We start from the raw sequence: 71,907 nt of genomic DNA, 5'->3' as shown, positions 1-71,907 counted from the left end.
ATAGTTGCACATGGACCCAAAGATATTTGTATAAGAATATTCATCATATCACTGTTTATATCTGCAAAAAATTGGAAGCCACCAAAATGTCCATCAACAGGGGACTGATTAATACGGGATGGTACATCCCTATGCAATGAAGTATCTGCAGCCTTAAAAAGAATGAGGTTGATCAGTCTGTTTGTATGAGGAAGGATGACAATGATAGTTGAGAGGAAAGACCACGAGCTGAACAACGTGATGGCATTATCCCATATTTGTTAAAAAATAAAAGATATTTATATATGTGTATGTTTAACAACAAATGTTACTGTGGTTATCCCTGGGAGTGGCAATGGTGAGAGGGGTCTTTCACTTATGACTTTTTATACTTTTTGTATTGTTTGAAATTTTCAGTGAACATATACTGGTTTTGTATTTTTAAAATACAGAATTAAAAATAAATAAGAGTGTATGCTTTAAAAACTTATGTAGAATCTCCAGAGCTGTGAAGAATACTTAAAACTTGTATATTTGAACATTTCCTCCCACAAATTCCATTTTAAGACAATGTGGGGATTATAGAAAATACTTTTTCTTCCTTCATGTCTTCCCAATTTCCAGAAGTGTTATGTCTTAAAGGGAAGGGCAACATGAAGATGTAAAGAAGCTAAGGCAGTATATATTTTATATATATATGTGTTATAAGGCAGTATATACATTAAATTTGAAACACTAATTTATTCAGGTAATAATTACAATGACTCTCTTTAAGAAATGCAACCTTTCTAAGTTTCTGCCAGTTTATGAGAAGCAGGCAGGAATTCCTGAAGAAACCATCAACAATGTCATATATCAAAAAAAAAATCATGTTTTCCAGATTTCTGCTGCAGTGTCTGGCAGATAGAGATAATAGTCATTTTATGAAGAAACTGAGAACAAACCATCTCCCCCATCTCTGCATCAGTTAGATTCTCTGGCCACCAGCCTGGAGAATCAAGTCCAGGACAGAAGCCAGGGCAGCCCAGGGGTCTCCAAGCCTCAGGACTGACCCAACAGTCTCCACAGATCCCCACACCAGGACGAAGATCCTCCCACCATGCTGTCTACCTGTGTCCCTGCAGGGAGAGAATGTGATTGGCTGGCTTGGGTCATGTGCCTATCTCTCACTCTGGTGGAGGGGAGTGTATCCTGGAGACAGTGCTTCTGTTATCAGATGATGTAGGGAGGAAAATCAGGGTGCTGCTACTAAAGGAAAGGGGAATGGGTGCTGGAAGCCAAAACCAGCCAATGGGTCACCATAGCATCTTTGCTACTTTTTCTAATCACTTTCAATTCCTGAGTGTGAAAACCAGTAATGGTTGATTCTTGGATTCTTCTTATCTTCATGGACTTCGAAACTGATGGTCTGTGAAAACTGAGACCAGTTCCTCTACTCTATCATGTTGCATGACTTCTTGGTTTGGTGAGAGTATCTGCAAACTTAGATCCATTTTTATTTTTACAGGTTTAGAATGCGGGGATCTGCTGACCACAGGAAGAAGCTCTGCAAAGGCTTGGCTGCCTGCTGCAGGGGGCAGGCCGGCAGATGCCTGTACTGTGTGCCACACACCCTCCTTTATACCGGTGGAGTCACCTCTCTGCTAACCCCAGTAGGCTGTGAGCTCTCCAGGGCAGGAAGCCCAGCACGGTGGTTGGCACAGAGCATATGCTCACGTAAACTTCTTGAATGGATGAATGAACATCTGAAGAGGTTCTGTGCTGTAGCCACCCTTCCTTAGAAAACATGAATCACAGTGTTGAGAGGAACTCTAGGATCATCAGCCCCACCCTCCTTCTACAGGTGAGAAAACTGCAGTCCCCAGAGATTAAATGACTCAGCAAAACCGCAGAGGAAATTCAAGGCAGTCAGGACTGGAACTCAGCTTTCCCTCCTCACAGGCCTTTGTTTTCCTTTTGCTGCCTGTGGCAGGCGCATTCTAGCAGCCAGCCCTGAGTGTGATGCATCTGTAATTCGGTCAGTGTCGGGGCCGTCACCACAGACATTTCTGCCTTTGAATCTTGACTCCCAGGGATTTGCGGCAGTGTGAATCAGTCGAGCCAGTGTCTTTACAATTTCTTAATAAAGGCTTTTACTTTCCTGTTTTTGTTAATGGACTACATAGTACTTGTAGCCTCAAAGGTAATTTGTGGAACCTGCATCATTTTGGTGAGTTGGGCTCAGCTGATATCAACATTATCCCACTGCATGTTTTTTAAGAAATCATTTGGGGATGTGTTCCAGAAAGGCCATGTAACAATGAGGTCCTAAAATTTTCATCAAACAATGTTTCCCAAGCCCAAAGAATAAAAACTTTTAAAAACTAGGGCTAGGGCTCCAGTGTGTGGGAAAAATTCCCTTTTACTGCCAAATTTTTCTAGATCTTTAGATTCTTCCTCACACTCCCCACCCTGCTTGTGCTGCATGTACAAAGGTGCTTACGCAGGCCTGCCCGGTGGCTGTGCCGGGCCTGTCTCCACCTGCCTACACTAATCAACGCCTCTCACCGCGGGGCCAGGAAGGGAGGAACAGGTTCTGCCCACCTCGCCTCTCACCATCCCAAACCAGGGCAGGCTCTGGAAAGGAAGGACTTGGATTAATGAGCAGGTGTTGCCACTGGAGGCCTGTGTGCCCCGCACTCCAGAGCCGGCCTTATGTTGGAGATGCCTTCAGCCCTGGGCCTCCAGGAAGTCTAGGCCAGAAGCAGGGGCCCCACCTTCAGGAGATTTTCCCAAGCCTCCTGCTTGGCAAATGGAGTGCTGGGGGCACAGAGACACCTCCAGGGCACCTGCCCCTCTCCACGGTGCTGGCAGCAAAGGGGAGATGACCAATTCAAGTCCTGGGGTCCTCAGTGGCAAGAAAGCTTAGGGTCTTGTCAGATGGGGATGCTGCTCTGCTCCCCCTTCCCTCCAGTGGGCAAGGTGTGTGACTGGTGGGATTCTCTCCACATGCTCCGTGGTACGTAGGAGTGCCTGCGGGGCTGCAGATTAGAGAATTTCTGCAAGAACTCTTTTTCCAGCCACATTGTGGAGGAGGAGTACAAGGAGTTACTATTGCTGCTGACCAACAGAACTTGCTGCCAGGCCACTGCCCTCTGTCTGCAAGCAAAGAGGGAAGGATGAGCCCTCTGATGCCCAGTCTGGGCTGCAGACCCTGCCTGGGCACCAGTGGCAGGGGAAGGGATCCTAGCACCGTCTGAGGGAACACGGACGATTCCCTGAGACGCCGGTTAACGTGCCCCTGCCCCTGGGGCGACGGGGAAGCAAGAAGAGAGGGTGCCGGGGCATGGGCAGTGAGGAGACAGAGAAGAGGGCAGCAGGGGGCACCATTTTGCCGAATTTGTGGTCACAATGCTAGAGGAAACATGAGGGAGGGGAGCACGGGCCAGAATCTCATCAGGATTAGGAGTGACCCTGACAAGGACTCTGCTGCCGACCTCCAGAAGAGTTTTCCCTCAGGAAAACGGATTTTGCAAGTAACTAAATAGGGAATGGCATCCTTTTTTCCAGGACCAGGTGTGTGTAATTGTGAAAATACTTGGTTTCACGAGATGGAGGTAGCAGCAGAAAACCCCTTTTTGGTAAAGTAGCTCACACGTCAGACATGGTGTGGCGAGGCTCTTTCCATCTTGCAGAGTTATTTCACTGAATCCTCAAAACACCACGAGGTAGGTATTATTATCCCAAGTTGTACAGAGAAGTCTGAGGCTCAACGTGTTTAAAATAACTTGTCCCAAATCAGCTAAGAAGTGGCAAAGCCAGGATTTGGTTGCAAAGCCAGGATTTGGTTGCAAAGCCCTGGCTTTCACTGTGACACCTTGTGGCTGAGGCAGGAACTTCCTGAAAGGGAGCCGCCCAGTCAGGGTCTGGCCAGAGCCTGCTGTGACAGGGGCTGTGAGTGCTGCTGGAAGGGACGTGCCTGGCTCTGTGGCTGGCGGACCGAAGCCTCAGGAGGGAGTCGGCTCTCCATGCTCAGAGGCTAGGTGGCCGGCAGCGTCCCGGCAGAGGCCAGTCCCTCGGATGAGCCTTTCCTGGGGGCAGCCCCTATGGGAGCAGCTGGCCCATCTGTCACAGCAGGAAAAAGCAGGGGAGGGGGGCACTACCAAAAACTGGCTGGGACTTCAGCAGGGACGAGATGAAAAAGGAAAGCCTTTTGTCAGTGAAAGGGGCACTGCTCCAGGGAGACAACCTTGGGAATGAGGCTGGCCCAAGGGGGGCTGCCCGGCTGGACTCTGAGGAGTCAGTGGCAATGTGAGGAGCTGCTCAGAGGCCAGTCAGGGCAGAGCTGCAAACTGGAGTCCCAAGTACTGACTCACAGTGCGTCCCTTTCCAGCAGAGGACGTGATGGGCCTTTGCTGCCCCAGTGCCAGTCCGCCAGGAGCAGAGTCTTCCTGCCACACCTCACCTTCTGTGATGAGTGAGGGCTATTGGTAAACCCGGCGGCATGGGCAATGCAAAGCCACAAAAGGACACCTGTAGAGTGTTCCCGACGTCTACAATGGCTGCAGCTAAAAGCGATTTTTGAGCACATACTGTAGGTTATGCACTGTGCTAGACACTTGCCATACATTAACTCATTTAATCTTCACAACAAGACTGTTGTTAACTAATCCATCCCACAAATACCTATTGGGGGTACCTGCTGGGTACCATGAGCTACGCTAGGTGCTGGGGATAACTCTGAACAAGACCAGCACCTGTCCTCATGAAACTTACATCCGGGTAGGAGCTGCTATTATCCTTCCTTTTTCCCTCCCAACACTACCTATGCAGCAGACTCTGGTGGCTGCCTTTCTAAATCCATCTCACCTCCCTTCTCATTTGCTGGAAGAAACTTGACTTATTGGAATGTACATTCCTTTCCACCCCTAGCCAGCCCTAGGGGTGACTCTTAATTATTTTAAACCAATTGTGGTAAGTCCCTTCCCTTTGCCAGGGTTTGGCTTAGTCCCCAGATATGTGAAAATCTGGTCAAGAGCCATGAGAGGAAGTCGGCTGGGAGGGTTTTTGGGAAAAGTTTCCTTATGCTGCTCCAAGATGCTGAGCCTGGAACTGTGGTAGCCAACTGGGACCCACAAGGGGACCGCCTGGGGATGGAAGCCCACATGCTGAGGGTGGGAGAACAGACAGGTGGAAACAACTCGGGCCCTTTGTGATGCTGCAGCCTTACTGTCATGTGAGATAACAGATATTCTTACCCTTAAGATATTTTGGGTTGACTTTCCAATTTTTGCAACTGCAAACTATGTATCTAATATAAGCCAGCTCCAACCCCAAGCATGCCATGATGGCTTCTGGGACACCCCCCACCCGCACTGGCCTTACTTCCTCTGAGGGTTCCAACACATATTATCTGCTCCACTCCTTCAGCTCTTGCTCATGGCTTTCCTTGGGATGTCTGGTTTTGACTGACTTATTTTTCTCTTATGTTCTCTTGGCTTTTACGTTGTTATACCCTGTTTCTCTACATTATAAGCTCCCTGAAGGAAGTGAGCATGCCTTACATTTCTTTATATGCTTCATGGTGCCAGTCATCAATGTGGAGCCCACAGTAGAGCTTAATAAATATTTATTGGCTAATCTTTTTTGCTGCATTCCAAGATATTTGCTGCCTTGGAGGGGAAAAATGAACACGTTTCAACAAAGTAAAACAGGAGTGAACAGGTTGCAGCTGGAGGCCTGAGTGAGTAAGAATGTCAGGCATCTCACTCAATAGTGCCTTAGATTCCATAAGGGTTTACACCAGTTCCTACTGACTCCCGTGTGCCTGGCTCTGGGCAGGATGCTGGGTTGGCAGAGATGAATCTGCTGCTTGCTATAAGCCAAGGAACTTTCATGGTCATCAACCATATGGAGTTAATTCTCACAAGAACTCTTTGGGGTAGGAGCCATCCATACTAGTTTATAGATGGGAAAGCAAAGCAAACTGACCTAACCTGATCGAGCAGCTAGCCGGTAAGGAACAGGGCTGGCACTTGAGCCCAGGTTTTCCAGTTTCTGAATTGAGTTCACAAGGCTTCCTATATTTCCCTTGTCCTTTTTCCTATTAAGCAAGTGATCACCTTTTATTCATTGGCTCAGGAGAGGGATGTAGCAGGGCATAAAATAGAAATACAGTCATGCATCACTTAACGACAGGGATACATTCTGAGAAGTGCATTGTTAGGCGACTTCATCATTGTGGGAACATCACAGAGTGTACCTACACAAACTAGATGGCATATCCTACTACACACCTAGGCTACATGGTGTAGCCCATTGCTCCTGGGCTACAAACCTGTACAGCATGTTACTGTACTGAATACTGCAGGCGATTGTAACACAATGGTAAATATTTGTGTATCTAAACATAGAAGGGTACAGTAAAATATTGGTATTATAATCTTATGGGATCATCACCATATATGCAATCTGTCACTGGGGGAAACGTTGTGTGGTGCATGACTAGTTCCAAAAGCCTAAGCTCTGGCAGGAAAAGAATCTCAGGAAGAGACCAAATGTCTCGGACTTAAATGGGGTCAGTAGGCTGTGTTCCCTAAGCCAGAAAGCCATCTCCCCTGGTGGGGGAGAGGAAGAGAGAGAAGAGGAGAGGAATAAGATGCATCTGTAGGTGGCTAGTGGGCAGCAAGACCCTGCCTGGTCATGAGAGCAAACAGGACCAGAGGCAGCGTTCTAAAGATTCCTGTGCTCTGACCATGGCAGAGAAGCAGCACAGCTGCTAGCCAGAGATCCTCTGGACTGATCCAGGGGACCAGATGGACTCCTGATACCTTGCTATTTGGCTGATCTTGAGACTGTCTTCTTTTAGTACAAATATTTGGTTCCCTGAAGCTTACTCCCAATAGATACAACTAATTTCCCCATATCGTTAGATTACAGAACACCACACTTCTTTCACCTACCTTTATCATATCACAGGTTTAGCTGTGATACATGAATTAATTGTGTACGTGAATTAAGTCAATAGACAGTAAGGCTCCAGTCAACTAGCTGGGATCCCACTCTATTTAAGAGGTTTCCAGAGAACCTCAGACCATTAAACAACATTAGACCTAAATCAGTACAAGCATCTACAAAATATATGTGCTAAAAGTTTTAGTTCTCAATACTCTGTAAAGTGGGTACATGGGTTATCCTTAAAGAGGATGACACTGGCTCAGAGAGGTTAAGTAACTTGTTCAATGCTGCACAGGTAGGATTCAAATCCAAGCAATCTGGCTTTAAAGGCAGAATTTCTAACCACTCTCTTAGTGTTTGGTCTGGCACCATAGGCAGGCAGCCACCTCAATACTGAGGAAGTTCTGGGCCTGTAAAGTTGACCCCCTATAATGTGAGCAATACATGCAAGTCCTAACCAGGGTATAAAAAGACAGAGAACTTGCCCTTAAAGAGAGCTCATCTGAGTTGGAGAGGTAAGGCGCATATATACATATATGTATATATATATGTGTGTGTGTGTGTGTGTTTATAAACACACACACACACATAAGTCCAAGGCAACTAATAATATAATGCAGCAGAGCAATGTCAGGTGGGAGCTATGGGGCTGCCCCCAGTGGCCTACCCCATGGAATCCCAACCACTGGTCCATGTGCCAGGATACTGAAGATGCCAGTCTGGGTGAGTCTTGAATAAGTCTTGAGCTTTCTTATCTGTTCAGTGATGGGGTACACTTGATCTGGAAGGTCCCTCATAGCAATGCTAGTTGACTTTGGTCTACTCTGCCTAGCTCATATTTCTGACAGCCTGACTCCCTTGACTCACCAGGCCTCCTCTATCCACTGCACCACACACTCACTCACCCTTAGCTATCATTTCCTTAAATGGGCCAACATCATTGAAGCTTCATGTGTCATTGTTTTCAATTTTGTTATCACTTTATTCTAGTGATACCAGATTTTTTTCAACTTTGTTTAAAATGCAAAAGCAAACAAATGCATATCCATCTTTTTGTCCACAGATTTACTTGGTATTTGTTTTTATAAAATGCTATCCTCCCTTTGTTAATTTCAGGACTGAAACAAATAAAATGCATCATATGACCAGGCCAGTAAAATTAAACTACTTTGAAAATACAGCATGCATTGATTCATATAACTGTTTCAACTGAATGTGAGGCTGAACTAAACACACATAGGAAATAAAGAAAGTACACATTTTGGTGGAATATGCCTGTGAAAATAACATTTAATTTAAAAAGGAGTAATAGGACAATGAAGTGTATCACAATGTAAGGTCAGCAGTCAATTATAACATGTTAAACATATATAAAGTAGTACCTAAAAATGAAAGAAGTAAAAGTTTAAAGACCTTTTACTAAGAAAAAAAAGAAAAAAAATGAAAGTGAGATTACAATTCCAGCCACATCTAGAGCCTAGGATAGATCTTTTTTCCTTCACCAAGGCTCCAGTATAACTAGTTTCTGAACTTGTGGCTGCTCTTTTCCAATATTTTAATTCACTACTTCTTATTGAGAACTGTGCTAATTTCTGGGAGTATATAAAATAGTAGGCATGTAGTCCCTTGCTCGCAAGGGGTTTAAGAACTAGCAGTGTGATTGGACAGTCGCTATTTCCCATGGAGAGGCTGATGTGCTCTTAGGGGACCATGCTGCTCAGCAGCTGAAGGCTTGCCTGGAGCCTCCAAGAAGCAAGGTTAGTGGAGCAGTGTGCTTAGATGGGCAGAAAATGCACATGTTTGTAGAATTTAGCCTAAGCTCATCACTGTTTCTTCCTTAAACATACAACATCAGATTGTGGAAATTTAAGTTTTTATATGTATTTATAAAATGTATTTTGTTTAGGAAAACGTTGGATTTTATGCAATTCAATCCCTTGTTCACAGAAGTTGTAAGAGTAGAAAGATGGTAATTTTATAAAGCATCTAACAAAACATTATAAAACATTTAAACATGAATTTTCAGCATACTAAAAATAAGTTTATATATTATCTTCAATGATTTAATTATTTTTACTCATTTTAATTCCAAATCAACCTTGCTTTTATATTTGAATAAAGCTTCCTAAATTTCCCAGTTTTTTAAAAAACTAACACTTATAAGGCTTTTTATTTTTTATAACAGAGTGGAAAAAAAGACAAAAATATGGTCCATAATTTCTTAGCCTAGATTATTCCAGTCAACATTAAAAAAAAAAAGAAACAATGTGTGTACATGGTCAGAAAACTCAAAATGTTCATAAATATAGAAATTGAAAAGTAAAAGCCTCACTTTCCTCTCTCCCCTCCCATACATTCTCTCCAAGGCAGTCACTCCCCTCCCCCGACCCCAGGTTTTTTAAACACAGTCTGAAAATGTCTCTGCCTAACTCAGGTTCTGCCACCTACAAGAAGGCCCACGGCAAACAGAAAAGGCCTTCCCCACCAACGGTGAGGCACCCTGAAGCCTACAGCAATGGTCTGCTGGCACCTGGGCACTCGTTCCAGGCCTACTTTCCCAGGGCCTGTCACATGGATTATCACTCTGGGGACTAATGAGCCTTGGAAGCAGTGAGGACAAATATATCAAACAGTGCTTTCTCTTTAAGCACCTGTGTCAATGTTTTTGTGAGATAAATTTCTCAGTTACAGGGAATATTTAAATTTAATAAATATTGCTAAATTGACTTATAATATACCAATCTGCATCCCAACTTATATGAAAGCCTGTTGCCCAATGCCCCCATCCTCACAAATACAATTTTCAACAATTTGCTGTGAATGATGACAATTTCTGGTTTATTTTGCATTTTATTTAATTGGCAATGAGGTTGCATATTAGCCATTAAAATTTTTTAGTGGATTATTCATGTCTTTTGCCTATTTCTATTGGTTTTATATTATTTTTATCTTTTAACTTTTAAGAGTTCTTTGTACTTTAGGTAAAATAGTTTTATTCATTCAGGCACTGTTCGAGGCACTGGGGTTAAAACAGAAAACAAAGAAAATCCTGCCCTTAAGGAGCTTAAATTGTAGTAGTGAGATACAGGGAGAAAAGTGTATGTATACACATACACACGTGAGGGGTGACAAGTGCTATGGAGAAAAATAAAGGAGGGTAAAAAGGAGGGAAAGTAATAGCAGTGTGTGTGGGATGCCATTTTGTACAGAATGGTCAGGGGAAGGCCTCTCTCACAGAGTGGAGACTTAAAAAGACACCTACCTGAGGGGAAGTAAGGAAGTAATCCACATGCAGATCAGGAAAAGAATATTCCAGGCAGAAGAAATAGCAAACAAAAAGGCTGTGAAGAGGGAAACGAGTTGGCACCTTTGAGGAGCAGCAAGGAGGCGGACAGACTAGAGTGAGCAAGGAAAGGGGTCAGAGAAAGAGTAGGGGCAGATCGGCCAGGCTCTTGCAGGCCACGATGAAGTCTGGATTTTGGGCTGTGTGAGATGGGAAGCCATCTGAGAGTTCTGATTTGGCTGGAGGCGGTAGGAGAAGAGATCAGCCAGGAGACCTCGAGATAACACACATTAAAGATAATGCAAACATTTGTTGCAAGTAACTTTTCCTAGTTCGAGTTTATGGTGTTTGTATTTTTTTGGAGGGAGGGATAGGAAGGATATGTTTTAACTATCTACTACAATAATAGCAATCTTCTTGTTTATATCTTGGTTTTATATTACACAGACAGAAGATTACAAAATCCCCTAGTACTTTATATTTCCATTAAAATTTTTGATCTATCCAAAATCGTTTTGTGGATAAGCAGTGAAACAGGTTAAGAACACTGCCTAAGGATGCACAATTTATTTGCTGCAGAAGAACGCCAGGCTGACAGAGCAAGTAGGGACTGAGATTCAATCAAGCTGCGGTGCATGGGAGGTACTGAATCCTAGAGGAAGGAGTCTTTGTTTAGTTTGCACAAAGGTGCCATATGAACTAGTGGCGGCACTAGAGATAGAGTTTGAGCTCTAATTCATTGTTTCAACACCAGTTATTGAAGAATCTATCCTTCCCCATACTGATTTAAAATGCTACCTTTAACCTATTAAATATTCATTAGGTTCTTACGTCTTTGGCAGAACAATGGACCCCCTTAAGGTTGAAGTTTGCTATGTTAAAAAAAATTTTTTTTAGGGGGGTGGGGGGAGGGGATGGAGGTATGACTACATGGTGAGTGCCAGGCGCACTATCTGGAGAATGGACACGCTTGAGACTCTGACTCAGGGGGATGGGCAGGACATGGACAATGTATATAACCTGAGCTTTTGTACCCCCATGATAAGCTGAAATTTAAAAAAAAAAAAAAAAAAAATTTTTTAAATGCTTCCTCCTTACCAGGGAAGTCTTAATTGTAGGAGCCAGATTAAAAGCAAATTTTGGCACATTAGAGAGAACTGGTACAGCTGGAGGAAGAATTCCTTAGTTTCAGATGCAACAGAAAAGCTTTGTTGTCTTTGCTTAAAGACTTCGGCCTAAAGACATCAACAAGAGTTATTTCAAAGAATCTTGTGCTAACCCTCTGAAAGGCTTTCTTACCTACCTTGAGCTCAACGAACAATCTCATGTCCTACTGCTTTAGACTCAGGTTTGACATCAGAGCACTTTGACTTGGTGGAAGGCTTCTTATATAACTGTTGTAGGAGTATGAAGGCTCTAACAATGGTGTAAGATTGGTGGTAGATGTACAAATACTTTGTGAATGGTGAACTACTATATATTCCATGGTCTCTTCAAACAAAAGTAAAAATCATGTCTTTTCAGCTGTGTCCCCCCGACCCCTGGCCCAGGTCCATTGTTACACTATTCCTGCCTTAGTGAAACAAGAAGTAAGAACCATCTGAAGCTTCTGCTGAAAAAGAAAAGTTTCCTTCTCCCAAGACAAATAAGCAGAAAATATAAGCAAAATGGAAAAGATCCCTCTTTATGGTTTTATGCTTAGGCAAAGAGAAAACCTAAGACATCATAGGTCCTAACTGGTCGGGTACCCTTTTCTCCCTTCTAAAAAGCGCTGGGTTTGAAGGAGATGCGGAATGGAAGAAGCGGTGGCAAACAGCTTTCTTATAAAGTAGCTTTCTCAGATTCCCCTCCCCTTCCTCAGAAACAAAGCTTTATCCGTATAATACCCTGCTGTCAAGGCTGATGAAGAATTTACTAGATAGTAACTAAGCCTATATTAAGGAGGAATCTAAATTTACTGTCCAGCCTCAGACTAATGGCTTTGTGTGTCAATGCAGTGGATTGAGAAATGAGGAGAGCAGAAAAGGAGGAGATTTGATTATGTGAAAGACACAGATGTATCATTTGATACTATCAGTAGGAGAAGCAAATGTGAGAATGTTTGGAAAGCTGTATTTTGGTTAAGAGCAAATATTTCTAAGTTGATTATCTTTCAAATTAAGTCATGTTTCAGTGCTTCAACCATATCTGCTTAAATATTTTTAGTTGAGACATACTTAGGATTTTCTGCTTTCCAGCAATCTTACAGCAGTAACAGTGACAATTAGAGTGAAAAAAAAAATCAGGCACTAGTATGGAGGAACATAGATAATCTTTGATATTTACATATAAAACGTATAATTAGATACTTTTTACTGCTCTTTTCTACCAATTTCCTTTCCTATCCCCAAGGCCAGGTGTAATTCATGCTTCCCTTTGGGTGTCCAATACTTCACATCTAGGCCTATTCTCTCTCAAATTAGTTCATGCTTTAAAGTTATATTTTTATTCTGACCTCCTGCTTCCTCAAATCTTTCAAACAAAATTTCCTTTTATTTCTTCACTGACGTTTGCCCCCTCCAAGTCATTCTGCTTGTGATAGAATGATTATTCCATTTCTGAAAGATTGCTAAACCCTCTTGAAAACCTTTTCTTTTCATTTCTAACAGCCACGTTCCTAAGCAAGAGACCCAGTAGCAGCAGCACCACTAGATTATATAAATAGACCAAGGGCTTGGTGAATAAAAGTAAAATCATTAAAATATAAGCCACATATATGGTTTTACCATCTGAGATTTAAGAAAATTTCGTCTTATGTATATCATTTTACCTACTTTTCAATCTAGACCACTTACTGGAAGATTGGAAACACCTAAAGGAATGATTGGCTATTTTATCTTGTTATAATCCTATCATAATGGTTCCAAGTCCAGGATATACAAATTTCTAGGGTAAAATAACTCCTCTCTGCAAAATTGCCACTTATTATCTTAATTTGCAAAAAGTAGATAAAATGTTAGAAGCACAAATTTAGCAAATACTATTTTATTATTTACAAAATACATGGTGATCATAAGAGTACATGTTACAACTTACAAAAAGGAAAAGTACAGGGAAAAGTAGAGACAAATGGGTTAAATGACAACAAGGTACCCATTTGTATGGAGTCTGTTTAGAATAAGACAGTTATTTGTTAAAGTTAGACAAGGCCATGAATAAGTAGATTGCTGTGTAAAAAATATGAGTTACTTAGAGATAGCCTCTACCAAAAAGTAGAAAAGCATTGGTAGTGTATCTAAATGTGTCCTAAATTAAACTATAGCATATACAGTTTCAGTGTTGCACTATACAACCATTGCTTTTAGGCAGTAGTCTGTGAGCTAAGCCCCCGGACTTAGCTTCCCTACCTTCCATAAGGCTTTGTTCAGGTGACTTAGGAATGTGGTGTCAAAAACCCCATTCATTTCTGCTGCAAGTTCCCTCAGAACAGACACTGTGGACTCATCACTGGCATTCAGAATCCGCACAAAGAATTTATTCCACAATTCACCATCTTTTACCCTAAAAATATATAAAACCATTTCCATCAAGATTAGGCATATGAAAATTAGAATTCTTTTTGTATTTAACCCAGTGGTACATTTATGCACCAAGATGACTTAGAAGGTAATACCCAGAACCCTAGGGTTAGAGAGCATTCAAATAGTTCTTTGAAAGCCCAGGGAAGAACTACAAAAAAAGGCTGCCATAGTGGGAAAAGCCATAATACAATGTACATAAAGAGAAAGAAGTTCTCTCATCTCAATCTATAAATTTCCTGTGTACTAAGATGTAGCACTTTTCTAGCACTTTTCTTTTACAAATAGAAAAAAAAGGAATTTTATTTTCTTTTTCTAATTTTCGTGGAGTCTAGGACATTAAAAACTACAGCTCCCTCCCCCACCCCAATGGTTTATCATCTTCACAATTCTCTTACAATCCTAAACTTGACTGAAGCAATTGCTGCTTAAATCTATGTTTATAGCTTTGCTTATTATTATTTTCTTTTTATCAAAGAAACTTCTATTATTGTGGAAGGCAGGGCTGTTAGGAAACCACAACCGACCCCACGTGTTTCTGCTTGCATTACCCAGACCTGCCTGGACCACCACCACCTGGAGATGCCTAACTCTATCCTATATGTCGTACATTAAATCCCAAGTCTATTTTAAAAGTACATGTAAGAGACAAATAAGACTGGCCAAGTTCTGAATTAAATAAAGACAACAACACAATTCAATTGCTTAGAGGGGAAAATGGAAAAAGGGCATTAAATCTTCAACAGTGATTTTTTTTTTAACCAAAGAATGTACCAATAAGTGATAGATTGGTCAGTTTATGCTGGGAAGTTATTATCTAAGATAAGGTAAAGTAGAACACAGGTATTTAAGTAAATTTTATGAGCAGGCTTCAGAGAATACTAAGGTTCTGAGACAAAGCAGCTCTTATTCAGAGAACACTTACTTCTTCACCAGGAGATTCAATTCTCTGGTTTGGTTCTACCACTCATTAGATAAATAACAGCCTATAATTAGTATATACTTTAGAAATGTAACTCTCTTTGAGAGATGCTTAATACTTTTGATAACGATAGCTATTAAAAGGGGGTTTAAGACTAATATCAATTGGTTAGAAAATTATCCTCACAAAATGTTTCTTTTAACACTTCTAAACTGAGAAGCTTCCATACTATTACAGTCTGTATGAGACACCTAGATTCAGAATGCTGTCCTGAAGTCTGAATAGTTTGAGTCTTATCTTTAATTAGCAATTCCTTTATCCTACACTAGGTGCTCCACTGATACTCTAATGAAAACTGGCTGAAATTACTGAACTTATCACATTTGGATTAAGAAAACAAAGGCTGCCAAAGCAGAGAGAGCATCCAAGAGAAAGAAAAAATTACATGGACAAGCAAAGACCCTGAAATCACCAATACTTACTCAGAAATATTTTGGCTAAGTTTCCAGAGGGACCCATCCCAGAAGACCTGTAGGTGTTCCTTGAACAATAGTAAATGTGCTAAATCTGCTATACCAAACAGGTCTACCTGAAATCACAAAAAGTACCATCAGCTAAAATAATCCTCTGCCTCTACCATGGTAGCTTATTTATGTAGAAAGTTGAAAGGCATTAACAATGCTTAACTAAGTTTATTTTACAACATACATTTTCGTAGACTGCTCCTTACCCTTACAGTAAAGGGAAAAGCTCCCCAAAGAAGTGACCAACACAGCCAACTCTAGGAATTATCCTTAAGAACAAAAGATGACAAAATATCTGGACTATCAAATTCAAATTTGTAGACCTACTGGATTTATATGAACTCCAGCTGTGATCTAAATGTGGTCCAGATGATGAGTTCAGGTTCATGCTACACATTCAATCACCAAATGCCTTATATCTAGAGCTGAGTTAGAAGGAATTTTTGCATATAATGCCACCATATACAACACTTTACATTTGTCCTAATGTTCTTTTTGTATACATTATTTCATTTAATCCTCACAACAATTCTCAGGTATACAGAGCACAGACTGTTATCCTTATTTTACAGAGATGATCGTAGAAAATAACTTATAAAAGATCACATGGATGGTAAAGTGGTAGATATGGCCCTGGCACTTAGGTTACTGAGTTAGTGATGTTTGCACGGGTATGTGCATATTCTTCAGCGCTGTAACAGAAAATTGGTACATTTTGCTTGACTTGGTGATATCTGAAAACTAGGTCATCCATTCTGAGAGAGTCAATACCAGTAAACACTAGCTTTTATAGCTTATCTAGACAATAAAGAGACTAAGAAACCCTCTCCATATTTGCTCAGGCTGGTTTTACACTTACCTGATAGGGAGAAGAACAGTTAGCCAGGATCTTTTGTCCTTCCAGGATCTGTACAGTCCGAAAGCCGCTAAGGGTAAACACGTCTAGCTGCACCCTAAGGTCAACACTGTAGGAAAAGTCTACTATCTTCAAAGCTTGATTATAATCATAGGGATCGTCGACTCTGAGCCCAAATTTAAGAGAAAGAGATAATAAAAATAGGCCATGAAAGAAGCTGCATAGCTGGTCTTAAAAAAAAAAAAAAAAAAAAAGGTACCGCAGGTATGTTTTTTGCTGTGCCAACAGCTCCCTCCAGTGGTTAATTGTGAAAATGCACCTGAAAGAGCAGTGGCAGTGTCCACCCAGATGGGGAAGGCATGTCAAGATCAGTTTGGTGACACAAAGTATATTTAAACCACAGTGCATGGTCACCACCAAACATTTATCAAGTTTCCATGTCATATAAAGTAAGTACTGGAAGGAGAAGCTTCTGCCCATCCTGTACACAGTAACATGTACAACAGCAATGATTTATATACTGACAGGAATGTCATGTTATATATATATGACAGAAGAAATTTAGCTTTTATAGTTGCCATTGCCTTTCTTGTTTATTATTCTAGATAAGCTTGCCAAGTATCGCTCAGATTCTTCCTTCTAGAGTTTAATGGAAAATAATACAAGTCTGTTTTGTTTGTAAAGTGCTACTTACGTTGTAAAATTTCCTATTTCTATTAAACTAACACCATATTCTATCTTACTCTTTCTGTAATTCCAACTCTTCTTAAAAAATACTTTATAATACCAATTCACTATTGATTAATTATATTTTCCTTGGGTTTCTCTATTCCATGCAATAAAGCAATCCTCCAAGGAGATACAGGAACTATTTACCTGACAGAAAAGAATGGACTGTTTTCATGTATTCTTTTGTCTGTCTGTTTTTCTCAATTAGTTCCCTTAAACTCTTGACTGATATTGGTGCAGGTCCTATATTCCTAAATACGGGCTTTAACTACTCCAACCACATACCTCCACAGCACAGAATTGTTTTGTTAATTTTATCTTAAAATTAACAATTGCTCCCATTTTTCCTTGGCACAAAATCCAGTTTTTTCTTTGGGCCACCATAAGTCTATAATATATTTTTTAAATACTTTTAAAACTTGGGAGAGGTAGAAAAAAGTTTCTTAGATTAATAAAAAGAAGCATGAAGGTCTCTTAGCCCTCTAGTCAGCTACTAACTTACTGTGACCATGGGTAAGACATTCTTTTTTAGGTCTCATTTTCCTCCCAAAAAATATGTAGCAACTAAACTGAGTCATTTCAAAAGGTTCTTTCTGGCTTTTAATTCCTTGTGAATCAATATGAAATTTCCTGTCAAATTTGATACATAGTGACAAAGTAAAAGGCAATGTTCCTTTAACACTATGTACTTTCCCAGAGTCCCTGGTGGCTAAGAGAAGGGCTGTTCAAATACATAGACTATACATACCTCTGCTTGCAATTTCCATAGCCCTGAGAATTCTAACACTGTCCTCTGAACTTGTACAGTTGTGAAGTAGGGTGAAAATAAAAACTGTAACAGGGGTTCTAACATTTCAAAACATGGAAGGATTTCTGGTGGTCACAATGGCTGGGGGGAGTAACGGGGAGTGTGGATATAAAATATCCTGCAATACGTGGAACAGACCTGCACAAAGAATTGTCTCATTCAGAATACCCACGGTACCCTAGGAAAATGCTGCTACATTATGTCTAGGGAAGCCTTTAGGACTCTATCTCAGGAAAGAAGTTCTTTTGGTTATAATTGCAGAAATACATTGAGGGTTTTTTAATTTCCATGCCAACTATGATTTAGAGTCTAATTCAGTCTCTTCTTACAGATTAAGTAGTCAGAAGAAATGTGAAGAATGATTCCAGCTATTAGTACATACCAATGATCTCAGAAAGAAAGCTAACTACTTACCCAAGACAAGGGGGGTTGAGCAGACAAAGTAGTATCTTTAAACCAGGCTGCTCTGTTCAAAGACTATGAGACCAATGGTCCTTTAGTTCTTTTCACAGAACAAAAATTTTGAACTGTTTTTGCCTCCCTCATGCCTGAACATTTTCTATGTTTTCTCAGTTCTTAGTATTTGGGCTTCATTTCTTATTTCTTGCTCTGTGCCCACCCCTTGAATCTAATCGACCAACTGGGTTTAATTTGAACAATAAAGCCCTTTTCTTGGCATAGTTTGTATTTGCAGTCTGGTTTTACCTACTTTTCTTGGCTAACATTTCAGTTAGGCCTGATTTAAGCTTTGGTCTATGAAACTGAACAGTGCCTCAACTTTGCTGCCATCCCTGCTAGATCTGCCCTGGCCTCAAGCACAGAATGACTAGACAGACAATGTACTTTATATTCCTCAAAATATCCATATTTTATATCTCTTCTTGACATGAATCATTACAATACTGATGGTTAATTCTTTTATCTGAATTAACATATTTCCTCAGTGTGTTTATTTCTTTGAACTCTTTTAAACTATTCCCACTGATTACTGACTTTTAGGTAGCAGATATTCTCTTAACATAGTGTGTTCCTTAATATGGCATTTATCTAAAGGCTTTAAAAAGTTGGTAACTATCCATGTTTTAAGAACAAGCTGACAGAATCATAAGAGAATGAAAAGGACCAACCTGTTTCTGAGGATCAGACTCTGTGGACTCAAGTCACCATGAACTATTTCTGCTTTGTGTAGCTTCTCCACTATTGTCAAAAGGCTATAAATAATCAACACTGTTATTTCATGGGTAATGAATTCACCATGTTGGAGAAGATCCTGGAAACAGAAGAACAGAAAATTCACTATTTCTCAAATTGGGTGGATTGTAGTTATACTCAGTACCTTGATAACTGCTACTTTGTACTCTTCCTTATTCTCTGCTAGAATGTAGTCTGGGTCTATGTCCCAGTTTTCACAATACTGTGATCTCCCATAAGATTGTTTGTAACGATTTAATGAGATAATGGATGAAGAGCATCAAGGATGAGCTTGCCCCATAATAGGTGCTCTATAAATGTTTTAAAATACTCTCATTCTAACCATTTTAGAGAATACATATTACTATCAAAATCTGCAGCAAAACCTTCTTAAGAACGTACCAAAGAATAAAATGATATTTTGTGTCTGAGTTTTAAAAATAATCCAAGTGCAGTGGTATGTGCCTATAGTCTCAGCTACTTGGGGTGATGTGGCAGGATCGCTTGAGCCCAGGAGTTCAAGACCAGCCTGGACAACATAGCAAGACCATGTGTCAATCAATCAATAAAACAAATCCAGTGGGGGTAGTATAGATAAAACAAGAGTGGTCATGAGCTGATGATTATCATAGTTAAATGGGTGTTCATTGTACAATTCTGTCTTCTTTTGTGTTTGAAAATTGACAAAATAAAAAGTATAAAAAAATCCCAAAGAGGCTTTTGGTCAAAATAACTTGGAAAAACAAAGTGATCAATGCTTTTAACTTATAATTTAATTGGTCTATTTCTAGAAGATTGACAGAAATTTTGTACTAAATTCCTTTGCTAAATGGAGCACAAATCTCTCTACTTGAGGACATTAAATTATGTTTTTAGTATTATTTCAAACCTGAAGGGTGAAGCAGTTTCTATATTGGTGCAAAACAATACAGCCATCTTGGTATTGATAACAGCTGCATAAATGATCAAACTCCTCATCTAAACGTTCCTTTAACTTGAGATTGATATAAAAGTCCCATGGGACAGGTTGAGAAGATACCTGTAAGACAAATTTTTTAAATAAGTGCAATTAGAATCTATGGTTATGGCTGGCAGATTGAAATCACATTTCCTCCAGCCCTTCTGATTCTGAATTAATAGGAAAGGGATATTTTAAAAAGCATAAATCTACAATAAAGGATACAACAGCAACAAAATTCTAGAAGGTGGGAAGAGAGTAAGAGGTAACAACCACTTAGAAGACCCAAGGAAAACTGATTCTAGCAATGGAGAAAGCTGAAGAGCTAAAGAGCAACCAGATTTATACTACAAGACTATCTCCCTATAGTATAATGTGGTGGCACCAATTACCTATGGAAGTAAGGCTGAGGGTGGAGCTAAAACATGGGTGGCTGAACCACATTTAAGAGGAAGTTAGGGCCAGGTACAGTAGTAGCTCATGCTTGTAATCCTAGCACTCTGGGAGGCCAAGGCAGGAGGATTCCTTGAGCTCAGAAGTTTGAGACCAACCTGAGCAAGAGTGAGACCCTGTCTCTACTAAAAATAGAAAAAAATTAGCTGGGTGTGGCGGCATGCACCTATAGTCCCAGCTACTCAGGAGACTGAGGCAGGAGGATCAGTTGAGCCCAGGAGTTTGAGGTTGCTGTGAGGTAGGCTGATGCCACAGCACTCTAGCTTGGGCAACAAGAGCAAGAGTCTGTCTCAAAAAAAAAAAGAGGAAGTTAGATCCCAGATTCCCCCTCCTACTCCCACAGCCCAGCCCAGCAATTGCCTCTCCCCCATTCCAGAAGACTAGAAGTTTATTCTCTAGGGAGCATAAAATAGAAAGGCTCTGGACTAGAGGGTGCCAGGAACCACTAAGGGTGGGAATACCATATGGAAAACAGGAAAAAGTTTATATATCAGATGTTAAGATGCATCTCCCTGCCCTTTTCTAGCCATTCTCCAGCCTAATTTCTTTATTCAGCTTTCAGAAAGCTGGCAGCCAGGTTTACATGCTCCGAGCAGGAAATAAAAAGTCTTCTCTGAGGGATCTGATCAGCTCAAGAGAAAAGATCTAAAGATTGGGGGATTTTCCAATAGAATGGCCAAGCTAGATCATCCTATAGTGAAGTCCACAGCTGTCAATGTCCCCCCATATACAGAGAGCTTCAAATTAGTGTTTAGTGTCCCACACTTAAATGTGAATAGAGAGCTAAAAGCTTGAAGAAAGCCTCTAGTATGAAAGACAGAGATCAAAACATATAAAAACAGGAGGACACAGGCCATGCAGGGAGAAAAAAATTTTAAAGCATCATTAATATCTCAGATAAGAAATATTTCATCTTTGAAATGAAGAATAGAAAGTTACAAAGAAAATTCTGAGAATAAAAAAGAGCTCTTGCAAACTGAATACAGAAAAAGAAGTTTAAAAAAATCCAGTAAGACAACTAAAAATAAGGTTGATAAAAGACAAAGAGATAGAAAATAAGAGAAAAAAATAAATATTTTTAGAGGTCCTGTCCAAGAGACCCCATATCCTAATAAAAAGGACTATAGAATGAGAGAACTGAGAAAATGGAGGATAAGAAATAATTTTTTCATTGAAGAAAATTTCTCAGAACTGAAGGAGTTGCCAATCAGTGGCCATTGACTGCCTAGTATATAAGTGACAACAAACTTATACCAAAACATGTAGTTGTGACATTTCAGAGTACTGGGGACAAACATAAGATCCTATGAGGATCCACAGAGGGAAAATAGCTTCATGCAAAGCTTCAAGACTCAGAATGGCAAAACACTTCAAAAGCAAGGTTAGATGCCAAGAGACAACAGGGCTCTTCAAAATTCAAAAAAATAAAAAAACCCTTAACTTAGAATTCTATATCCAGCCAAACTATCAATCAAGTAAAGATGCAGAATAAGAAATTTTCTGACATACAAGAAACTTTATATCCCATCCCTTTCTTGGAAAGCTGATAAATTGTGTGTTCCTTTAAAATATAGGAGATTAAACCAAGAGGGAAATATGGGATCCAAACAACTGGGCATCCAACATAAGAAAAAGGTAATATGATACCTACGGATGATGGTAAATGGAAATTTCAAGGTGACACTATGTGTGTGTCAAGCCTAAAGTATAACTTTTACAGATTGGAGCAGGCCAGAAAATTTCAGGAGACATTTCCTCAAAACAAAGAAAATTGATAGAATAATATGTTTGGATATACTGAGAAATTTACATAATAGCCTCTCATTATTCATATCTTATCCTGGCCTATGATGGTGACTGATTTCTTGCTATTAATATAAGGAAGCTAATAGATTATTAGAAAGATCTGATGGTACCATGAGGACAGTTATTGCTTCAATCCACATTATTGACAAAGTAACTAAAATCACAAAGAATCAGTCCCACCTTTATTATGGTTAACTCTGCAGAGTTTCTTGGCGCCATCCAGAATAATTTGTAATCTTCACATATTAGGTATTCTCGTTTAATGCAATAATCCTCACTACCTGTTGAGAAGGTTTGATTCCACTTAAAAATCACTGTGAACATATATAGCCCTCTAGTCTTTACATCCTGGTCTAAGGGCTAGAGGCACTGGTATATTTGCCAGTTAGTAGCATCTAGAATACTTCTCAAAATCATTTGTTAAAAATTGAAAGAGAAGAAGACTTAATTCCTGTTACTGGGACATACAGTTATTAATGTGTCAACTTTTATAATGCTGTTACTTACAATCTAGGAATATTTATAGTGCTCAAGCATCAAGCTCAAGTATAAATAATCATTTATTTGTATACTGTTATCCGCAAAAGGACATGCATTCAGTGATACTTACCTAATTCAATTTCCTTCTCTATTTCCAACTTAGGCATTGGTCTGTCTTCTATAGAAAACACTGCAGAGGCGATTAACTGTGGTAGGGATTTTAGTAGTTGTCTGCGATACTGCAAACACCAAGGTGACTGAGTAGGGTTTTCTAGGGCGAGAGAGAAAGCTGAAAAAAATCACCTAAAAAACCTAATGCTTAAAATGGATATTATAACAGAGTGAGGGTCAAAAACAAGATTACACAGTCAACACTGCTAATCTAACTACATTCATCTGTCTCAGGTCTTCGTGTAACTGTGTTTAGTACTAATTTATTCTAGACATAGCACAATTTATGGCAACTTAAGGAAGGAAAACATACAGCTCAGTTTGCTAAGTATTCACTAGGCATAGGTATAGATGTTTGCTCACAAATGCTATGTTATGATCTTACCTGTTGTCTCACTAGTGAGTTCTAGTTTCTCAGGAATTTGAAGACATTTGATGGAGGAGGTGCTTGAAACTGAGGCAGAAGATCCAGAGAAGCCAGAGGAGTGTGTGGCTTCACCACTATCTTCAATGATTGGGCTAAAAGAACCACTAATGAGTCAATTCTCATAGGAATAATATATGGCAACTTATCTTTGTCATAATTTTATAAAGTTAATTTGTAAATTTTATAATTTTGTTATACTTCTATTTTAAAATAAAATTTAGTTTTAAATAATTTATAATGTCATAAATTATTTAAAAATTTGTTATTTGCTAGTTTCATTTTTAAAGTCCATTATTTTCCCAAATCAGAATCTAAGTAACTTCCTCTATTCTGGTTGAAAAGCAATGCCCAGCATTACATTTCTGGATTTATGCTTTATTTACCTAATCTATACTAAATGCCTATTCAATATCTATTCTATACTCCTGAGAAATACTGACTAACATTAACACTAACTTTCTTCCTCTTTATCCCCTTTCTGGACTTTTTATTCTTCAGTAAGAGGGAAACTAAAATCATGCAACATGAATACATGGTAGCAAATGTGATTAAAAGTTTGTTAAGAAAAAAGTTTGAAAATGCAGTTATAAAAGCACAAATTGGCAAGTTAAGGGATATTCCTAAAACTGGAATTAGTTTGTTTAAATTAGGTGACTTTGAAACAAGGCTCAGTCCCTGTCTCTCTATGCCATTCCCTCATACCTATTCCCTAAGTCATTTCTACCTCTCTATCAACAGATATTTTTTCTTTAATATATCTTTACTTGTGTATTTGAAATTAATACCAGCTATTCTACCATTATTTTATTTATTTATTTATTTATTTATTTATTTATTTATTTATTTTTTGAGACAGAGTCTCGCTCTGTTGCCTGGGCTAGAGTGAGTGCCGTGGCGTCAGCCTAGCTCACAGCAACCTCAAACTCCTGGGCTTAAGCAATCCTACTGCCTCAGCCTCCCAAGTAGCTGGGACTACAGGCATGCGCCACCATGCCCGGCTAATTTTTTCTATGTATATTTTAGTTGGCCAGATAATTTCTTTCTATTTTTAGTAGAGACGGGGTCTCGCTCTTGCTCAGGCTGGTCTCGAACTCCTGACCTTGAGCAATCCACCTGCCTCGGCCTCCCAGAGTGCTAGGATTACAGGCATGAGCCACCGCGCCCGGCCTATTTTATTTATTTTCATTAGAGCTATACCGTGCTGAGATCTACCACTATTTTAAACTCGATATTACAGGAAAACTAAATGCCTCTTCTTCTCCAATCATCTACACTTTGTCAAGTTTCCTCAAAGATTCCATAATTCCCCTGGACTTCATCTCTTAACCATCAAAATTCACTTCCTTTAACCCTCACATCCAAATCAATCGCTAAATCCCATTGGCACTTTATCTGGGGCAGCCCTACTCTCATGTAAAGCACTTAGCACAGAACCTGGTAGAAGAGCTTGGTAATTGATTACTATAACTGACAAGCACACACAGAATAAGAGAGCAAAAAATCATTTATAAACCTATGTAATCCCCAATCACCTGAGTTTCTTGATGCTGAGAGGTGGATTGTAGATAGTGCCACAAGCAGTCTGCTGGTCCTCAGAGGTCTTTATATACAGATCCTCTTCCTCCGACAGTCTCTCAGGATCAGAAGGGAGATCCTTCAAGGACATTATCTCATGAAAAGGAGTGGATACAAAACGAGCTGCTCTGGCAAAGTCACAAGTGTCTTCTGGATTAGGACAAATAGTTACATTCCTGAAACCTGTGATAATGGCATCCTCACTCAAAGGTTCAATTTCTGTAAATTCATCCTGAAATAAAAATTATGTAAAGTTTAGCTGAAAGATTTCAATGAACATATGAATAACCTATCTTTTTGACTTAGAGAGACACACATTATTAGATCAGTGACACAGGGTACAGAAGTAGCAAATCAGCATCTCCAGGGAAAGATAATTTTAAAAAGCACATTATAGTATTTGATGAAAATGGTTTTGTATCATGAAAACAGTAAAAACTATACTTTATCAAAAAATACACAAGAATTCTCCACACAAGGAAAAATATTGGACAATGGTTTGTGCCCCAAATGATTCCAGCTAAGAACTAAGGCACTAATATTATTTTTTTTCTGGCTTTCACTTAGAAAACATTCTGACAATCTGCCATCTTCCCAGTTTTTATGTCTTCTTTCTCTACACCACATGTTTGTTTTATTTATCTCTTAAAGGTAATTCACAATTATGGTAGAAAATATGGAAAATATAAAGTATAAAGAAAAACAGAATCACCTGAAATGTTATTGTTCAATCTTATATTAATATTTTTGCTATATTTAAAACATACCTTGTCTTTGAAAGTAATACATGTATACATGGTTTTTAAAAGTCAACTAGTTTAAAAGGATAAATAGTGAAAAAGTCTCCCTCCTTCATTACTAATCCCTCATCTCCACCTATTCCTACTCCCCAGAGGCCAACTGCTGTTATCAATTATATCTGGTAGGATACATGCATATGTATACATATCCTATGTATTTTTAAAATGAGTTTTAAAACAAGTGAAATTATAGCATATACAATATTATGTATTGTTTTTTCTCATACCTTTTGTTTTCTTTTCTGTGTTATTAAAAATTCTTTAAAAACATAATAGTCACACTCTGGGTCTACCAAAAATTAAATAATTCTTTCAGGCCGGGCGCAGTGGCTCATGCCTGTAATCCTAGCACTCTCAGAGGCCGAGGCGGGTGGATCCTTTGAGCTTAGGAGTTTGAGACCAGTCTGAGCAAGAGTGAGACCTTGTCTCTACTAAAAATAGAAAGAAATTATATGGACAACTAAAAATATATATATAAAAAATTATGGCCAGGCGTGGTGGCTCACACCTGTAATCCTAACACTCTGGGAGGCCGAGGCGGGTGGATCGCTCAAGGTCAGGAGTTCGAGACCAGCCTGAGCAAGAGTGAGACCCCGTCTCTACTGAAAAAATAGAAAGAAATTATCTGGCCAACTAAAAATATATATAGAAAAAATTAGCTGGGCATGGTGGCGCATGCCTGTAGTCCCAGCTACTCAGGAGGCTGAGACAAGAGGATCGCTTGACCCAGGAGTTTGAGGTTGCTGTGAGCTAGGCTGATGCCACGGCACTCACTCTAGCCCGGGCAACAAAGCGAGACTCTGTCTCAAAAAAAAAAAAAAAAAAATTCCTAAAAGTGGAATTATCAGATCAAAAGGTTATAAACACTAAGGTTGTTTATACATATTGCTTAGTTGCCCTCAGAGAGATTATATCACTTTATATATGTACCTGAAGTATACAAAAGTACATATTTCATTTAACCCTTGTGGATACTAGATATTAATTTTCTAGGTTATTACCAATTTGACATAAATTTTGAATTTCTGACTCAATATTAGTAAATAGAGGTGGGAGGTACATCTAGAAGAAACAAGGTGTAACTAAAAAATTCTAAGATAGGCCAGGTGCATTGGCTCATGCCTGTAATCCCAGCACTTTGGGAGGCAGGGGCAAGAGGATCACCTGAGGCTGAGAGTTTGAGACCAGCTGGGGCAACATAGAGAGACTCTGTCTCTACAAAAAATTAAAAAAGTAGCCAAGTGTGGTGGCACATGTCTATAGCCCCAGCTATTCCGGAGCTGAGGTAGGAGGATCACTTGAGCCCACGAGTTTGCAGTTGCAGTGAGCTATGATGACACCACGGTACTCTAATCTTGGCAACAAAGTGAGACTCTTTCAAAAAAGAAAAAAAAGAAAAAAGAAAATAATAAGATTAAAGTAAAATAGATGTCTATAGTCTAAGTATACATCTTATACAAATACTACTTATGACTCTATTAGTTTAGACAGTTTAAAGATAATTTTTTTTTTAGAGGATAAACATTTTTTAGGGCCAGGTACCTATTAACAAAATTCAAGTAAAAAGCTATAAAACAAAAAAAAACTAGATTAAGATGGATTCGGCCTATTCCCAAACAGCTGAACCTAGAACCACTGCAAACAAATCCAGCCTAAGCATCATGTTCTCTGGTGGTATTCTCCAGAACACAGTATGTAATTAATTACTCATTTACATTGTTGTCTTTTCATAGCAGTCAGTGGACTAACTGTATCAGAATCACATGGGAAAGTATTTAAAAATAACAAAATACATGCTTGGACTTCTTCCCTGGAAATTTCAATGCCGTAAGCTGGAATGGGGCCTGAGCACCCTTAGTCATAAAAGAATTCTTAGTCTCTTCTGAGTTGCTGGAAATATTCTATGACTTGACCAGTGTAGAAATTGCATGGATATTTACATATGTAAAAATTCATCTACCTGTATAATTAATATTTGTGCAGTTTACTGGATGTAAAATAGACCTCAATAAAGAAGTAAATAAAAATGTGTTTAAAAAAATTTATCCAAATGATTCATTCCCAAGGATGTGGAAAACACACTATTTTAAGTCACTAAAGCTACTGATCACATCTCCCCCATGAACATATTCAGTTGTCTTCAATCTCATGGCAAGTTTTCATGCTAGTTTGAAGATGATTTTTCTTCCTGAAAACTTTAATAAAATGGCAATAATAAACGTTATTTACTTTGACGTGAAGGTCTATACAGGGTCTTTTTATCCTAAGTACTATCATGCAACTAGTCCATAGTGGTTAAAATACAACATTACTAAGAAAAAAATGGTTGGTCCACATAACCTTGGCATTGCCACAAAAAGCATTTTATATAGAAAAGAACAACTGTCCTTTGCTATGTTGGTTAAAAACAATTAAAAGTGCAAAAAGGCTTTAAAAGCAGTGATTTTTTTCCCCAGTTTAAAAAATTGAGATATAATTCTCATACTGTGAAATTCGCCCTTTTAAAGTATATATTTCAGTAGTTTTTACAAGGTTGTATAAGCATCACCACTATCTAACTCTAGAACATTTTTATCACTCCAAAAAGAAACCCTATACCCATTAGCTGTCACTCTCCGTCACCCTGGCCGCCTAATCCCCTAGAAATCCCCAATCTGCCTCTGTCTACTCTGGACATTTCACGTAAATGGGATCATATAATGTGTTCTTTTGTATCTGGCTTCATCCACTTAGCTTAAAGTTTTCAAGATTCATCCATGTTGTGACATCTGTGGGTACTTTCATTCCTTTTTCGTGTCAAATAACTTTTCATTGTATGGATACGTAACATTTTGTTCATCCATTCATCAGTTGATGAACTTTTGGGATTGTTTTAGAGTCATGAATAATGCTGCTATGAACATTTGTGTAATTTAATTCTCTTGGGTATATATCTAGGAGAGGAATTACTGGGTCATATGGTAACTCTATGTTTAACATTTTGAGGAACTGCCAAATTGTTTTCCAAAGAGGCTGCACCATTTGACATTCCCACCAGCAATGGATGAATGTTTTAACTTCTCCATATCTTCACCAACACTGATTATTGTCCATCTTTTTTATTATAGCCATTCTAGTGGGTGTGAAGTAGTATCTCATTGTGGTTTGATTTGCATATCCCTGGTGACTAATGATGCTGTGCATCACATGCTTAGTTCAAGTCAGTGGTTTCAATTTTAACCCTAAACTTTTCTGGATTTGAATGAAATAATTCAGTAGCCCATTTAAATTAACTTAGGGAGAGTGGGTTCCTTACACAAACATCTGGAGACATATCTTCATTTGAGGTGATGCTTTCTGTCGTTTTGAGAATTGCAAGGGGTCTTCGTTGGGCTAAAACCAGTGGAGGATCTGCAGGAGGACTGGACAAAGACATGTTCCATTGAGCAAGTTTTTTTCTATTTACATAGATAATGGCAATCCCCTAATTCACCCTCATTTAAAATAACAGAAAACTTTTAAGTAAAAAGCAAACAAACCTTTCATTCTTTTTTTCTGAAAGAAGAAACTCGTCAAAAATGGAAAAAGGTGCACTGGGACCTATAGAAAGAAAGACTAGATATATACTTTCGGAGTAAACGCTTTACTCTTCAACACAACTACATTAATTAACTAATATTTTGTGTTGTTTGAAAGCACAAAGGCAATTTTTTTTAATAATGAAAAATCTTAAACATATAAAAAGGGTCATTTAATAATCTGACAATTACCTAAACATAGATGATCTTGTTTCATCTAGATTCCCCACCACTGCCACTACTCCCCAAACCCAACTCAATAGGATTATTCTAAAGCAAATCTAAGACATCGTATCATTTCATCTGTAAATATTTCAGTATGTATTTCTAAAAGAGGCTTTTTAAAAAAAGCGTAATCTCAAACCACGATACTCACAAAATCAACAATTTCTGACTAACAAAATCTCCATTTGGAAGTTTTACAATTACCTATTCTTTTTTAAAAAATTGTTTTTAAAGTTTATTTGAATTGGGAATGCATTGTTAAGATCCATATATTGTGGCTGGTTCACTCCATTTAGCAATTTTTTTTCTATTTACATAGATAATAACAGCCCCCTAATTCACCCTCATTTAAAATAATGGAAAACTTTTCAGTAAAAAAAATTAAAAAATTAAAAAAACAAACCTTTCATTCTTTTTTTCTGAAAGAAGAAACTTGTAAAAAACTCTTATCTCGGCCAGGTGCGGTGGCTCACATCTGTAATCCTAGCACTTTGGGAGGCCGAGGCGGGTGGATTGTTTGAGCTCAGGAGTTCGAGACCAGCCTAAGCAAGAGCGAGACCCCCATCTCTACTAAAAATAGAAAGAAATCATATGGACAGCTAAAAATATATATAAAAAAATTAGCCGGGCATGGTGGCGCATGCCTGTAGTCCCAGCTACTCGGGAGGCTGAGGCAGGAGGATCGCTTGAACCCAGGTGTTTGAGGTTGCTGTGAGCTAGGCTGATGCCACGGCACCCTAGCCCAGGCAACAGAGCGAGACTCTGTCTCAAATAAAATAAAAAAGAAAAACAAAAAAAAAACCTCTTATCTCTCTTTTATTCTATAGGGTTTTTGGGTAATTTTTTTTGTTGAAGAAACTTGGTTGTTTGCCCCATAATGCTGGATTTTGTCAATTCTATCCCCCTATCGTTTAACAATGTTCCTCCATGCTTTGTATTTCCTATAAATTGGTGGTTAGAATTAGAAATTTAATTCAATTTTGTTTAATTTTTTTGGTTTTCTTCCAAAACTACTTGTAAGTGAATATTCATGTTTCTACCACTTTTAACATGTTTCTGAATAGAAAAGAAAACCAATTTGAACATAAAATAGCTTTAAACTTTTATCCCTCCAAAAAACACCACACAGTAACTAAAGATTATTTGGTAGTTAATATAAAATTAAAATTACATTTAAATCAAATACTTTGAAGCACTGAGGAATCTTATGAAAATACTCTTTCAAATGTCCATCCTATCTCAAAGCATATGATTATATCGAATTCCTTGATTCAAAGACATAATAATATGCTAGTCCCCTTCTCAGCTTTCGTTCAATCCCTTTGCCATAATTAAAAAAATATTTATCATTTGTTACATAATACATTTGTCACCAGCAAATTCTTCACAAGGCTGTCAAATACAACTCACCTTCAGAGTGAGGTTGTTCCTGCCAAATGTTTTCCACAAGTGAAGTTTCTCTATGAAGAAAATTGTTTTAAAATGTGCTCAATACCCTCAGAAAAAATTGTTTAACTTTTAAAAGTCCAAGAGGATTTTCCATCAAATATAATCTTCTTTAAGAAAAAGAAATTATTCTACTAATGTCAATCCAAATTTTCTTGATGGAACCTTCAGTCATTAAAAATGTTATAGAAGTATATTTGATACTAGATGTTAAATTACATTAACAGTATAAGCAGATTACAGCATAAGCTGCCATTTTTATAAAACAAAACAAAAATAGAACACAAAAGGAGAGATACGACAGTGTCATAGTAGTTATCTCTTGGTGGTAGAAATAGGTAATTTTATTTTTTAAAAACATTATTTATATGTTTCTAGAAGAAACATGTATTTTTTCATGAGAAAAAACTCAGCGCTCTGTCCTCCCTCATCAGCATGAAAATGTATGTTGCGACATACATTTTATAAATGTATAAAGACTTATAAAAATCGTGTCTCAATAATACTGTAAAAGTCAAGGAGACTTCATGGCACCAGAGAGTCAAAGGTTGGTTCTAAATGCCCTCCTATAAGCATTGTCCCTTTCATCAATGTGTTCTTACCTGGCACAAGAGTTTACTGGACAAAGAGAACTGGACAGAGTGATTCCTGGCATTTCCTGAGACTTGGAAGCAATTTGCAGTTCAGCTGTCTCTTTTGTAGGCACCTTATCTTCTTGCTATTTGCATTAAATCAACAAAATCAATATTCTTCTCATCCAGAAAAATGTTATCTATTTTCACTCTCTAGCTCCAACATTACTTTTACCACACTCTTTCCCTAGACATCCACTAACCATATAAAATGGCTGTACCACAAAAGTTCTTTGCAATAATTTATGTTCCTAGTACAAACTGGTACTGTTGTACTCAACTGAGTAGTGCCAAGGATATACTGAATTTCTTTAGTTAAGTCCACTTTAATGGAACATGACTGGAATAAAAAGCTAAACTCAGAATTAACAAAATAACAGTAAGTATAACTAAGAAGTCAATATATTGTATCACTTATTCATAGGCCACAAATTCCATTTGAAGTCACCTGTTAAATTACCTTCCTGCTCAACTCTCCTACTACTAACAGTTAAGAAACTACCAGAAACTCTGAATGGGGATTGGGAGGACTTTTATACTGTTTAAGTTTATTTCAACCAAAGCATTAGTTTTGTGTATTAAAAAGAAAAATTACCTGATCACTTGCTCTTTCTTGCTGAGTAGTTTGGATTTCTTTTAGCTTCTTCTCCATTTCTTCAATCTGTTTCTGCATTTCTGCTCTCTTTTCTGCACTGGTCAATAGCTCAGCTAGAAACAGCAAAGTCACCTGAGATATTTTTCCTCCTAGCAACTTATTCTATTGAAAACTGCCTTTGGAGCTCATGTCCTCAATATATATATGTTACTGATACAGATGAAAATGACATAAGTGGAACAAGGTCTCCAACTTGAGGTCTAGGTTTCTATTCTTTTATTCAGTCAATAAAAAACAAAATATGGACTGTGTGCCAAGCACAATTCTGAGCACTTAGGTTTCAGTGGTGCATAATAAAAAGTCTTTGGTCATGTGATGCTAACACTCAAATCTGGGGGAAACACACACATAAATCAACAAGAAAATCAGTGTTGGCTGGGCATGGTGGCTCCTGCCTATAATCCTAGCACTCTGGGAGGCCAAGGCGGGAGGATTGCTTGAGCTCAAGAGTTCGAGATCAACCTGAGCAAGAACAAGACCCCAACTCTACTAAAAATAGAAAAATTAGCTGGGTGTCATGGCATGCACCTGTAGTCCCAGCTATTTGGGAGGCTGAGGCAGGAGGATCACTTGAGCCCAAGAGTTTGACAAAGTGGAGACTCTGTCTCAAAAAAAAAAAAAGAAGAAGAAAAAAGAAAAGGAAAGGAAAATCAGTGTCTACAAAAATAAAATAAAATAGGTGATGTTAAAATGTGTGACAGGGTAGGGGGATAGAGGACTGTTTAAGACCAGTGATAAGGTACGATCATTCTGATAAAGTGACATTATAAAGCTGTAACTTGAATAACAAGGGGCCAGTCATACAAAGTTCCGGGGAGAGGTTCCAGGCTAACGAACTAGCTGGCACAAAGGCCCTAATGCAGGAACAGGATCACTGTGTTCAAGAATCCAAAAGAAGGCCAGTGTGGTTGCAGCACAGTAAGAGGGACAACAGAAAAAGATGGGATTGGAGAGGTTAGCAGAGGCTAAGGGTTTTTCCCACTTTTGTTTTTAGGGATATGGTATTGCTATGTTGCCCAGGCTGGTTTGGAACTCCTGGGCTCAAGTGATCCTTCCACCTCGGCATCCTGAATAGCTGGGGCTACAGGTGTGCACCACTGTGCCTGGCCATGTGGGATTTTGAAGGTTAAGGTAAAGAGTTTATACTGTATTCTAGACAATGAAAAAACACTGAAGAATTTTAAGTAAAGGAGTAACATGATCTGACTTTTTGAAAAGATCATTTGCTGTCAACAAAATGGATTGTAGTAGGGCAAGAATGAGGGCACAAAGCCTAGTTGCAGTAGTCCAGCTAAATGATTGTGGTTTGGATTCAGGTAATAGTGGGCGTCTTAGTCCATATGGGTTGCTATAACAAAATGCCATAATGAAGTGGCTTATAAAAAACTGAAATTTATTTTTCACAGTTCTGGAGGCTAAGAAGTCCAAGATCAAGGTGCTGGCAGATTCAATGGCTGGTAAGGGCCTGCTTTCTGGCTCATACATAGCACCTTCTCACTGTGTCCTCACATGGTGGAAGGGGCAAGGGGCCTCTCTTCTAAGGGCATTAATCCCATTTGCAAGGAATCTGCATCCAAGACCTAATCACCCCTTAATACTATCACCTTGGGAATTAGGATTTCAATATAGTGAAATAGTGGGAATGGAGATAAAGATTTGGGGAATATTTTTGTGGTAGAGTTGACAGGCTTATTCATTAGATATGGGGGAATGGTGAGGTGAGAGGGATCAAAGATAACCTGGTTGTCTTAAACAACTGGGTGCTGGCCAGGCGTGGTAGCTCACGCCTTTAATCCTAGCACTCTGGGAGGCTGAGGGGGGTGAATCGTTTGAGCTCAGGAGTTCGAGACCAGCCTGAGCAAGAGCGAGACCCTGTCTCTACTAAAAAAATATAGAAAGAAATTAGCTGGACAACTAAAAATATATTTAGGAAAAATTAGCCAGGCATGGTGGCGCATGCCTGTAGTCCCAGCTATTCGGGAGGCCGAGACAGTAGGATTGCTTGAACCCAGGAGTTTGAGGTTGCTGTGAGCCAGGCTGACGCCACGGCACTCACTCTAGCCTGGGCAACAGAGCAAGACTCTGTCCCGCGCCCCCCCCAAAAAAAAAAAAAAAACTGGGTGCATGGTGATGCCTTTTATTGAGATGAGGAAGTCTGAAGTGTGGTGTGTGGTAGAAATCAGGAATTCTGTCTTGGCTATGTTGAGTTTAAATGTCTATTAGTATAGTCAAAGGCACTAAATATAAGTCTAGATTTCAGGTGAAATGTCAGGGATAGGGAAATAAATTTGACAGTCTGTGGTTGTAAACAGTATTTAATCTACTACCTAGAGATAGTTGTAGAAAGAGAAGATAATTGGAGGCCGGGCGCAGAGGCTCACGCCTGTAATCCTAGCACTATGGGAGGCCGAGGCGGGTGGATTGCTCAAGGTCAGGAGTTCGAGACCAGTCTGAGCAAGAGTGAGACCCCGTCTCTACTAAAAAAATAGAAGCAAATTAGCTGGCCAACTAAAAATATATATAGAAAAAATTAGGTGGGCATGGTGGCGCATGCCTGTAGTCTCAGTTACTTGGGAGGCTGAGGCAGTAGGATTGCTTAAGCCCAGGAGTTTGAGGTTGCTGTGAGCTAGGCTGACGCCACGGCACTCTAGCCTGGGCAACAGAGCAAGACTCTGTCTCAAAAAAAAAAAAAAACAAAAAAAAGAAGATAACTGGAGTATTCCAGGACTCTCTGTCCTAGTCTTCAGGAAGAGGTCCTGCATGAGAAGAACAGTAGTAAAGGAAACTGAGAGGGAATACACAAAAGAAGAAGCCAAGAGAAGCATTTCATAAAGAAGCATTTCATCAACTGTGCCAAATGAAGATCAGGACAAAGAAATGGCCACTGGATTTGGCAAAAATGTTTACTGGTGACCACGACCAGAGCTTTTTCACTGGAATAAAAGGAATGCTGCAGGAAATAATAAGCAGTAAAGACAACAAGACTGATTACAGTTCTCAAGAAATTTTGCTGTGATACGAAGTGTAAAAATGGGCAATGGCTGAAGAAGAACATGGGGATAATGGTGGGCTTTTTTAAAATGGGAGTGTATTTGTATGATGATGATAATGGTTTAGTACAAAGGGGAAAATGCTGGGGGGGCGGGGAGGAGAAAACTGTAAGGGCCAAATCCTTGAGGTGTGATGAACTGAGCTCTAAAACCCAAATGGACGGTCGCCTTACATAGGAATGGAGAAATTTTTAACAATTTTAACAGAAAGAATGTCAGAGTATATGGGTACAAATTATAGACAATAAGATTGTAGATTTGGTGGTGATAAGCAAATGGAGTTACCATTAGATTACTTCTATTTTCTCAATGAAGTATGAAGTAAAATCATAGCTGAGGAGGAACAGGGGTGAAGAAGATGTGAAAATAGGAGAGAAAATTAAATTAAGTTGTTTAGCAAAGAGAAGAAATTCACCTACCAGGGAACTGTAGACTGCTAAGACTGCTAGGCACTGGTGAATGCCCATTTGAGATTTGTGGTCATAAAAATAAGTGAGACCAGTACACACAGTTGCGTTTTTCTCCGGTTACATGTAAACTTGGGTGCAGGTACAGAATGCAAACAGATAGCTGAATTTAACCAGGGTTGAGGTTTTCCCAGGTGAATACAAGAAAGACAGGCAGATAAAGGGGTTAAAGGTATTTATAGGGGAGTGATTATAATGATTGATGTGACTCTAAGATGGGAAGAAAGGAAGTCAGGATATAAAAATGGTAATGAACAGGAAAAAAATAAACGTGCTAGGGATGAATTAGGGGTCTCAATGAGGCCAAAGAATTCCAGGAGTGGAGTCCTAAAGTAAGCAAGCTAAAAGGGAAGGTGGTGGTCACAGAACAGGACCCTTCAAAATAGAGATTTCTGCAGTAGTATGGTTATTGAGTAATAAGGTCACGGTCAACAGTAAGACCATGGGAGGCGGTAATGGGTAAGGCTGAGAAAGTGATCATATGAGATACGGTAGTTAAGGAATTGGGAAGCCATGGTACTGGGTGGGGTAAGGGTGGAAAGGAAGATACTCAGGTGCTTAGTTAGTTAATGAATGATGGGCAATGACTTTGAGGTGAGAACACAAAGAAGGCTCAGGAGGTAGGAAAAAATCAGAGGACAAAGATCTGAGGGAAGCTAGAATTTTTCAAAGAAGAGGAAAATGGTTTGGAAGTGGCAACCGAAAGAAAGAATAACCTTGTCTCTAGGCCTAGATCATGGCTTCCTCTTTTCTTGTATTGCTCCCTAAGAGTAAGTAGTTAGCAACAGTCTTTGAAGCCAGTTTTCAATATTAACAAGAACCCACATTTATAGGAATGAGGACTTATAAGGATACAAACTATACATAGATGGGAAGTTATAAGATCATGAAACAGATTCAGAGACCAATTCAGGAAATGATTATTAAAAAATCCTCAGGAGTCAATACCTTCTTTTACCTACCCAAATCCCACCTAACCCTACTATAGGTCCTTCTTTGGCTAACTGAAAATAAAATGGACTTTCATTATATTTCTAAATACCTGGTATAGGCTAGGTTTTTACCTTAAGGAACAGTTTTTATCAAGATATCTAGGTCTTTTTCCAGTTCATATTTAGTTACCCTGCTAGCCTATTTGTTGGGGTGGTTCCCATTTTTTAAAAGCCTTATTCAACTAGCTCCTTGCTTTGCAACCATCCTTCTCTCCTACCTAGACACATAGGTTCCATTTTCAATATATTATTTGAACCCACAGCACTTTTGTCAGTCTTGGAAAGCACATGTAAAAAATGAAGCCAATTCCAAACTAATAGTCTGCTTTACAGAAGTTTGCTTCTATCTTGTCACCTGGAACTCAGAAGAGACTGTTCCTCAAATTATAAGTGATGGTTAAGTTTCCCAGCTAACCCCACAAATGCCACATCCTTTTAAGAGAGCTGAGCTACAATAGTAGATTATTCTGGGTATCCATGTATAAAGAAATATTACTTTCTTCTTTCCTGATATAGATTCTAGTCTAAACGGAAGACATGTATTTTTGGACCCTCCCCCACCTCATTTTCTGTACCCTTCTCACTCTCCCTTCATCTTCTGATGCCACAAGCCCCAAATGCCAGACTTCTCTACTTTTCAGCCCATTCTGCCCTACCTTCTTGTCTCCAAATACCCCAGCCTCCAGAATAAGAAGTGTTTCTCATTTCCCAAAAATTCCTCATATCTCAATGTCTAGTAAAGCTTCCCTTATTTAGAAAGAAAATAATATCTTTAAGAAACAATATAAATATCATCTCAGTGACTTAGGTGTGACCAAGTATGTTAACCTAAATAAGCCCTTGGAGAAATTTCAGGCAGAATATCAAAGGTAAAGTGAAGTATTTCAGGCAACATCAGGAAAAGTATTTAAGGGTGAGACATGGCATGCACATACATGCACATCAGGGATCACAGCTATGTGCTTATGGAGCTGGGGAACATGAGTTGTTCATATGGTTCAGAGCTACTTCTCTTTTACTTCTGAACATAGACTCAGTTCCCCACCATCCCCAGGAGTTTTCATGGAAGGCAGCAATGGAAGTTCATCTTATATACAGAGAGAAACAGTATAACCATAGAAACATCCCATAAAAGTACAAAGTAATGGAGGCAATTTTCCTCAGACTTAATATATCAGCTCAACCTTCCTACAGCTAAGTTAAGTCATTTTCATAAACTGAAATTAGATCAGTATACACACCTTCCCTTCGCTCTTTTAATTTCTTCCGGAAAACTTCAGCCCGGATTTCTTCAAAGGAGAATTCCCCTACTCCTGCATAAATCTTCTCCTTACAATACATCATCTTCTCTTTCTTCTCCTCAGATGCTTGCTGATGGCTTTGAACTCTTTGCAGAGGATCTCCTTCTTCCTTTCCAGGCTTTCTGGTGCTTAGAATGTGGTTTATACTAGGTTCAATTTTACATGGTGTCCTAAGAAGCAAAGTAATTATTTTCACCACATAGGTCAAAACAAAAAATAAATAAGACTGAGAAAGAAGCCAAAAATAACTTAACAAGGGTCATCAATAATTATGGTCTGAGTACTACTTCTGCCCTGATGAGGAAGGAAATTAGCCCTAAGTGGGGTCATCAAGTAGCTTCTATTACTTACAGGTGAAAATAAATCTTAATGCCACATCTTAATCAAATCCAGCATATGAAAGAAAGTTAACCTATGTGATATAGCCCATTTTTCACTGTTTAGCATCCAAAAGAATTACAGTTAGGAATACAGCATTAGGGAACTGACCCGATGATGTGAAATTTAAGGTTCTCAGCTAAGGGGAAAGAATGAAAGCAGTAGTACAGGTTAGAAAGCGGGAAGCATAAGATAGTTCAATCATGATAGGGCAGATGTTTTCAACCCTGGCTATGGATTGGAATCACTATTATATCTTTTATTTTCTTATATACCTTGGTACAATTAAAGATATCTGGTCCTGCCCAGATCCACTGAATCAGAACATGTACTGCTATAGTCCAGGCATCTGCATGCTTAAAAAACTTCCCCAACTTGCTCAATCTGATAAAAAAAACCTTCTGTGAAAAGCCTACACTGGTACCACACTTCATGGTGAAAGGCTGGATGCTTTCCTTCTAAGATTAGGAACAAGACAAGGATGCCCACTTTTTTTTTTTTTTTTTTCCTTAGAGACAGTCTTGCTCTTCTGCCCTGGCTAGAGTGCCGTGGCATCAGCCTAGCTCACAGCAACCTCAAACTCCTGGGCTTAAGCAGTCCTTCTGCCTCAGCCTCCCTAGTAGCTGGGACTACAGACATGGGCCACCATGCCTGGCTAATTTTTTTCTCTATCTATTTTTAGTTGTCCAGCTAATTTCTTTCTATTTTTTTTTTGGTAGAGACGGGGTCTCACTCTTGCTCAGGATTGTCTCGAACTCCTGAGCTCAAAATGATCCTCCCGCCTTGGCCTCCCAGAATGCTAGGATTACAGGTGTGAGCCACCGCACCTGGCTGATGTCCACTCTTGCCCCTTCTATTTAACATTGTACTAGAAGTTCTAGCTAGGGCAATCAGGCAAGAGAAAAAAACAAAAGGAGTCCAGATAAGCAAGAAAGAAGTAAAGCTATCTCTATTTGCAGAAGATATGATCTTATACATAGAAAATCCTAAGGATGCACTAAAAAACTATTAGATAATAAATGAGTTCATCAAAGTCAAAGGATACAAGACAATATATAAAAATCAGTTGTATGTTATACACTTGCAATAAATAAATCTGAAAATGAAATTAAGAAAACTATTTACAATAGCTTCATATAGAACAAAATACTTCAGAATAAATTTAAAATAAAAAAAATATGAGGCCGGGCGCAGTGGCTCACACCTGTAATCCAAGCACTCTGTGAGGCTGAGGCAGGAGGATCGCTCGAGGTCAGGAGTTTGAGACCAGCCTGAGCAAGAACGAGACCCCATCTCTACTAAAAAATAGTAAGAAATTATCTGGCCAACTAAAAATATATATAGAAAAAATTAGCCAGGCATGGTGGCACATGCCTGTAGTCTCAGCTACTCGGGAGGCTGAGGCAGTAGGATCGCTTAAGCCCAGGAGTTTGAGGTCGCTGTGAGCTAGGCTGATGCCACAGCACTCTAGCCCAGGCAACAGAGTGAGACTCTGTCTCAATAAAAAAAAAAAAAAAAAAAAAAATGAACAGACACCTCACCAAGAAGATATATAGATGGCAAATACACATATGAAAGGATGCTCAGCATATGTCATTAAAGAATTACAAATTAAAACACTAAATGAGATCCTGCTACACACCTATTAGAATAGCTAAAATCTAAAATATTGACAATTCTGAATGCTGGTGAGGATGTGGAGCAATAGAAACTCTCATTCATTGCTGCTAGGAATGCAAAATGGTATAATCACTTTGGAAGAGAGTTTGGCACTTTCCTAAAAGGCTAAACTTAGTCTTATTATACCATTGAGCCAAATGAGCTGAAAACTTATGACTACACAAAAACCTACACACAAATGTTTATAGCAATCTTCTTCATAATTGCTAAAACTTGGACATCACTAAGATGACCTCCTAGAGGTACATGGATAAACTGTGGTACATCCACACAATGGAATATCATTCAGCACTAAAAACAAATGAGCCATTGAGCCACAAAAAGACATGGAGAAACCTTAAATTCATATTGTTAAGTTAAAGAAGCTAGTCTAAAAAGGCTACATACTATATGATTCCAACTATGTGACTTGCTGGAAAAGGCAAAATTATAAAGACAATAAAAAAGATCAGTGGTTCTCAGGGATTTGAGGGGAGGGAGGGATGAACAAATGGAGCGCGGGGGATTTTGGGGGCAATGAAACTATTCTGTATGACATTGTAATGATATACATAACATTATGCTTTTGTAAAAACCCACAGAACTGTAAAACATTAGAGTGAATTCCAATGTAAACAATGGACTTCAGTCAATAACAACATATCAGTATTGGCTCATCAATTATAACATAATGCACCACACTAATGCAAGATGTTAATAATAGGAAAAATTGTGCACAGAGGAGGGGGACAATATAAGAACTCTGTACTCTCTCCTCCATTTTTCTGTCAACCTAGAACTACTCTAAAAAATAAAGCCTACTGATTAAAGAAAAATAAGTACAAGATTTGTATTCTGAAAACTACAAAACATTGAAAGAAATGAAAGAAGATATAAATAAATGGAAAGACATCCCATGTTCATGAATCAGAAGACTTAATATTGTTAAGACATCAAATTAAACAATAGATTTAATAGATTAAATTAAGCTACAAATTCAACAGAATCCCTATCAAAATCTCAGCTGGCTCATCTGCAGAAATTGACAGGCACATGAGAATACTTCAGGATAAATTTAAAATAAATAAATCCTAAAATTAATATGGAATTGCAAGGGAACCAGCATAGTCAAGACAATCTTTAAAAAGAAGAACAAAGTTGGAGGATTCAGACTTCTCAATTTCAAGTTACTATAAGTCGACAGTAACCAAGATTGTATTGGTGGAGGGGAAAAGATTGTGTGGTATTGGCATAAAAATAGACATATAGATCAATGGAATACAATTAAGAGTCTAAAAATAAATCCATACGTTATGGTCAACTGATTTTCAACAAGGGTACCAAGACCATTCAGTGGGAAAAAAGTAGTCTTTTCAACAAATGGTGCTGTGACAACTGGATATCCATATACAGAAGAATGAATTTGGGACTTTTTCCTTATACCATACACAAAAATTAGCTAAGAAAAGATCACAGACCTAAATGTTAAGAGCTAAAACTATAAAGGTCTTAGAAGAAAACCTATAGATTTTCTTAGACTTAGGCAAAGTTGTCTTAGATATGACACCAAAAGTACAGGGACGTAATTTTAAAAAACAGATAAATTGCATTTTATCAAAAATTTTAAAAACTTTTGGGCTTCAGAAGATATCATCAAGAAAATGAAAAGACAATAGAATGGGAGAAAATATTTGCAAATCATGTATCTGGTAAGAAACTTATATACAGAATATATAAAGAACTCTTACAACTCAACAATAAAAAGACAAATACAGTAGTATCCCATTATCAGTGGTTTTACTTTCACTGGTTTTACTTTCAAGTGGTTTTAGTTACTTGTGATCAATGGCAGTCCAGAAACATTAATGGAAAAATTCCAGAAATAATGCAGAAGTTTTAAATTGCGAGCCATTCCGAGTAGCGTGATAAAATCCCGCACCTTCCCACTTCATCCTACCTGGGATGTGAATCATCCCTTTGTTCAGTGTAACCACATGTTAGTCACTCAGTAGCTGACTAGGTTATCAGACGAACTGTCCCAGTATCACACTGCTTATGTTCAAGCAACCCTTATTTTACTTAATAATGGCCCCAAAGCTGAAGAGTAGTGATGCTGGTAATTTGGATATGCCAAGGAGAAGCCATAAAGTGCTTCTTTTAAGTGAAAAGCTTAAAGTTCTCAACTTAGTAAGGAAAGAAAAAAAACTGTATGTTAAGGTTGCTAAGATCTACAGCAAGAATGAATCTTCTATCTGTGAAATTGTGAAGAAGGAAAAAGAAATTCATACTAGTTTTGCTGTTGCACTTCAAACTGTAAAAGTTATGGCCACAGTGCATGTATAAGATAAAACATAGTATATATAGGGTTTGGTACAGGTTTCAGGTCTCCACTGGAACTATTCTAATACAATTGAAAAACAGGAAAAGGATTTAAATAGATGTTTCTCCAAAGAAAGTAAAAAAACAGCCAGTAAACCTATGAAAATATGCTCAACATCATTAGTCATTAGGGAAATGCAAACCAAAACCAGTGAGATGTCCCTTCACACCCACTAGAATGACAATAACCAAAAGGACAGACAATAACAAGTGTTGGCAAGGATATGGAGGAATTGGAACACATATATTATTGGAACGTGGGAATGTAAAATGGTACAGCCTCTTTGGAAAACAGTTTTACAATTTCTTAAAATATTAAATGTGGAATTGTCATAAGACCCAGCAATTCCTCTCTTAGGTATATACCCAAGAGAAATGAAAACACATGTCCACACAAAAATGTATACAGTATTCCAGGATTCACAGCAGCATTATTCATAATAGCCAAAAAGTGAAAACAACCAAAATGTCCATCAACTGATAAATGAATAAATAAAATGTCATGTATTCACACCATGGAATATTACTTGGCAATAAAAAGGAACGAAGTACTCATACATATCACAATATGGATGAACCTTGAAAACATTACACAAGTGAAAGAAGCCAGTTACAAAGTACCATATATGATTCCACTTATATAAAATGTCTAGAATTGGCAAATTATCTATAGAGACAAAAAATAGTTGGTTGCGAGGGCTAGAGTAAGGGTTAGGGTAGTGGTGGGGAATGCAGAGTGACAGGTAATGGGCACACAGTTCTTTATAGAGTGATAAAAATGTTCTAAAATTAATTGTGGTAAGGGTTGCACAACTCTGAATATACTAAAAGCTACTGAATTTCACACTTTAACTGGGTGAATCACAGTGTATGTGAATTATATCTCAATAAAGCTGCTTTAAAAAAAACTTTCCAGGTGATTCTAAATATACAGCTAAGGCTGCAAACCAATGGTATAGAGGAATAGAGACATAGGGGACATGACAAAAAAGCAGGGAAAAGGCCATTAAAGAGGTGAGATGAAGTAATTAGATCTTCACGTGTCCTATTATTTTTTAGTCATACCTTACAATTTTGGTTTTCAGTGTTTGTTACACAACACAATCTGTCACAAGATTAAAAGACTAAAAGCTTTATGTAGGAGAGACAGCATATTACAAATGACATATATTTCAAAAGAACTGGCAGTCAGAAAACGTGGGTTCTAGAACTGAATTTGCACTAAATAGCTATGATTGAGAAATTGGTTATATTATTTTCTAGTTAGAAAATCTTTTTTAGCTACCTCATAACTAGTAAGACAAACAAAAACCAAACAAGAAAACCCACAAGTTTTTTGATATCAGCTATTTATAAGTAGTATGTTTTCTAAACTGAAATAGCTACACAAAATAAATTGACATTATATGAATTTAAGGTTAGGCAGAAAAACTTTTCAGATAAAAGGAGATTTGAATTTGGGTTGGAACAAATTGGGTTGTTTTTCAATTTATACTAAGAAACTAGGGGGAATAATTGTCAAAGAAAAGTGAGCTTACTAAATGCAATGTGGTATTGTGGATTGGTGCCAGAAACAGAAAGTGGAAAAATTAGTGAGATCTGAAGAGCTTTCTGGAGTTTATAGTAATGTACCAATGTCAATTTCTTAGTTTTATAAAGTGTTAACATTAGGAGAAATTGGATGAAGGGTATACAGGAACTTTCTGTATTATCTTTGCATCTTTTCTGTGTATCTAAAATTATTCCAAAATAGAATTTTTAATTTAAGAAAAAAGTCAGCAGAAGAAACAATTTAAAATTAAGGAAAATAAAACATTATCTTGGTATCCAAGTAATTTTTGTATTTAAATCTCTGGAATTGGATTACATAAAATATATTTCCAAAAGTACTTGGTTTTCTAACTCCATACATCCAACCATTCAATAAACATTGATTTAATGCCTACTGTATGCCAGGTACTTGAGTTAAAGAGCTGGAAGACACAATGCCTGACCAAAAGGTGGTAACACTCTAGCAGGTAGGAAGAAACAAGAAGGGCTATGATAGGAGGTAAGTACAGTGACAGAGACCACGTAGTAAAGCTAGGGCAGAATGGGGTGTGTGTGTGGATGGGTAAGGATAACAGGAAGTGCTTCACAAAAGGTTCCCTGGAGGGGATAACATCTGAGCCAAGTCCTAAAGGAGGAATAAGCATTAGCTAGGTAGAAGAGAAGAGGGGTAAAGGTAGCTGTGAGGCTATTCTAGACAACTTCAGGAACTTACAGTCTAGTGTGAGCACATGTAGGAAGGGAAAACTGGAGATGTTAGCAGAGGACAAATCATGAAGGGTCTCATAATAGATGTTGAGTTTGGGTTTCATCCCAAAGGTTATGGGGAGTTAGCAAGAGATTCTAATCAGGGAAACAACATGATCAGACATGCACTGTAAACCTGTAACAGCATAGAGAATGCTTGAGGAGGAGTAAGACTGAAGGCAGGGAGATTAATTAGGTTGTAGTAATTCCAGCAAAGAAGAATAGGACACACAGCAGTCATAAAGAAAACTGTTAAATTTGACTATATAAGAATTAAAAATATATTTATAATGGTTACTGCTACATGAGACCAAAAGACAAGTGACAAAGGCAGGGAAAATATTTGCAACTCTTATTATAGATTTTGAGTTGATTTTCTTAATCCATGAAGAGCCCCTTCACATCATTAAGAAAAACATAACCTAAAGAAAAATGTGCAGAGAGGTCAAATAAGATAGCCATGAAAAAGAATTTAAGATAAGAATAAACTTCAATATTTTCTATATCATATTAATTTTGACATAATTCATGTTTCTACAAGGTGACTTGAAACATTAGAAAAATTAGACATCTATAAATGTAGGCTATCAATTTCTATAAATAGATTTTCTTAATAGCCGGCCCCTTGTCTTGAGTACTTATCAGACAGAATTTTTGTCCAAAATCTTATTTACTTTTGTATTCCTGCAGTACTTAGCATATAGTGGGGGGGTTATAAATTAGTTGAGAAAACTCTTACACTGAGACACAGAATTCAACCCAGTATTAGAATTCAGCAATGTTAAATGTTAAATTAAATCTCATGCTGGCTTGAGTATCTAATCACCACCTGCCATACTTTTTCATATAAACAGAAATAAGGGCTAGAAAGGAGAAAAAGATGTCCAGAAGGAAAGAGTAGGATAAAAGGAAAAACTATCATAATTTCTAATTACTGTCAATAACAAAAGTAGAATATCTCGCTTAAATCACAGTGATTATCTCTGTTACAGTAACGTAATGACACATCTAATTAATAAGTGTATTCCTTAAAAAAAAATCTCCAAATGGTCTTTTAACCCTAACATACTCAAAGGAATACAGACATAAAGGATATACAAAACTTTGGTTACTTTTATTTGCACAAAAAAGAAAATACCTTCAGGAATTAGGATAGGTGCCTCTGCCCACTCTTAATAATTCCCACATCAAAATATCCAGAAATCAAACTCACATAACTGGCTGTTGTGCAGTCTCTTCCACATATGGAGTAAAACTGGGAAGCATGGGGGGTACAGTTGTGAAAGAAGCTGTATTGCCACGAGGCTGGAGATGAAAAAGAAAACTAAAATCACCATAGTTTTACATTCTGACAGAACATATATAGACCATGCCTAAATATTCAAGTGGGATTAGATGCTAAAAGTACTCCTCTACTCTAAATCTGAAGTCTTTGTTATACCGGCAAAAACATCGGATCTAAGGGTCCTTACCCTGTATTCTAAGGGCCTGCCTGTGTTCCAAGGGCCTGCTTTCAGCTCATTCTCTTTGGCCCTGGGCACAGGGGGTGCTATCCATGGCTGGACTGCGGGCTTAGACAACTCTGCTCTAGAAGCCTCATCAGCATTTTCATCAAAAACAGTAATTCTGCTATTACTCTGCATCTGTTGAGAAACTTGATTTTGGAGTCCTCTGTGCTGGCTTGGAACTAGAAGAAAAAATATTCAAACTTCATGTAAAATCTTTAATTATCAACTTAGAAAGCAGATAAGGTACATTTATTCTTCCCCAAATCAACGAGAATATTTCTACTACCACAGAATTGAAGAGATTTTTAAAACTAATAATTCTTTTTAAAAACCTTAATGAATCAAAATAGTTACTTTTTTTTTTTTTTTGAGACAGAGTCTCACTGTGTTGTCCGGGTTGGAGTGAGTGCCGTGGCATCAGCCTAGCTCACAGCAACCTCAAACTCCTGGACTTAAGCGATCCTACTGCCTCAGCCTCCCGAGTAGCTGGGACTACAGGCATGTGCCACCATGCCTGGCTAATTTTTTCTCTATATATATTTTAGTTGGCCAGATAATTTCTTTCTATTTTTAGTAGAGACGGGGTCTCGCTCTTGCTGAGGCTGGTCTCGAACTCCTGACCTCGAGCAATCCACCCGCCTCGGCCTCCCAGAGTGCTAGGATTACAGGCGTGAGCCACCGCGCCCAGCCTAAAATAGTTACATTTTTATGCATTTTGTCTGTTACTTAAAATTCTTCCTTTTCCTTATCACCTACAATCTTTTTATTCACAGATTTCCAAAAAGGACATTCTACATCTTCCTTCAGTCATCAATGCAACATTGTCTAGTTTTACCAGAAATTAACCTAAATTTTATTCTTCAGTTTTAAATTTTTCTTTCAATGGAAATCAGCAGAGATATACTGGAACTAGAGAACACAAAAGTAGCTTATACAGTAGGGGTGTTCTCTGTTGTGGGCTGATTATTACATCAAGCTTTATCATGAAGTGGATGAAATATTCTTTTGGACCAAGTACTCCCTATATCCTAATTCTAGGATCATCAAGTAACATTCTGATTGACAAATTGTTACCAGGAAAAGGATAAGAGACCAAAAAAACCATTCTGGTATACATGTTTGCTATAAATTTAATTAATAAAAGCTTATTATTCTCTGTACCTTCCACTCAATTTTGCTGTGAACATAAAGCTGTTCTAAAAAACAGTCAATGTTAACTTTAAAAAACTGTTTATCATCTTTGGGTGTACAAACCGAGTCTAATTTCTGGCCCCAAAAGGCTAAAGACAGGATTCTTAACCATATTAATATCATTCTCTGAGGCTTTGGTACATGTAAGCTTTGCTTTGATAATATCTACTATATTACAATCAATATATATCTTCTTTCAACTAACAACTCAAACTCAGAAAATCTTGATGCTTCCTAAATATCAGGTCTTTCTTAATTAAGACACAAAATTGCTGAAATATTTTGGTTTTACAGAACACTGTGATAATAGCTCTCCTTTGACTTCCTTCTTGTTTTTAATTAAAAAAAAATTTTTTTTTTTTTTGTAGAGACAGGGTCACACTCTTGCTCAGGCTGGTCTCGAACTCCTGAGCTCAAGCAATCCTCCTGCCTTGGCCTCCCAGAGTGTTAGGATTACCGGTATGTGAGCCTCCGCAACCCCAACCGACTTCCTTCTTTTTGCTACCTAGTACTCAGAAAAATAGGACAGTGTCCACATGTATATTTATGCATTATCTTCTTACATAAATTTGCCTACCATCAAAAACCAAAGGTTTTCCAAAATAATGTTTAACAAACTTACCCTTGAGAGCAGCTCCTACACGGCTGATTGGAGCTCTTGCTGTCTTTTTCCCTTTGCTCTTTAGTTCAGCTAGTGTGCTTCGTTGTGGTACAGAAGATCCAAAAACTTCCTCTTCTTCCTCTTTCTCAAGTGTCAATAGAGTTTGTCGAGACACTCGAGCTTGGAATTGTCTAAAGAGAATGGACAATTAAATTTCAATGAAATGACCACTACTCACCAGATTCAAAATTTCTAATTTGTTAAAGTAAACAAAGGAGAATAGGCTGAAGGAAGAAAATACAGAAATATCCCAAAGAAAGTGTTTATTTTCTCCAAAATAAAGAGAGCTACCTTGAGGTCAGAATAGGTTTTAGCTAGAATCATTTAGCTCCCCCTTTAAATGTCCAAGTTTGAGCAATTAAAATTAATTACTTTGAAAATCATCATTAGGTTGATCGAAGGATCAGATTATGGTGACAGAGTCTAAGATTACAGAACTTATTAAGATCACAGTTTCCCATCAACTTTTTATTATAAAATTTGACTTGCCAATTGTTACCATCTTGCCATGTCTACTTCATCACTGTCTGTATGCCTTTTTCTACACACACACAGTTTCTCCTGACCCATATGAAATGAAGTTGCATACAACATGACATTTTACTTTAGCAAAGCTGGCAGAAGTTTGAAAACTAAACTTCCTGTGTGTGCTGCCTGTTTTAAGTATTATCAAAAGGGATTCTCTACTCCCACCACTGTTTCACTTGACTAGCCTTTTTAAAAAAAGTACTGTCAGTACAGTTACAAAAAACTGAATAAATTTCAGGTGCTGGCCAAGATGGAATAAGAGTACTATACTCCTTTCTCTATCTCTGATCAGAATTTGAAACTTTAGACAATATACAAAAAAAGCAACTGAGGACTCTGAAACAAAATCAAGTGGACGGTGGAGACAAGTTAAAACTTAAAGAAACCCACACAGGGTTGTTTCCTGTTTTTTTTTTTCCTTCTGTTTTCTCTCATAGTTTTGAACTGTTGCAAAAGTGGTGTGGGAATCTAAAACTCCTAGAGAAACCCCATATTTCTGGCCAGAAGACTGGGAAAAGGGGACTCTGAAGGCCAAAGAGTATGGGAGGAATACTAGAGAGGAATGAGCTGAAGAAGAGGATCTTCTAATTCAGTACATGAATTGGCCCAAATCCTGGGTTCACTCCTGAGCTATGCGTGCACAGCATAGACTCAAAACAGCACAGAAACGATTGTGAGAACTGAATTATGATATAAACTACTGTCCAAATTCCACACTAATGCCTGAGCAGGACATGCAGGAGATAAACCTAAAGCAGCACAACAGAGGTCTTGAAAACTAAACGGACAGTGGGACCAACACCCACATATAGTGAGAAAGAACTTGAGTCTCATAACATAGTATCAGGATAAATGCCCAGGATATAATCCAAAATTACTTGACACACAAAGAACCAGGAAAATGTGACCAATTCTCAAAGAAAAAGACAATAAACAAATGCCAACATCAAGATCACCCAGATAGTGAAGTTTTTAGACAGACATTTCAAAGCAGCTATTATGACCGTGCTCCATGAGATAAAGGTAAAACCATTTGAAATAAATGGAAAGATAGAAATTCTCAACAGAGAAACAGAAATTATAACAAAGAATCAAGTGGAAATTTTAGACCTAAAAAATACAGTATCTGAAATAAAAAATTTATTAAATAGATTCAATATTAGAATGGAGATAGAAGAGGAAACAATACATGAACCTGAAGACAGATCAATAACTGGCCGATCTGAAAAATAAAAAGGAAAAAAAAGTTAAAAAATTGTAAAAAATCAACAGGGCTTCAGGGACCTGTGGAATGATATCAAAAGGTCTAATTTGGCCTGATTCGTGGTATCAGGGGGGAAAAAGTTCTAAAATTGAGGTAACAGAAGTCTCAGAGGGAGAGAAGAAACAGATATAGGTGTACAAAAGTATTTTCAAAACAATGGCTGAAAACTTGTCAAATTTTGTGAAAGGCATATATTTACAAATTCAAAAGGCCCAATGAACTCCAAACAGAATAAATGCAAAGGAAATCACGCCTAAGCACATCACAATCAAACTGCTAAAGACCAAAGATAAAGAAAAAAATCTTGAACAAGACCAGAGAAAATCAATACATTACATATAGGGAAGAAAAACACTCAGATGACTGCAGATTTCTCAGCAGAAGCCTTGGAAACCAAAAAATAGTGGAACAACATCTTTAAAGTGCTAAAAAGAAAGTAACTGTGGGCCCAGAATTCTGCATTCCGTGAAAATCTCCTTCAGGAGTCAAGATGAAATGAACATATTCTCAGGTGAAGAAAAAGAGAATTTACTGGCAATAAACCTGCTTTAAAAGAAAACGGCCAAAAGAAGTTCTTCAGACTAAAGGGAAGTAATACCAAAAGGGAACCTGGAACTTTAGAAATGAAGGAAAAAAACAACAGAAATAGTAAATACAAAGACTATTTTTCTACTAAGTTCTTTAAAATATATATAAAATATATATGTATGGCTGTTGAAAGAAAAAATTATAATACTGTCTGGTGGAGTTTTTAATGTATGTAGATGTAATACATGAGAACAGGGAAGATAAAGGGACCTCTATGGTCATAAGCTTCTTGTATTTTACTTGGAGTGGTAAATATTAACTCTAAGTAGACTGTGAAAGTATAGGTATGTGTATTATTAATATACAGCCTACAGTAACCACTTAGAAAGTTAGACAAAAAGCCAATAAAATAAATTAAAATGAAATACTAAAAAAACATTCAAATGAAGGCAGCAAGGGGGCCACAGAGGAGCAAAAGACAACAAATAATCAAATAGTAGGCCTAAATCCAACAATATTAATAATTCTACTAAATGGGCTAAACATACCAAAAAAGAGAGATATTGCTAGAGTTGAGGGGAAAAAAACAAGACCTAACTATTTGCTGTGTATAAGAAACCCACTTAAAATACAAAGACATAGGCAGGTTAAAAGTAAAAGGAAAGCCACACAAAAACCTGTAACACAAATGTTCATAGCAGCATTATTTTGTAATAGCCAAAAAGTATAAACAACCTAAATGCCCACTAACTGATGAATGGATAAATAAAATGTGGTCTATCCATATAATGGACTATCAATTAACAATAAAGAGGAATGAAGTACTCTAAAATAGATACATTCCACATCTGTGATGAACCTTGAAAATACTATGCTAAATGAAATAGGACAGTCATAAAAGATCGTTTATGTGAAATGTCCAGAATAGGCACATCCAGAGACAGAAAACAGATTAGTGGTTGCCTGGGGCTAGGGTAAGTGGGCATGGGGGGTAACTGCTAATGGGTACAGGGTTCATTTTAGGGTGTTAAAAATGTTCTAAAATTAGATTGTGGTGATGGCTGTACAACTCTAAAGCTGTTTTAAAAAAATTAAAGAAAGGAAAAAAGATATATCATGTAAACAAAGGGAAGCTGGAATGGCTGACTTCTGAACAGGAGTATAAGGGGAACATTATATAACAATACCGGGGGTCAATTCTAAATGTTTATGCACCTAACAACAGACTTCAAGATATATTAAGTAAAACTGATGGGTATGAAAGAAGAAATAGACAAAATTACAAGGAAACTTCAAAACCCCTCTAAGTAATTGATAGAACAAGTAGACAGAAAATCAACAAAGATACAGAGGACCAGAACAGACTACCAGTCAACTTGACCTAAATTGCATTTAACAGAATATTACACTCCAAAACAGTAGCATACACATATTTTTAAAGTGTACATGGAACATTCACCAAGATAGACCATATTCTAGGTGATAAAATAAACCTTAACGAATTTAAAAGACTTGAAATCATATAAATTATGTTCTCTGACCACCATAGAATTAAACTAGAAATAAATAACAAGGAGATATCTGAAAAATCCAAAACCATTTCCTATTTAAATAACATACTACACTAAATAAACACAAGAGAAATTAGAAAATACTTTGAACTGAATGAAAATGAAAATACAGCATATCAAAACTTGTGGGATGCAGCGAAAGCAGTGCTTAGAAGGGAATTTAGAGCATTAAATGCTTATATTAAAATAGGAGATTAGCCGGGCATGGTGGTGCATGCCTGCAGTCCCAGCTACTTGGGAGGGTGAGGCAGGAGGATCGCTTAGAGCCCAGGTATTTGAGGTTGCTGTGAGCTAGGCTGATGCCATGGCACTCTGGCCTGGGCAAGAGCAGGAGACTGTCTCAAAAAATATAAATAAATAAATAAAATAAATAAATAAAATAAAAAAGGAGAAAGGTCTAGAATCAGCGATCTAAGCCTTCACCTTAAATTAGAAGAAAAAGTTATATCCAAAGCAAGCAGAAAAAAGGAAATAAAGAACATAAATAAAATTAAGAACAGAAAATCATTAAGAGAAAAATCAATAAACCCAAAAGCTGGTTTTCTGCAATGATCAATAAAATTGATATTATAGTCAGACTAAGAAAAAAGAGAGAAGACACAAACTACCAATATCAGAAATGAAAAAGGGAGGGTCACTACATAACCTACAGACATTAAAAGGATAATAAAAGAATATTATGAGCAATTCTATGCCCATAAACTCATCAACTTGATGAAATGGATCAAATTCTTGAAAGATAAAAATCTTCCAAAGCTCATTAAAAGAAATCAAAGAACTAAATAAATGGAGAGGTATACCATATTCACGTGCAATCCTAATCAAAATCTCAGGAAATTGATTCTGAAACTTATATAGAAAGTCAAAGGAACTAAAGCAAAGCTAGAGGACTCATATTACCTGATTTCTAGACTTACCATAAGGCTACAGTAATCTAGATAGCGTGGTATACACTAGTGGATAGACAGACACACAGATCAACAGAACAAAATAGAGCAACAGAAATGAACCTACACAAACATGAACAACTGATTTTTGACAAAGATGTAAAAGGCATTTCAATGGAGAAGAGTTAGTTTCTTAAACAAATGACATTGAAACAATTGGACATTCATGTGTTAAAAAAAAAAAAGGACCATACCTTATACAAAAATCAACTCAAAATGGATCATAGATCGAAATGTAAAAAGTAAAACTATAAAACTTGCATGTGAAAACAGTAGAAAATCTCTGTAACCTTTGGCACATATTTCTTAGATATAACATCAAAAGCACAATCTCTATGAGAAAAACTTGATAAATTGGACTCATTCACAATTAAAAACTTTTGTTCTATAAAAGACAGTTAAAAGAATGAACAGACTAGGCTTAAGCTCGGAGAAAATATTTACGATTCACACATTTGACAAAAAGCTTGTACTTAGACTCCATAAAGAACTTTTACTACTCAAATGCATTAGGCTAAATCAAAGAAGCCAGACTCAATAGGCTACATACAGTAAAATTCCGTTTATATGACATTCCGGAAAAGGCATGTTTATAGGCCTGGAGAATAGATCAGTGTTTTCCTGGGTTTAGGGTAAGCATAGGTACTAACTACAAAGGCATGAAGGAATTCTTCTAGGGGTTGTGGAACTATTTTGTATCTTGATCATGATGATTACGTGTCTCTTTTCATTTGTGAAAACTCATAGGACTGTACATCAAAGAGTGGATTTTACTGTATGTTGAATAAAAATTTGAAAATATATCTTTTAAAAAACTGAATAGTAACTAAGTAAACTTAACTTGCCAAATCAGAGAACACTTATTCAAATACAAAAAAAGCCCACTTATTTCCACTATTTTTAAAGAGTTAAGAAAAGCTCCAGAGAAGCAATTTACCGGTGCTGTGACTGCAGTCTTTCTAGTGGTTCAGCTTTCTGTTGAAGGCCTTCCTGAAATATCATATCTGCTTTCTTAAAGTTTTCTCTAGCTTCATATTCTTCAGCCCATGAGATATAGAACTGAGCAAGGGAAACGCCAATCCCTTGGTTGTGCAAATAACTGTACATATCCAAAGGCTCATTGCATAAATGCCCCTGTAACAAATTAAAAGCATTAACAGTTAACCAATTTCTGTTCACTTATTGAATGCCTATTATGTGCCGAACAATCACTGGAGATATCATACGTAATTCTGTATTGGAGAAAATATCTCTATTACGATATAATATAAGGATCATACTGGGAGGATCTAAAAAAGCAACAAAAATGAGAGATTAATTTGTAAGAAAAGGGGATGGTAAGGAAAGGCTTCAAGGAGTTTGAGCTTAGCCTTGAAGGAGAAATAGACTTCCATCAGGTGGAGAACGGGAAGGGAGGGCATTGCAGCCAGAGAAAACAGCATAAGCAAAGGCAAGGAAGACTAAATGTAGGTTAGGAGTCCAGGCAAGACAGGAGTCTAGAGAAAAAGGCTGTGACAGAACTTGAATGCCAAGCTAATCAATTTTGAATTTGTCTTATAGTAAATGTTAGGGTGGGGAGAGCTATAAGCAAAGGAGTGACAGTCAAATCTGCATTTTAGAAGGGACTTTATGAGACCAGATACAACATAGATAATTCTAATAGCAAGAGGAGGAAAAAAAAAAAATCACTAAAAACCTCACACCATAAACATTTTGATATATTTCTTCAGTCTTCTTTTCCTTAGGAAAAAAAGGACATATATCATTTTATAAAGTTTTGGTCATAAAATTTGCTTTTATTTCACTTAACATTGCATCATTCATTTTTCCATGCTGCTGCTTACCCTTCACACTATTATTTTTAAATGAATGCATAATGCTCCATCTAATAGATCTTCCACAATTTAATTATTTCCCTATTTCTGGATTTTTAAACAACTTCTAATTTCGCCCAATTATACATAATTCTATAACAAATATCTTCATGAATACAACCTTTCACATTTTATATTACTCCCTTAAGATAAATTCCTAGAAGTACAACTATGTTAAAAGGTAATAAATTACTAAGAAGAATATAAAAATTTTAAATGTTAAAATTTAATAATTCATGGAAACACTAGTTCTGCCAGATACTTATCAGCATTAGAAACTATGCAAAACAGGTTCTAATTTCATATAAAAATGGCATTTCAGGGGCCAGGCATGGTGGCTCATACCTGTAATCCTAGCACTTTGGGAGGCTGAGGTGGGAGGATTGCTTGAACTGGGAGTTCAAGACCAGCTTGGGCAACATAGTGAGACTTCGTCTCTACAAAAAATTTTAGAATTAGCTGGATGTGGTGGCATGCACCTGTAGTCCCAGCTACTCGGGAGGCTGAAGTGGGAGGATCGCTTGAGCCCAGGAGTTTGAGGTTGCAGTAAGCTATGAACATGCCACTGTACTCCAGTCTAGATGACAGAGCAAGACTGTCTTGAAAAAGAAAAGTCACCTTAGAGGTTCCAACCTCTTAACAAACCACATGTAAGAATATTATGTAGAACAGAATGAAGGACAAAATCCACTGGTATACCACCAGGGACCACAGTCATCAGGCTAACAAATCTGTTTAGCATTGTTTAGGTGCCATCCTTCATTATAAATTCCTGTAACTAATATCCATAAGGTAATTTCTCCAACCTCTCACTAAAGATGTCAAAATATTTGTCAAATGTACTGTAGAAATCAAGATACATTATACCTTCAGGATTCACTTAATTTCCTGTACTTGTTACTACTGTTGACCCTTTTACAACATAAGTTTGAACTGCGCAGGTCCACCTACACAGAGATTTTCTACTGCCTGATACCCCTGAGATAGCAAGACCAACCCCTCCTCTTCCTCAGCCTACTCAACATAAAGATGATGAGGATGAAGACCTTTATGATGATCTACTTCCACTTAATGAATAATAAATATATTTTCTCTTCCTTATGATTTTAATAACATTTTATTTTCTATAGCTTACTTTGTTATAAGAATACAGTGTATAATATGTATAACATACAAAATATGTGTTAATCAACTGTTTGTTATCAGTAAGCCTTCTGGTCAAATCAGGGTATTAGTAATTAAATTTCTGGGGAGTTAAGTTATATACGAGTTTTCAACTCTGGGGATCGGCACTCCTAAACTCTCTGTTGTTCAAGGGTCAACTCTATTGGAAATTTGAAATAAGTCTTCCTCAAGAGGACCTTTAGTGAGAAATTTTATCAGTTTTAAATGTCAATATTGTATTGTAGTATAGTGGTTGTGAACAATTTTAAATATTTATTGCTTACTTTTTTCTAATTTCTTTTAGGTAAAAAAATGAAATTAATGTCTAAGAAACCCTAGTCATTGTTTTTTATGAAAAATATATTTTTCCTACACATTAAGTGAGACAGTACAAAATGGTCAGGAAGACATTTTTGGCTATAGCAATATATATATATATATACTTTTTTTTTTGAGACAGAGTCTTGCTCTGTTGCCCAGGCTAGAGTGAGTGCCGTGGCGTCAGCCTAGCTCACAGCAACCTCAAACGCCGGGGCTTAAGCGATCCTACTGCCTCAGCCTCCCGAGTAGCTGGGACTACAGGCATGCGCCACCATGCCCAGCTAATTTTTTCTATATATTTTTGGTTGTCCAGATAATTTCTTTCTATTTTTTTGGTAGAGACGGGGTCCCGCTCTTGCTCAGGCTGGTCTCAAACTCTAGACCTCGAGCAATCCTCCTGCCTCGGCCTCCCAGAGTGCTAGGATTACAGGCGTGAGCCACCGTGCCCGGCCTATAGCAATATATTAATACTAGTAATAATATACTAGAAATAAGTCCAAAGACCAATAAAAAACTAAATCATCACTTTTTTATGGTGATGATTCTCATAAAGGGGAGACAGGGATAACAGAATCATTTAGGGAAGCTTTTCCCCAAACAACTGTGCTACTGCCAAGTGTTGGCTCCTGCACCTCCACCTCTAGTACAGTAGCGTGGCCCAATTATGTTTAGAATAAAATAATCCATACCCATTGAGAGATCTACAGACCTTGTGATCAATCATGAAGGGGTGAAAAATCTTATTATACTATATTTAAGTATATGTTTAAGTAGAACCAATTTAACAAATATTAAGTATTTATTAATGTTTATCATCTACTAAATGACTCTAGTTTTACCATTTCTTTGGTATACCAAATACCTCTAGAGAAAATCTCTTGGTTTAATATTTTAAACTTAGATGGCACTTGAGACTTACCAATTTAAGCCAGAGACTAAGAAATCGAGGATCATTATAATATCGTTTTTCTCCTTGTAGTGCTTCCACAGCTCTTTCTAATAATGTCGACATGTTACTCTCCTTCCCACCTTGAGGATAGTTCTGCTCTGTCCAGTTGATATACCTGAATGGGAAAAAAAAGAAAAGAACATATTTTAAGTTGAACATGTACTTTTGTTCTTGTTCTAAGTCTCATTTTGAATTTCTTTAAGCAAAAATATGTAATATATTATAAATATGTTTCTTTAGAGGTCCTCAATGACCTTCCCTAAGCCTGTATCCCTGAAACTTTTCCAAAGTATCTATAACACATGCTTCTGGGAAAATTGGGGATGGGATAGAAGGGTGTAGCTCAAAGTTGCATGCCACAAACTTGAAATTTTTTCAATCTTAAACACCTCAGGAAGACATGCTGTGACTATTCTGGATCTCTGTGCCCCCATGACACCACTTTCTACTCTGAGAACCAATACATTTGAGAAACATGGCCATAAGAATCCATCTGTTAATGTTTCAGTTGCCCTTGTTAAATAAAAAGACCTACCTATCCCAAACATCCAGAGGGTCATTTCCAGTATAAAATCGAATTTCAGATTCAAATGCCCTGAAATTTAAACAGAGAATGTTAGCATTATGCAATAGTGACAACAGCCAATGAAAAGTATCACTTCCATTTTTATTCATTTCTTAGGTATTTAATATTGATCTAGATAACCTCACTAGAGTTTATGGGATTTGTTAAAAAGAAAGAGAATAGAGATAATTAGGATTCAGCCTAATAACATAAAACGAGGGACAAAATATGCAGAAATCAGAGAAACAGTTTTCAAGACAACATACAGAAAAGCAGTATTACACAGCAGTTAAAAATTCTGGAATAAGATTCACTAGAGGCCGGGCGCAGTGGCTCACGCCTGTAATCCTAGCACTCTGGGAAGCTGAGGTGGGTGGATCATTTGAGCTCAGGAGTTCGAGACCAGCCTGAGCAAGAGTGAGACTCCGCCTCTACTAAAAATAGAAAGAAATTATCTGGCCAACTTAAAATATATACAGAAAAAAAAAAGCCAGGCATGGTGGCGCATGCCTGTAGTCCCAGCTACTCGGGAGGCTGAGGCAGGAGGATTGCTTGAGCCCAGGAGTTTGAGGTTGCTGTGAGCTAGGCTGACGCCATGGCACTCTAGCCCAGGCAACAGAGTGAGACTCTGTCTCAAAAAAAAAAAAAAAGATTCACTAGATTCAAATTCAGTGCCACCAATTACTAGTTCAGTGATATTGGACAAGCTACTTAAACTCTGTTTTTAGTTTTCACATCTGTAAAATGGGGATAATAATAGTACTTATTAGGCTGATCAGTCTTAAATGTAAAGTGTTTAGACATAGTAAGTCCTCAATAAATAATTTATTTTATGTGTATAAGATAGTATTGAACAAATCACACATACATAAACAATAAGAATATTAAAGAAAAATTTTGCATGTAATATTAGTCTGAGAAAAATAATATCATATATAATTTGGAGAGTACCTCAAAGAAAGTATAAAATATGACTATGAGCTAGGAAAGGCAGAGGGCTAAGATTAAGACTGACCATTTAGAATACAGGGGAAATATTAGGAAATAAATCACAATTTGGATAAATGATTAATTATCAAAAACTATTTAAGTGTGTTTTGTATTTTTTTTAATTTTTTTTTTTTTTTTTGGAGACAGAGTCTTGCTCTGTTGCCCGGGCTAGAGTGCCGTGGCGGCAGCCTAGCTCACAGCAACCTCAAACTCTGGGGCTTAAGCGATCCTACTGCCTCAGCCTCCCGAGTAGCTGGGACTACAGGCATGTGCCACCATGCCTGGCTAATTTTTTTTTATATATATTTTTAGTTGTCCAGCTAATTTCTTTCTATTTTTAGTAGAGACAGGGGTCTCGCTCTTGGCTCAGGCTGGTCTCGAACTCCTGACCTTGAGCGATCCTTCTGCCTCGGCCTCCCAGAGTGCTAGGATTACAGGTATGAGCCACCGTGCCCGGCCTAAGTGTGTTTTTTGTGTTTTTTTTTTAATTTTTAATTAAATTTAAATTTTTTTTTTTAGAGACAAGGTCTTGCTATGTCACCCAAGTTGGAATGCAGTGGCAGGATCATAGCTCATGGCAGCCTTGAACTCCTGGGCTCAAGCGATCCTCCTGCGTCAGCGTCTACTCAAGAGCCACCATGCCTGGCTAATTTTTTTTTCTTTTCAGAGATAGGATCTCACTATGTTGCCCAGGCTGGTCCCAAACTCCTGGCCTCAAGTGATCCTACCATCTCAGCCTGCCCAAGTGCTGGGACTACAGGCATGAGCCACAGCGCCTGGCCAAGTGGTTATGTTTTGTTTTGTTTTTTGAGACAGGGTCTCGTTCTGTTGCCCAGGCTAGAGAGCTGTGGTGTCATCATAGCTCACTGCAAGCTCCAATTCCTGGGCTCAGGGGATCCTCCTGCTTCTGCCTTCTGAGTAGCTGGGATCACAGGTGTGGACCACCACGCCTGGCTAATTTTTCTATTTTTAGCAGAGATGGGGTCTCAGTCTTGCTCAGGGCTAGGATGGAATTCCTAGTCTCAAGTGAGCCTCCTGCCTTGGCCTCCCAGAGTAGTAGAATTACAGGCATGACTCACCTCACCCAGCCTCCAAGTGGTTATGTTTGTTTTTTTTTTTTGAGACAGAGTCTCACTTTGTTGCCCGGGCTAGAGTGAGTGCCGTGGCATCAGCCTAGCTCACAGCAACCTCAGACTCCTGGGCTTAAGCGATCCTACTGCCTCAGCCTCCCGAGTAGCTGGGACTACAGGCATGAGCCACCATGCCCGGCTAATTTTTTTTGTATATATATTTTTAGTTGGCCAGATAATTTCTTTCTATTTTTAGTAGAGACGGGGTCTCACTCTTGCTCAGGCTGGTCTCGAACTCCTGACCTCGAGCGATCCACCCGCCTCGGCCTCCCACAGCTAGGATTACAGGCGTGAGCCACCGCGCCTGGCCTAAGTGGTTATGTTTGTTATAAAAAAATAATAAAATAGTCTCCAACACAAGAGAATTTATACTCTAATAAGAAAAAGTACACAAATGAAAAATGAACTAAGCATACAAAGCAGTATAGTGTATTAAAATTGCCAAGAATGGATGGTAAAGGCTTTAAGAAGTCAAAAGGAGGTATCATAGAAGTGGCCTCAGCAGGGGGAACTCTAAAGGAACCATGAGATTTTAAAGAAAAAGAGTTTTTCCAAGAGACAGGGAAACTACTATTAAATAAAGTTGTGAAGTGGGAGAGTTTATCCATAGGAAATTGAGTAGACCCTAAGCCATAACATAAAGTCAGTACTGAGAATAAACGGAGACATCTGTAGAGGTAAAAAAACGGACATGCTGTAAATGTAAAGACTTTGGATTGCACCTGCTCAAGCCATTATTGGTTCTTTTTTTTTTGAGACAGAGTCTCACTTTGTTGCCTGGGCTAAGTGAGTGCCGTGGCGTCAGCCTAGCTCACAGCAACCTCAAACTCCTGGGCTTAAGCGATCCTACTGCCTCAGCCTCCCGAGTAGCTGGGACTACAGGCATGCACCACCATGCCCGGCTAATTTTTTTCTATATATATTTTTAGTTGTCCAGATAATATATTTCTATTTTTAGTAGAGACGGGGTCTCGCTCAGGCTGGTCTCCAACTCCTGACCTCGAGCAATCCACCTGCCTCGGCCTCCCAGAGTGCTAGGATTACAGGCGTGAGCCACCGCGCCTGGCCCATTATTGGTTCTTTAACTGGAAGGCATCTTGAATATGACAAGTAAAGACTGCAAAAAGATTAATCCTTTATAAGGATAGGAAGCATTAGAAGAAGGGACCATAATTATGAAGCTAATACAATTTAAGTATGAGATAAGATTATCTTCAGAAATGGTGAAAAAATAAAATCCAAGACACTACTGATAAAAATCAGCAACCCTCCAAAGTGATGTATAGATTCAATGCAATTTAACCCAAATCCCACCACGCTCTTTTCTAGAAATTGACAAGATGATTTCAAAATTTGTTTGGAAAAGCAAAGGACCAAGAATAGTCAAAGCAATTTTGAAAAAGAACAAAAGCTGGAGAACTAACCCTGCCTGACTTACTATATAAAACTAATTAAGACAATGTGTTACTGGTGAAAGGATAGACAAATTAGATCAGTGGAACAGAATAGAGTCCAGAAATTACCCATATCTGTGTGGTCAAACGATTTTTGAAAAGGGTCTCAAAGCAATTCAATGAGGAAAGGAAAAATCTCCTTAAAAATGGAGACAGGAGCTGCTGCAGTGGCTCACACCTGTAATCCTAGCACTCTGGGAGGCCGAGGCGGGTGGATTGTTTGAGCTCAGGAGTTCGAGATCAGCCTCAGCAAGAGCAAGACCCCCGTCTCTACTAAAAATAGAAAGAAATTATATGGACAGCTAAAAATATATATAGAAAAATTAGCCAGGCATGGTGGCACATGCCTATAGTCCCAGCTACTCAGGAGGCTGAGGCAGGAGGATTGCTTGAGCCCAGGAGTTTGAGGTTGCTGTGAGCTAGGCTGATGCCACGGCACTCACTCTAGCCTGGGCAACAGAGCGAGACTCTGTCTCAAAAAAAAAAACAACAACAAAAAAAACCCTACAAATCAAATTCTCAAAAAAAAATAAAAAATAAAAAATAATTGAATACACAAAAAAGATAGTAGATTCACTCTCCTCCCTCAGTACTCTGAATCCAAGGAGGCAATCTATCTAATTGATTATTATCAAAGAGTTAAGTCTGTTTAGGGGTCCAGAATGACATAATACTTTCGGGGAACACTGCAATGTAATACTTGCTTAACTATGTTTATCCTTGCCCCCTGTATAAAATGTATTTCTATTGATAAAAGAATTTGGCTGCTCCACAATGAAATTAAATCCTATAACCCTTGTTCTTAATCATACTGGAGGACATCTTCAGAAAGCTGTGGTGTGATGAGAAAGGAAGTGGGGAACAGATTCTCAGACCACCAATATTTGAGGAGTATTCCTTACATCATCTACCAGGGTTGCAGATGAATGATGACAAGTTGAGTCCCAACCATTCTACCTACCGTTTTTGCTGCTGAAGAGTATTGTTACAGGCAGATTCTTGCTGTGCCAATGCTCCTTGAAGGGTGGACATAATCCGCCCTTGCCTTAAAGGTTGCACATTTTCTTTACTCAGCTCCCATTCGTCTCCCTCCAGGGACATGGCTTCACTGTGAAGAGGGAAACAAAAGTAAATCTCACACCAACATAAACTTATTATAGCACTGGATTATTGTAAATGTTTTCAGATATGTAACTATTCATGATCTTGGGTTGAATACGGTAAACTGACACGTTATTAGTAGTATTACACTCTTAAGCTTCTGAGCCTTTCTATCACCTGGTTTCCAAGTTTATGGCTGCAGTATTGCTTAATGGAAGAAAGAACTTGGCAAAGGTATTGTGGACAGTGCTATAAGAATAAAGTTTAAGGCAGAAAGAAAAGGGAAAAATAGTGTTATAAATTTGGCAAAGCAGACTAAAAGGCAGTAAGCAGTCCTATGTCTACCACTGAATGCATCATCTAGTTTAATTTAAAATTAGCAGTGTTGTTCAGACTAGCACCCCATGTTTCAACTGATGATTCAAAACTAAAGTCTGTGGCCGGGCGCGGTGGCTCATGGCTCACGCCTGTAATCCTAGCACTCTGGGAGGCCGAGGCGGGCAGAGCATTTGAGCTCAGGAGTTCAAGACCACTCTGAGCAAGAGTGAGACCCCATCTCTACCAAAAAAATAGAAAGAAATTAGGGGGACAACTAAAAATACATAGAAAAAAATTAGCCGAGTATGGTGGCGCATGCCTGTAGTCCCAGCCACTTGGGAGGCTGAGGCAGTAGGATTGCTTGAGCCCAGGAGTTTGAGGTTGCCGTGAGCTAGGCTGATGCCACGGCACTCTGACCAGGGCAAACAAAACAAAACAAAACAAAAGTTTCTGTATATAGGTAGCCCAGAGCAGAAGCAGACAGAAATAGTTTACTGGTCACAATTGCCCCTCCCCCAATTCTATCAAGCCTACTGGGAGAATCCCCAAAACTTTTTGGAGGCAATCACCATTATGTAAGCTGTACTTCCGAGGTCTGCAATGGTCAGAGAGAACCCTACCTCTGACTAAGACGTTATTTTGGGTTTAAAACAAAAAGAAAGACATAAGAACTAATCTTCAAAATAGAGTGAAAGTTATGTGGGACTTCAATCTAGATGAGAGCTGAAAATTCTCAAGTAACTGTAAGTGATTAATAATTTGAGTTGTAACCAGTCACATCTTTTTAACTGTAATAAGTACTTACCTAATAGCTTCTCAGAAACTGCAACGTTAATCAAAACAACATATAAGGAAACCAATTTTACCATAGGCTCATTGATAAAAACAAGGGTTAAGTTCTTACAACATATTTCTGGTCATAAAAACATCACCAAACTTCTAAATAAACACCTGAAACACTCCTAATATTAAACATTGAAATAAATGTGAGCTATGCATACATTTAAGAAAGATTAATGGAAACAAGATGATTATTTACCCAATTTTGGTGAATCAGTGAATGACCAGATTCACAGTGGGGGTGGGTTAAATCAAGGAATAAATGTTTGCAAAGTGAAAATTTTAAGGAGCACCTCCTACCACAAGTTCAAAAACAAACAATAGGCCGGCCCGGTAATCCCAGCACTATGGGAGGCCGAGGCGGGCGGATTGTTTGAGTTCAGGAGTTCGAGACCAGCCTGAGCAAGAGCGAGACCCCGTCTCTACTAAAAATAAAAAAAAGAAATGATTTGGACAGCTAAAAATATATATAGAAAAAATTAGCTGGGCATGGTGGCGCATGCCTGTAGTCCCAGCTACTCGGGAGGCTGAGGCAGGAGGATCACTTGAGCCCAGGAGTTTGAGGTTGCTGTGCGCAAGGCTGATGCCACAGCACTCACTCTAGCCTGGGCAACAGAGTGAGACTCTGTCTCAAAAAAAAAAAAAACAAACAATAACAAATATAGTGGGCTCACTGTATGTTTTCATACCACATTGTTTATAGTCATGCATTTATATGGTTATTACATACTTTACAAATTTTTATTTTACAATAATTTGTATTCATTCCTTCATTTTCCAACCCACTTAATCCAGTTCAAGGCTGTGGGTCATCGAAGAGCATGCTCACACCCACACTCAGATAGGGACCATTCAGATATGCCAGTCAACCCAAGGGGCACATCTTTGGGATATAGGAGGAAACCCATGCAGACATAGGGAAACCTGCAAACTTCATACACACAGCAGCCCCAGCAAGGAATCAACTTTTTTTCCTCATCAATGTTTTAACAAAATGACGTTATTCAAGGACCCGCTGTATATTGTATGAAACCTATAAATGTAAGGGCCATGCCATTTATATTTGTATCCCCACCATCTAATATAGGATATAACACTGTTATGCACTGAGTAATGTTTGTTCTATTCATCTGAATTTCTTCACTTGTTCTTAAAAATAGCAATTACACTCTCTCAATTACATGTCCCAAACTGAACTGAGACCGCCTCCTCCTTCCTCTCAGACCTACTCCTCTTACATCTTCCCCCTTCTCCAATAAATGTCTATTCCATTATTGCAGTTGCTCAAGCCAAAAATCTTGGTGCCAACCTTGCTGTCCCTCTCATATCCCTCAGTTAGTCAGCAAACCCTATTTGGTTCTACCTTCAAAATAAATCTAGAAATCAACCACTTCTCACCATTTCCACTGTTTTCCACATGGCTCAAGCCACCGTTTTCTCATGCCTGGATTATTTCAATAACCCCTTAACTGGTATCCCTGCTTCTTTCCTTTGCTGCCTTTAATCTATTCAACACTGCAGGCAAAGTGATCCCATTTAAACTCAAGTCAGATCATGTCTTTCCTCTGCTCAAAACCTTCCAATGACTTTCCACTACAATCAGAGTAAAAGCCAAGTCTTTACAATGCTTGTATCTTCACCTTTTAACTTAATCTCCTTTTACTCTCCTAGTTCATTCTGCTCCAGTGACAATGGCCTTGGACACACCAGGTGCAGCTTCCTCCCCCAACACTCACCCCCAGCCTTTGTACTTCCCCCATATATATGCATGACTAGCACTTGAGGTTCCTTCAAGTCTAGACCCAAATGACGTCTCTGCAGTGAGGCCCTGCATTCAAACCTATCTAAAATTGCACCAACGCCTACCCGGAACACTCCCTATTCCCCCTTGCTTTATTTTTTCTTTAGTATTGACCACCACCACCTCCACCTAACTTTTAGTTTGTCTTGTTTATTATCTGACTACCCCCCTTCATCCCATTCCAGAACTTAAGTTTCATGAGGGTTGAGATTTTTGTGTCTTTTATTTACTAGCTGCACCCACTGCTTAGTCAATAAATACTTGTTGCATGAATGAAACAGCCAGTGACATTGCTTTTAACTAGGTACTGTGGACACCATAATGAAAACACATTCAAAATTTCAACCTAGAAGAACTGTTGTATATGTATATATATTATATAAGGAAAAACAGCTAACATGTCGAGAAGGGCTTTTTAGATCTTTACACTACTAGCATAATGATAGCACCTACCATTCGTTGAGTATTTATTTGGAAGCAACTACTTTACAAATACTTTGAATTCTCCCAGAACCTCGTAAGGTAGCATTAATATCAGGATTTCCCATATATACCTGTCCAAGGTCGAACAAGTAACGAATGGCTGAGCTGAGATACAAACACAGAGCACATTACAAATTCCAAAATCTCTGTACCACTGGGGTCCCGCAGGCTCCTCTGCTAGGAAGCTGGATGCAGCAGGATTCTCACGTGCCCTCACCCCTTTGCGTCTTCACCTCCACCCCTAGCGTCCGACTCCATACAGGAAGGAGGCTCCAGCGGGGCCTACTCTTCCCTTGACCTTGCGGGTCCTTCCCTCGACTGCACTGAGCGGAGCCTCTGTCACCTGCCAGGCACCCTCGGGGCTCTCAGGCCCAGCTCCCAGCAGTTCTTCTCCCATACCTACCTCAGAGCACCCCCTTCTTTCTTTATCGCAGCCATCCTGCATTCCTGGCTCAGACCCTCGTCCTGCCACGGGCTGGTCCTCAGAGCCGCAGACCGTCTGGGCTTTCACCCGCAACTTGTCCTTAAAGCCACCAAAGCAACAAAGGAACGCACCCGAGTCCCTTACACACCAGCCACATCAAGCTCACATCCCTAGCCGCCAAGTTTCAAATTTAACGGTCCCGCGCGGCCAACGTGGCTACGCCCCTCCGCTCCTGCGTGCTACGCCCCTCCGCTCCTGCGTACTCGCGCCCCTCGCTCAAGGCATTCTGGGGCTTGTAGTTTGTCCAGATATTAGTTCTAGCGGTCGCGGTGCACAATGGGAGTTGTAGTTCTGTGGGGTAGAAGTGGGTGGTGGTCAATGGCTACCCAGGTGCTGCAGGCTTAGGTAAAATGAATTCTCTACAGGTGCTTTCTGCGTCCTGGCTGTAAGGCGAATCTCTGAGCCGAGTGAGGCACACTTTAAGCACCAGTATTTTTTGAGAGTAGGGAGCCGTCTTTGAGTGCTTGCACTTGGCCTCACTCTTCTGGGGTGACTGGCCAGGCTATCTATACCCTCTGCTGTCTGCCCCAAGTCTCACACCGGTCCAGGGTTCTGAGGCCATTCTGACCCAGATGTTTCCTGCGCCACCCTTGAATTTGAGAAAGCTGAAGTGCAACCTTAGGCAAGCCACAGAATCTCTCTGACCCTCAATTTTCCTATTCTTTAAAGTGGTGATGATATTGCCTTGCTTTCTCTTCTGCGCAGTTCACAGTTCATAACCATGCCACGGCTTTCAAGGTTTCACCTCTTTTCCCCTTCAGGAGACCAGCCTTGACTGACACTGGACACTTAGTCCCAATTCCAATTTCCTGAGGAAGAAACTGTGATGGCTCAACTGTGATCAGAGGAGCAGGGTCTTTTGAACAAGCTCAAGTACAGGCGATTTCTCCTCTATGACTATGGGGATGGTGGGAGAGGTGCCAGTAACCAGAGGCCGGTGCTGAGAGTAGGTATTCACTACTCCCTGATTCTTAGTTCCCAGTTTTCTGTCTTTGTTCATGTCATGTAAGCCCTTCTTTCCTCTGCATCATCAGGATGCTTGATTGCAAAGGAATGGAAATCCAAATCAAACTGGCCCACTGGCCTACTGGCCTACTGAGAAAAGGGAATTTACTGGCTTTTAAGTATAAAAGACTTCAGATGAAGCTTAACCCAGGAGTCATGTAGACTGGCCTCTCCCCATTTCTCACCTCTGCTTTTCTTGTTGGTTTATTGTCATTTTCCATTGAGTAACAGCTTCTGAACTTTAACCTTCCTGGTTCAAATTCAGATTCAGGAGTCAACTTGCTTAATACCTTCCTCCCAAACAATCAATGGGGTTAGTGGATTCAGGACTGTGATTGTTCAGGACCAAGTCATGCATTTCACCTGGGGCCTGAGAGAGGGAAAGGGGTAGTTCCCCACAGGAAATTTCGGTTACTTTTTACTTCAAGTCCTCTACATCCAGGAAGCCCTCCTGGCTTATGAGAGATGTGGTAAGTGGGATTCTCCCTCCAGCTCTTACCTTACACCAGTATTGACCTAGCACTTCATTTCCTTTCCCCAGCATGTCCTGTTCACATCTACAATGTCTTGATTTTGACCACTTTCTATAAACTATCTTGGAAATGTAACCTTTGCTCTTTTAATCTCAGTCTTTCCGGTAGCCTAGTCAGATGCCCCATAAACTGTGGTATTAATACAATGTAGAACACATTTAGGTTAAAACCCTTGCTTGTTTCACTAGGAAAAAAAAAAAGGAGGTAAGTAAACAAACAAACAAACAAACCCAAAAAAACAAAAGTTATGACAGAAGGTGCTCTGTGGTCTTATTTGGAACATGAGTTGTTAGGCTGGACTGTGGCTGGGTGGCCAGCACGGGGCCCAGGTCACAGTACAGGGTTTAACTGCATCCACCAATTGTGAGGAAAGTCAGGATTAAGCTCATACACATTTACGGTGGAAAGAGGATGAGACTAAGGATCAGCTTGAGTACTTCGATATGCTGAGCCTTGGTGGGACACAAAAGATATGAGTAGTGAATTTGCTCTCTAGGAACTTCAAGCTAGTGGGAGAAAACAAACAAATAAAGGCGATTTCAGTCCTTTGTTGCCACAGCCAGGGATAAATAAATGCAGGGGGCCAGGGAGGCATACAGGAGAGGCTTCCAATCTAGTCCTGGGGAAGAGGAGGTCAGGGACAATTTCTTAGAGAAGATGATGAACTGGAAGGGCAAGGAGGACTTGGCACAAATTTTTGAGCACAACAACACAAGTTGTGTAGCAGCTGAAGTTTTTCTATAGCATATGTTCACCTCCTGTCTATTCACCACTCTCCGATGAGTTCTCCCACCCAGGCCTCACCTCTTTAGACCTCCATGTTGGCCCATCAAAACTTACCTGTCCTGTGTCCCATTCTCTCACCTATCACATTGAAAACATAGGAACTAAATCACACTTAGATGTTAACAACAGTTAATGCTGTGATGTGGTATTTTTCGCTTCATGTTGTAAAATGTTAATAGGTGTTACAGGGGAGTAAGAGTTTGGTGTTCAATTAAGTTTCTGGGTTAAATGAAAAGCTCTCTAGGGCCCTTAATATGCCAAAGTGCACCATGAATCTTCAAGGAGGAGGGGGTATTCATTTCCTATTGAAGCTGTAACAAACCACCAGAAACTCAGTAGCTTAAAACAACACAAATTTATTGTCTTACAGTTTGATAGGTCAGAAGTTTGGCACAGGTCTCACTGGGCTAAGCGAGCCATTGGCAGGGCCATGTTTCTTTCTGGAGGCTCTTTGGGAGAATTTGTTTCCTTTTTTCCAGTTTCTTTTTTTTTTTTTATTTTTATTTTTTTTGAGACAGAGTCTCACTCTGTTGCCCGGGCTAGAGTGAGTGTCATGGTGTCAGCCTAGCTCACAGCAACCTCAAACTCCTGGGCTTAAGCAATCCTACTGCCTCAGCCTCCCGAGTAGCTGGGACTACAAGCATGCGCCACCATGCCCGGCTAATTTTTTCTATATATATTTTAGCTGTCCAGCTAATTTCTTTCTATTTTTAGTAGAGACGGGGGTCTTGCTCTTGCTCAGGCTGGTCTCGAACTCCTGACCTCGAGCGATCCACCCGCCTCGGCCTCCCAGAGTGCTTGCATGTGTTCTTAATTGTGCAAAGCTGATTTCCCCCAACTTTGCCTTGCCTTCACAGATTACACAAACTCTAGCTTTAGCAGGCCAAACACTAAAGATAAAAAAACCTTTGGGTCTCCAGGGAACCCTTGGTCTGACTGCTTGTTTACTGCATAACCACAGAAGGAAGGAGGGACTATCTGGGGATGGCAGGAAGGTCAAGGGGGACAGAATTAGCAGGGAGGGGTAGTGTTCAGGGCCAGAGGATACCACATCTGGGAAAGCAGCATCACTATGCTGGTCTTTACCCCAGCAACAGATCAGCCAATCAGAACAGCAGCTTCATCTTGAATTTACCAGTGATTAGGTGTCTTCAGGTGGAAGAACCAATGAGAAGGAGGCATAATAAAGCAAACCAACTTGTGTTGCCAGGAGGAGGGGAGGTGAAAGGTGAAAAGATGCATTAGCTTGGGCTGGGGGCTGCCGGCTGCTGCCCAGCTGCATCTGACAGTAGCTGTTGCTGACAGGGTACTAGGGAGCTCTCCAAGGAGCTGGGTTTCTCTCTTAGGTTCCGTGGAAACTCCCTTCTGGACTGTGCTTCTGCGTTTCTGTAGGTGTACCCTACCTTTCATGGTCTTCACAAAACATTGGAAATAGCTTGATCCAGAATTTCCACACTGATATATTAATAAATATACATGCAAAATGGGGAGATGCCAGTTATCAGCTTTTCTGCATATGACAGAAAAGAACCAAAAGGTTAGAATGGACCATAAGCTTATAGCAATAATATGGCAGGGTTGTTAAGAAATAAGTAAGATGTGGAGTTAAGCTATGTAGCTAACAGGAAGTGCAAATTTAGGCTATTGTGCCCTACCATTATTCTGACCAGAGTTTTGTGTTCCAGGAAGGTCTTGGAGAATCTTAGAAAGTTCCCAAGTGTTCATCATTGTGCTCATTTTACACACAGGGTGATCCAAACTCAAAAAAGCAAAATGATGATGTGATTCACCCATGGAAGAAGAGCTCACTCACTCCCAAGTGTAAGGTATGTCCCACAAACTTATGAGTGGGGCCCCTAGTAGGCAATTTTGTTTACCCTTGAGAAAGAGGAATGGTGAAAGCAGGAGAGTTTGTCCATGGACTTGTGGGGAAATGGAATAGGGAGGACCACATGATAGCCACCTTGGATAGTGACTCGTCCTCCTGGTCCCAAGAACTTGTGGGTTTTGTGAAGAAATGGCCTTGGCAGTGGCCATGGGAGCTGGTTCTGTGTGATGCCAGCCCCCAGCAGCACTGCCTGCATGACCAGGTGCCAAGGGCATGGCCACACTTGGCCATTCTAAGAGCATCAGGAGGCCCCCCTGGGACCAGACATTAGCACCCCCACAGTGGCCACCAGCAGAGGCAAGATGTCCTCCAGTGGCCTCAGAGAGAGAGGCCATCAACCAGGGGACGGGGGGCAGGAAAGGATGAGCAAGGCAGATGCTGGGTGGTAATTGAGGGGGCTGTACCAGAGCCCTGGAAAATACCCAGACCACCTGGGGGAGGTTTTGAAAGGGAGGCTTATTCAGAGTCATATAGATAGTTATGCAAATTATACTGCACCAGAGAGTGCCTGGCTAATGACACAAATGGGGACACTTTCCTGCTTTGTCCACTCAGAGAGGCACCTTCAAAAGTGCATCTGCCCAGAGGGGCCTCCTTTTTCTGATTCACACAAAGCCCTGTGTGTGCTAACCATGGCCCTGGGACTGGAGGGCCTATGGAAGAGCCAGTGGAATTTTCATAACTAGTGTTCATGTGACTCCACAACTCTGACGCCAGAGGAAATGAGTTACATACTGCTCTATCCTCACTGGAGGAGGTTAGGATCGGCAGATAGCTGAACCGGGGTAGGGACGGCTCCTGCCTGAGCCAACAGAGGTGGAAAGCTGACAGGAAGATGGAGCACCTGGAGGTGGATAAGCCCGAGCTCCCATTGCTTTTCTGCCAGGCAGGCTCCCTCTCTTCCTCTCTCGGACATTGCCTCCTGGGGTTTAGTGCCCACTGTGGAAAGTTTGCTTCTGATGTTCTGAGGGGCCCAGCCAGAAGGCTTTCTTGCAGACCTGGGCTCCACAACTGCTCTTCCAAGGAAAGGCCGAAATCAGAGGTCCCCTGGCTGGGAGGGTGCCAGATGATTGGAAACAAGTTAGTTTGGTCGAATGTGGGAACTAAGCTGGCCACAGCTAGACTAAGAATTAAGAGAGGTGACAAGCTATTTGGCGTCTGTTCCCACCTTTACCCTCTTCCCTAAAGGCTGTCCTTTTTTTTAGCTTTACTTGGAGGTGGGGGTTCCCAGCCAGAATTTGCCAACATTCTTCCTTTCTTAAAACAACCCTGGGAGACTGAGGGCCAGTGGGAAACCTGAATTTGGGACCCTTCTAGAACAACTTTGGAGGAACTGGTCACATTTCAGAATTCCAGGCTCACCTCTGGGCTTGAACATGTCAAAGCTGAGGGTCCCAGTCTCTTGAGCCAGGACAGAACCACACATGTTTCCCTTCTTCTCCGTGTAGGTCTTTGAGACTCGAGACTCGTTGCCTCTGGGGGTTTCCATGCCTTTCTTCCAACACAGGCCCTCAAGCTAAAACTAGGAGAAA

General features: G+C 39.0%; 1 protein-coding gene across 1 annotated transcript; it reads right to left on the bottom strand.

Moving 5' to 3' along the window:
* Window positions 1-13,211: 13,211 nt before the first annotated feature.
* BUB1B (BUB1 mitotic checkpoint serine/threonine kinase B) lies at window positions 13,212-66,329 on the bottom strand. The gene is made up of 23 exons (XM_045531706.1): window positions 66,083-66,329; window positions 62,098-62,244; window positions 57,533-57,592; window positions 56,968-57,112; window positions 53,627-53,823; window positions 47,813-47,982; window positions 45,964-46,178; window positions 45,705-45,796; window positions 37,721-37,950; window positions 31,911-32,023; window positions 31,286-31,401; window positions 30,648-30,697; window positions 28,974-29,034; window positions 28,751-28,856; window positions 24,613-24,887; window positions 23,039-23,172; window positions 22,613-22,753; window positions 22,183-22,283; window positions 19,675-19,824; window positions 18,722-18,864; window positions 16,061-16,223; window positions 15,160-15,266; window positions 13,212-13,738 (listed from the first exon to the last, which is right to left on the bottom strand). The coding sequence occupies exons 1-23, from the start codon at window positions 66,115-66,117 to the stop codon at window positions 13,558-13,560; spliced, it is 3,132 nt and encodes a 1,043-aa protein (XP_045387662.1). The 5' UTR covers window positions 66,118-66,329; the 3' UTR covers window positions 13,212-13,557.
* Window positions 66,330-71,907: the final 5,578 nt, after the last annotated feature.

The sequence above is a fragment of the Lemur catta genome, chromosome 1 (genome assembly GCF_020740605.2).
Source record: "Lemur catta isolate mLemCat1 chromosome 1, mLemCat1.pri, whole genome shotgun sequence".
NCBI classification, from domain to species: Eukaryota; Metazoa; Chordata; class Mammalia; order Primates; family Lemuridae; genus Lemur; species Lemur catta.
Note: the sequence above shows the minus strand (reverse complement) of the source record. Positions and strands in the feature narration are given on the sequence as shown.

Bases quoted from the DNA above. Each gene is read 5' to 3' on its own strand.
- BUB1B (XM_045531706.1), bottom strand. From the start codon at position 66,117: ATGGCTGCGATAAAGAAAGAAGGGGGTGCTCTGAG. The intron at 45,797-45,963 runs GTAAGGACCCTT...TTTCATCTCCAG, and splicing joins GCAGGCCCTTAGAATACAGG to CCTCGTGGCAATACAGCTTC. The intron at 19,825-22,182 runs GTGGGACTGATT...TTTGTCTTACAG, and splicing joins CAGAGTTAACCATAATAAAG to GTATCTTCTCAACCTGTCCC.